The following is a 72,089-nucleotide window of genomic DNA, read 5'->3' on the forward strand; positions in this document are numbered from 1 at the left end:
TGCTGGGCATACACGGCCAGATAAAATGCCTGTCAGACCGACAGACATTTTATCTGGCCGGCTGCCAGCCGCAGATGTCTCCGGCATACACTGTGAGATTTTCCCGGGTGAGGAGACAGACAGAAAATGTCTGTCTGTCGGCCGCGGCTGGGCATACACTGCCCGATGCGGCTGACTGTTTAATGGGAAATAAAATCATCGGATGGGCATGCTGGACAATCCGGCATGCCCGACCGAGCAATATGTAACCCTCGGTCGCCCCCCCACACGCTACAATTATCGGGGCGATCCGCCGATATCAGGCGGATCGCCCAGATAATTGTAGCGTGTATGGCCAGCATAAGTAATGTGGATAGAGCTAAATGATATATATTTATTAAGCACAATAAATTAATGTTAAAAATATTTCATAGTAATTTATAAAACCTTTGGTCCAAGTGTAACACCCCTATTTGATAGGTCAGACGTAAGAATGGGGTTTCTCGGTTCTCATTCAATACAGAGAGGACAAGAGGTAAGTATTTTATTAGGGTAGAAGAAACTGGATTATACTGCTTACACTTGAACGGAAGAATTAGAAGTTAAATTACAATCTGAATAACTCTTCTTTTTGCAATACACAATAAAAATAACAGACAGTTCAACTTTTATTATACTGGAACACAGCCTCCTGGTTATCGGCAAAGAATCCTCTCCTCCTGCTGGTTCCTAAAATTAATACACACAGTACTTTTCCTAGAACAAATTAACTTAAACCACCATAACCATACAGTGATGACACTAAGGCCCTCATTCAGAGCCACTCGCTAGCGGCAGTACGCTCGTTCCGAGCGATGTTCGCACATCTGCGCATGCGTACGGTTTTTAGTACGCATGCGCGAACCAGTCAGTGCGGCCGAAAATCGTTGGTACACAATATAGCGAGGGCTGCTATTTTGAGTGACAGAATGAGGTGGGATGGTGGGATGCTGTGTCGCAAAGTCTGTAGTGCATCACATTGGGGCTATTTGAGGATAGGTCTATGTGGACACATCTGTATATGGGGACATAGGCATATATATACTGGGTGCAGAGTGTGCAGTGCACATGGGCACCTGGGTCCAGGAGGGTCCCACACTGCACACCCTTCACTTAAAGTATATTATACCTTGCTCCCACAAGAGGGGTTCTGCCCCCTCTGCGGAACCATCTTCCCAGTGACATTTTCAGGAAGATGGCGCCGCACAGTGACAGCAAAGACTCTGACGTGGTGCCAAAAACTTTGCTCTATATGTGCAAATGCGCCATCTTCCCGAATACCACTGGAAAGGTGGCACCGCAGAGGGGGAGGTACCTGCTAGTGAGGTTGGGGGAGCCCCACTGCTCAGAGGAGGTTTTCGTTGCAACAGGTTCCCCTCAGACGTTAATACACCCCTGTTGTTACCAGGCAGCTGTTGCATAGGGAAGCGTTGCTCACTCTTGTCAGTGGGCATGAGTGGGGTGAAGGTGATTGCTATGGAGCGCTGCTAGAGGTGGCACACTGCCACACTGCCCCACTACCGTATGATTATTGTCGCTTCCTCAATCCCTCAGGACAGCTATTCTGTCATTCTTTTAATCTTATTATCTTATAAATACCATTATTAATAATCAGGGCCACCTCCAGGGGTCGGAGCACCCTGTGGCGGCTCTCAACAGGGCATCGAAAATGGGGGCATGGCAAATTACTTTAGGTCACGCCGCCTATGTAAAGTTATTTGGAGGCGTCAGGCTGGGGGGAGCCTCACTAGCTGGGTTTCCCCAGCCCTCTCCCGTCACTGAATGGATGCCGCACACATGCGCGCAGCATCCACTCAGACTCTGGGGTCTGGCACCGCTGCACAGCTGTGGTGGTGGGGGTCCCCAACCTCCCAATTTGGCCACCAGCGGGCCACTTCAGCCAATGGGTGGAATCAGGATGTTGGGGAGGGGTGCGCCCTCTATGGGTGGCACCCCTGTGCGACCGCACTGGTCGAACACCCCTAGAGCCGGCCCTGTTAATAATAATAATAATAAAATTAATTTAAAAAACTTACATAAGCGCTGTGCCTAGGGATTGATGCAGCTCTGACAGACACCCAACACTACACTGCGCACTCATGGCTGGGGAGAACGGGGGAGAGATCTGCAAGATGGCGCTATTTTCTCAAAGCTTCCCTCCGGTATTATTTCATAGTTTGACCTTAGTATATTTGAACAGATCCAATTTCCTTTTACAAGTATGGGAAATGCGATCTACTCAGGGGCATTTTAAGAGAGGAGGGGGCTTAGTACCAGAATCTATTGCGCATGCACAGGTATCTGGGAACATGGCGCCCATGGCAGTTTCCCGGTGCAGCAGTACTGCGTAAGTGCGGGTCACCGGGAAAATGGCCACCACCATTTTCCTAGTGATTTTTGCTGCTCTGCAACACCAGCTCGGCCCTGCAGAGAAGCACTATGGACAGGTGAGTATAAGACAGGCTTGCCTACCCTCCCGATTTGGCCAGGAGCCTCCCGATTTTCGGGTGCCGCTCCCGGCCCCCCGGGAAGGCAGGCAAGCCTCCCGCAAGCCGCCATCCCTCCCTACCCCCCTGCACAGTTACTAGGGAAACCCCCGCAGCGGGGAGGCCCAGTGACGCAATTCGCGCTGAATCGCGTCATCGTGGCCCCGCCCCCCGCTTTACAATGCCATTGTGATGAGGGGGCGGTCCACGATGACTCGATCTCACGCCCATACCCCCGGTCCGCACTGGCCACGCCCCCGCTGTAAGCTGACATTCAGCCCCCTCCCGGAAGGAGGGAGCTGAATGTCGGCAAGTATGGTATAAGACTATATGGGTGCAGGGTGTGCGTTGTGGCCCCCTGTGGACCCAGGGGCCAGTGTGCACTGCAAACCTTGCACCCATTACCAATATGTCCCTGGATCTGCTTATTAGAAAAATTTGAATTTAAGAGCTTGGAGGAGAATTTTGTGAATTCTCCTCCATAAACCCTGTCATGCATTTCAGTGACACTAAAATAATGCAAAAATGGTGTGAAAACACCTGTTATCACTTTATTTTAGTAAATTAATTAATGATAAATAATATGCCCCTATATACAGTATTACTTCTTTACTTGCTCTAAGTTTAGGTTATAGTGGGCAATATTAGAGATGTGCGCTGACCCATGTGTTTTTATTTTTGGATCTGGATTCATCTTCATGTTTTGGTTTTAGATCTAGGTTCTGTTTTTTTTTTTTTTTTTAATGATAAAAAGTTTTTAAAAATAGCTAAAAAAAAATTAATTTTTGTAATCCAAAACCCGAAATTTGGATTCAAAATCCAAATTCCAAAAAGTGGAACGATCAGAACCGTGAATTTGGATAAACCTCAAATCGGATCTGTCCATATTCACAAAATTCGGGTGGATTCGGATTCCTGGAGAACTGATAAGAAAATCTGTAATTAAAATGGAGATTTTCAATTTCAGAACTAAGGCCCTCATTCAGAGCCGCTCGTTAGCGGCAGTACGCTCGTTCCGAGCGATGTTCGCACATCTGCGCATGCGTACGGTTTTTAGTACGCATGCGCGAACAAGTCTGTGCGGCCAAAAATCGTTTGTACGCTATATAGCGAGTGCCTGCTATTTTGAGTGACAGAATGAGGCGTATGTGGGTGGTAACAGGGGAAGGTGCTTGAAAATGGGGAGTGGAGAACCGAACGCAGGCGTGCTTAAAGGTCAAAACGGGCGTTTTATGGGTGTGCATAATTAATACAGCAGCGTCATTGACCACGTCACTGGGTTATTTTATAGCCAGAACTGCTCGCAAATTTGTGGTAGCAAACACCAACCACAAGAATAGCGAGCAGTTCATACGCTGGTCGATGTACTCGATTAATCTAATAAATAGCGGACATGACGTATGGTGCGTGCGGCCAGGGGGCGTTTTTATCAAATAAACGAGCGTATGTTTTGCTCGCTCGTTCAGACTTAGAGGTGTGAACAGACTGCAATTTGCGAACAGATAATTTGAATAGCCACCCCTTGTTTTTGAACGAACTACCGCAAATAGCGAACGGCTCTGAATCAGGCCCTAAATGTTTAAATTGTTCAATTTGTGGCTTAATATTTTGTAAAAAGAAACAGTTAGGGCCAAATGTAATAGGGTGAGAGTTTAGAAAATGTGAGAGATTAGCAGTAAACTCTCACATTGGTTGAGTTTTATCTTCAAAATGGGAAAACATCTGAATGAGATTTTAAATCTTGAGAGTTTTTTAAGTCTAAAAAAATAAGTTCGCTCTGTTACTTTGTTTTTGGACTCTATTACATTGGAGAAAGTTTAAAAAGTGTCAGAAACTCTCACTTTTCTAAACTCTCACCCTATTACATTTGGCCCATAGTGTTAAGTTTTATTAAGCAGAGAGTGACCATAGGCAAGTATTCCTCACTGTAATACCTAGGTGTAGGCCCGCCAAGAGCCGCGCCGGGCCCCGGTAAAATAGGGGGCATGGCCTAATCGGGGGAGATGTGGCCACGCCCCCTTAGGTTATAAAAAAAAGTTTTGCAGCATCACGAAGCGGCACTGCACGTTGGCGAGAGGGATGCAGTGAGCCCCCTCAGCCCGGCGCATAACCAGTTGGGGGCGCAATCAGCTTGATCGCTCCCCCCACAGGCCTAGGAGACTGCTGTGGTTGCTTGTTAGTAGCTGCGAGCAGTCTCCCAGTGCAGCCCAGCACACAGCAGCATGTGCTGGGCTGCTGTGATGGAAGAGGGGGGGGGAGCGGTGCCAGACCCGGCCCCCGATGGGCCCCTCCAGCAAGCCCGGGCCCGGGTAATTTGAACACGCTCCCCCCCTCGGCGCCCCTGCCTAGGTGGACCCGACGAATAGATGTTATCATTGCGATAATAATATATTGCTATATTATATTGTTTTGGGGTTAATTTGGCCTCTCATTTGGATCATAAACAAGATTTGTGTTATTTTTTGGGCTGGGGCAACTGATCTCTGTGTAACACTCAGGTCTGCGCCTTTTTGTATGACTGTGAGACAATTAAAATACGTCTGTGCCGCGCTCTTTGGGGGGGGACAGTATATTAGTGCTGGCGAGTGAGTTGGGGAACGGGATATTTTTATTATTGAATTTTTCTTCTTATTAACTGAAGTGCAAGGAACATAAAGTCCCTGTAATCAGTAGCTAGAGGTCAGTGCTGAGACCAAATGTCCCTGTAATCAGCAGCTAGAGGTCAGTGCTGAGACCAAATGTCCCTGTAATCAGCAGCTAGAGGTCAGTGCTGAGACCAAATGTCCCTGTAATCAGCAGCTAGAGGTCAGTGCTGAGACCGAATGTCCCTGTAATCAGCAGCTAGAGGTCAGTGCTGAGACCAAATGTCCCTGTAATCAGCAGCTAGAGGTCAGTGCTGAGACCAAATGTCCCTGTAATCAGCAGCTAGAGGTCAGTGCTGAGACCAAATGTCCCTGTAATCAGCAGCTAGAGGTCAGTGCTGAGACCAAATGTCCCTGTAATCAGCAGCTAGAGGTCAGTGCTGAGACCGAATGTCCCTGTAATCAGCAGCTAGAGGTCAGTGCTGAGACCGAATGTCCCTGTAATCAGCAGCTAGAGGTCAGTGCTGAGACCGAATGTCCCTGTAATCAGCAGCTAGAGGTCAGTGCTGAGACCGAATGTCCCTGTAATCAGCAGCTAGAGGTCAGTGCTGAGACCGAATGTCCCTGTAATCAGCAGCTAGAGGTCAGTGCTGAGACCGAATGTCCCTGTAATCAGCAGCTAGAGGTCAGTGCTGAGACCGAATGTCCCTGTAATCAGTACCTAGAGGTCAGTGCTGAGACCGAATGTCCCTGTAATCAGCAGCTAGAGGTCAGTGCTGAGACCGAATGTCCCTGTAATCAGCAGCTAGAGGTCAGTGCTGAGACCGAATGTCCCTGTAATCAGCAGCTAGAGGTCAGTGCTGAGACCGAATGTCCCTGTAATCAGCAGCTAGAGGTCAGTGCTGAGACCGAATGTCCCTGTAATCAGCAGCTAGAGGTCAGTGCTGAGACCGAATGTCCCTGTAATCAGCAGCTAGAGGTCAGTGCTGAGACCGAATGTCCCTGTAATCAGCAGCTAGAGGTCAGTGCTGAGACCGAATGTCCCTGTAATCAGCAGCTAGAGGTCAGTGCTGAGACCAAATGTCCCTGTAATCAGCAGCTAGAGGTCAGTGCTGAGACCGAATGTCCCTGTAATCAGCAGCTAGAGGTCAGTGCTGAGACCGAATGTCCCTGTAATCAGCAGCTAGAGGTCAGTGCTGAGACCGAATGTCCCTGTAATCAGTACCTAGAGGTCAGTGCTGAGACCAAATGTCCCTGTAATCAGCAGCTAGAGGTCAGTGCTGAGACCGAATGTCCCTGTAATCAGTACCTAGAGGTCAGTGCTGAGACCAAATGTCCCTGTAATCAGCAGCTAGAGGTCAGTGCTGAGACCGAATGTCCCTGTGATCAGCAGCTAGAGGTCAGTGCTGAGACCAAATGTCCCTGTAATCAGCAGCTAGAGATCAGTGCTGAGACCAAATGTCCCTGTAATCAGTACCTAGAGGTCAGTGCTGAGACCAAATGTCCCTGTAATCAGTAGCTAGAGGTCAGTGCTGAGACCAAATGTCCCTGTAATCAGTACCTAGAGGTTTAGTGCTGAGACCAAATGTCCCTGTAATCAGTAGCTAGAGGTCAGTGCTGAGACCAAATGTCCCTGTAATCAGTACCTAGAGGTTTAGTGCTGAGACCAAATGTCCCTGTAATCAGTACCTAGAGGTCAGTGCTGAGACCAAATGTCCCTGTAATCAGCAGCTAGAGGTCAGTGCTGAGACCAAATGTCCCTGTAATCAGCAGCTAGAGGTCAGTGCTGAGACCAAATGTCCCTGTAATCACCAGCTAAAGGTCATTGCTGAGACCAAATGTCCCTGTTATCAGTAGCTAGAGGTCAGTGCTGAGACCAAATGTCCCTGTAATCAGCCGCTAGAAGTCAGTGCTGAGACCGAATGTCCCTGTAATCAGTACCTAGAGATCAGTGCTGAGACCAAATGTCCCTGTAATCAGCAGCTAGAGGTCAGTGCTGAGACCGAATGTCCCTGTAATCAGTAGCTAGAGGTCAGTGCTGAGACCGAATGTCCCTGTAATCAGTAGCTAGAGGTCAGTGCTGAGACCAAATGTCCCTGTAATCAGTACCTAGAGGTCAGTGCTGAAACCGAATGTCCCTGTGATCAGTACCTAGAGGTCAGTGCTGAGACCAAATGTCCCTGTAATCAGCAGCTAGAGGTCAGTGCTGAGACCGAATGTCCCTGTGATCAGCAGCTAGAGGTCAGTGCTGAGACCAAATGTCCCTGTAATCAGCAGCTAGAGGTCAGTGCTGAGACCAAATGTCCCTGTAATCAGCAGCTAGAGGTCATTGCTGAGACCAAATGTCCCTGTAATCAGTACCTAGAGGTTTAGTGCTGAGACCAAATGTCCCTGTAATCAGTACCTAGAGGTCAGTGCTGAGACCAAATGTCCCTGTAATCAGCAGCTAGAGGTCAGTGCTGAGACCAAATGTCCCTGTAATCAGTACCTAGAGGTCAGTGCTGAGACCAAATGTCCCTGTAATCAGCAGCTAGAGGTCAGTGCTGAGACCAAATGTCCCTGTAATCAGCAGCTAGAGGTCAGTGCTGAGACCAAATGTCCCTGTAATCAGCAGCTAGAGGTCAGTGCTGAGACCAAATGTCCCTGTAATCAGCAGCTAGAGGTCAGTGCTGAGACCAAATGTCCCTGTAATCAGCAGCTAGAGGTCAGTGCTGAGACCGAATGTCCCTGTAATCAGCAGCTAGAGGTCAGTGCTGAGACCGAATGTCCCTGTAATCAGTATCTAGAGGTCAGTGCTGAGACCAAATGTCCCTGTAATCAGCAGCTAGAGGTCAGTGCTGAGACCAAATGTCCCTGTAATCAGCAGCTAGAGGTTTAGTGCTGAGACCAAATGTCCCTGTAATCAGCAGCTAGAGGTCAGTGCTGAGACCAAATGTCCCTGTAATCAGCAGCTAGAGGTCAGTGCTGAGACCGAATGTCCCAGTGATCAGTACCTAGAGGTCAGTGCTGAGACCAAATGTCCCTGTAATCAGCAGCTAGAGGTCAGTGCTGAGACCGAATGTCCCTGTGATCAGCAGCTAGAGGTCAGTGCTGAGACCAAATGTCCCTGTAATCAGCAGCTAGAGGTCATTGCTGAGACCAAATGTCCCTGTAATCAGTACCTAGAGGTTTAGTGCTGAGACCAAATGTCCCTGTAATCAGTACCTAGAGGTCAGTGCTGAGACCAAATGTCCCTGTAATCAGCAGCTAGAGGTCAGTGCTGAGACCAAATGTCCCTGTAATCAGTACCTAGAGGTCAGTGCTGAGACCAAATGTCCCTGTAATCAGCAGCTAGAGGTCAGTGCTGAGACCAAATGTCCCTGTAATCAGCAGCTAGAGGTCAGTGCTGAGACCAAATGTCGCTGTAATCAGCAGCTAGAGGTCAGTGCTGAGACCAAATGTCCCTGTAATCAGCAGCTAGAGGTCAGTGCTGAGACCAAATGTCCCTGTAATCAGCAGCTAGAGGTCAGTGCTGAGACCGAATGTCCCTGTAATCAGTACCTAGAGGTCAGTGCTGAGACCAAATGTCCCTGTAATCAGCAGCTAGAGGTCAGTGCTGAGACTGATACCCCTTTTACACCAGAGCAAAAACCTGGGTTTTTGCTGGGTCTACCCAGGTCGCAGCTCAGTGTAAAAGGGTCCCTGAAAAATAACCCAGGTCAATTGACCCAGCAATCCAACCCAGGTAGCTACCAGGGTTGGACCCAGGATTGACCCGGGTAATGATGCAGTGTAAATGGTGCAACCCGGGTTATCTGACCTGGGTCATGCCTAAAATGAGCTGATTGGTGGTTGTGGGGCATTCACCTCCCACTTTTTATGACATCACAGGTTTAGCAGGGCAGACCTGAGTTCAGTGTGAACAGGGCTGACCTGGGAGTAACCCAGATCGAAGGTGTAGTGTAAATGGGTCTGACCTGGGACTGACCAGGGTTGGAACCATGTCCAAAAACCCAGGTCGGATCTGGGTTTTTGGTGGAAAAGAGGTATGAATGTCCCTGTAATCAGTAGCTAGAGGTCAGTGCTGAGACCAAATGTCCATGATTTCATATTTTACTGTCACACAGGCGCTTATGAATATTAATCTGTATTTTGCTCATCTGCAACATGACACAGCGAGCGCAGAACACGGGGGACCTGGGGGCTAAATGAGCATCTTCACGGAATCCAAAGTCAACTTCACCCACCGGTATTCATTAAAACAACAACCACCACAATCCTAATGACAATATTTTGTCTCATTAAGGCAATTAGTCTCACACGTTGATGCTAATTATCTCTGCTAAACAGGCTGCTAAACAGTAAACAAGTTATATCCTGTAACAGAAGCCCAGCAGGGAGATGGGGTGATGAGAGGTGAGTCTGCGGGGAGATCTCCGTGTATCTTACAGAACACTGAACGCACCACGGGTCGGTCTCTGGATGAGCTGAGCCCTGACTCCATAATCACTAAGCATTGCTGTTAATTACTAGCATGGACCTGTGCAATTAATTCTCAAACATAAGTTTCATAGTTAAAGCTGGCTCTAATTTCTTAATAAAGAAAACTAACATTTATTTGAACAATAAAGGGTGTATTTACTAAAGGTCGATTTTTATCGATTTAAAATCGATTTAAAAAAATTGATCAACATCGATGTTGTGTTTCTGGGGATAAATTACACATTTACTAATAATTTTAAAAAAATTGTCTGTAAATGTGTGATTTAGCCCCAGAGACACAACATCGATGTTAATCGATTTTTCATTAAGTTTTAATTGATCGAAATCAATTAAGATCGACCTTTAGTAAATATACCCCTAAGTATGGCTCTATAAAAGCATCTTAATCATAGAATATTCATATTATATACTCTGTGTTGCAGGCTAATCTGCTTTGCTGAGGGACCCTTCATGCAGCACAATTGCAGGGGATGGTATAAAGTCACAGTGCCACGGTCATTGCTATCTCCTGCACCTGCGTCATCTTTCTGAAATACATCGCCAGAAAAATGGCACCACTTGCTGCAGCTCCACTTATACCCCTTTTACACCAGAGCTAAAACCCGGGTTATTGCAGGGTTAACCCGGGCAGCTCTCTGGTGTAAAAGGGGAGAGGGTTGGAAAGCCGGGTCGAGTGACCCGGCAATCCAACCCAGGTAAATAGCAGGGTTTAACACAATGACCTGGAGTGTGCTGCAAGCCGGCCGATTGGTCTGGCTTCAGTGGCGCTTGGAGATGGTGTCATCTCCAAGAGTCCACTTTCACGCCGGGAAAGCCAGGTCTATGCAGACCCGACTGCGGTGTGAGCGGCGCCGACTCGGGAATTTCCCGAGTCGGCATGGCTAAATTCCGGGTCTGATCCAGATAGGAACTCTGTTCCAACTCCGGGTCAGACCCGGAATTATGCCCAGCGCATTACTATGACAGCACTGTATCCCTGGATTAAGCTTTCCTGGTGCTGCAGAGTTATACCCCTTTCAGCCTAGCAGCAAAATCCTGGGTTATTGCACGTGAACCCGAGACTTTGTTTAGTCTGAAAGGTTCCTTAAAAAAAAAAAAAACCTGGGTAGGTGCAAGGGTTGAACCCGGGATCTACCCCGATCGCTGTGCAGTGCAAACAGGTAACCCAGGTCATCTGATACTGGATCCATTTACAGCATAGGAAGAGCTGGTGCTTTGGAGATGATCTTATGTCCAAGCGATGGCACTGCACCAATGTGGCCGAATAAGCTGCCTGTCTGAAAGGGGTCTTTAAATGGTGTTACTCAATAAAAGCCTATGGGCTTCTATTCGCATTTCCCTCATGCCACCGTTAATATCAGCATTGTCATTGTCACTTGTTAAAAAATAACATTCAGTAGGTGCCGTACCACCATTACTATCAATGCTGTTAGGCGATGTAGATCACGATCAGTCGATAGAAGAGGAGCAGCAACCAAATACTAGTGCTGCAGCTACTTCCAGTCATGATGATACTAGTACTTCAACATCTACTGTACTAAAGCCAGAATAATGCATGCATGTAACGTCCATTCAGTGCAGGGAAAGGGCTGGGGGAAGCCCAGCTACTGAAGGAGTGCTGGGCTTGCCCACAGCTTGACATTAAACGGGAGGAGTGTAATATGGGCACACCCCCAAATAACATCAATAGCATCATTTAGGGGGGTGTCATGCATGGGGTTAAGGGGCGACCCATTCTGGTTCTACACAGGGTGCTGCTCCTCGTGGAGCCGGCCCTAGACTATATTTTTGGGGGGGACATTGCGGACAGTCTTTTTTCTTTTTTTCATAGATAAACATTTTTATTGGTTATTGCACTAATACATTACTATACATTTTTAAAAAGAAAATAATATTAATAATACAATGTTAATGCCATGAATTCCCGACAAGGGTTAGAGAACATGTCACAAATATTAGGAGACTGACCTGCTGGCCATACTACGCCCTCCTACATTTGTCAATCAAACAATTAAATTAACTATCTAATCAATCCTTTCTTCCTAGCCTTTACCTGCCTTTCACTTCACACATACTGCACCTCCATTTCTCTGTACTGCCCTTAGGACTCTGATCTAGATCTTGATTAATAAAAACATTTTTTGTTTCTAATGGGTCATATAGTTTAGTAAACTGCCATCCTGTCTGCCACTGCTGTGTGGCAATGGGCCTGATTCAGAGATGCACGCTAATGCATTGGCAGCTGCAATTTCCTATGGATCGCAGCTGTGAAAATATGCTAATGGATGCAAAGTTTACCAAAGCAGTAGGACGCCCACTGTTGCCTTCTCATAAGTGTACGACAGCGCTTACCTGCGTAAATATTGGTAACAATGACGCACATTGAGCAGCCATCTTGCCCTTGCGGCAGGTCTGACATGCTGCAGCCTTTGGAGCTCTTTTGACATGCAGAGCTGCGTATGCAATCGCAGTGGCTAATTTATGCATGCCCATGAATCATAGTCGCAATGCAATCACTGCACACGCGCAGTGTGGCTTATACGCATGCGCGATTGCTAACAATCACTCAATCTGCGAGTGTAATCACCTTTGCATCCAGCTCTAAATCAGGCCCAATATGAGCTGTGAGGTGGTGTTTCCGGTGGAAACGAAAGATTCAGGAAGACAGAAACAGAGTGATAGAAATGACACAATACACACAGTTTAAGTTAAATAATTAATTAAAAGGATTTATTGCTACTTAACTTCTATTTCTAATTAACTCTGATAATGGTCCAATACAGCACAAAGCCTCACCCTATTAAAATAGGCTGGGTGGGTACACCAAAAAGCCCAAATCTACCAAAATTGACTTTCAATAAATATACCCCCATGTCTCAGGTGATCTGTCCAAACCAATGAACCCGTATGACCCTTCAGACTTCAATATCAGAGTAAGAATTAATAGTCCAAATGATTAATCTTATAACACTAAATGGCTGAGATGTCAAACACCATGCAATGCACTCAGTTCATGTGTCTGACCGTGTGGTGGATGGTGGTGGGATAGGGTGGTGGGAATTAGCATGGAAGCAGACTCAACACATGTTATTACAGAGGGTACAACTTCAGTTTATCATAGCAATCAAGTGCATCCCTATTTCATATGAGTATTATGTGAAAAATTGTAAGTATTAATTTCCACGGAAATACATGATACATGCCAACAGTTAAAATTTCCCTAGACATGCACTGTTAGGGGTCCCTGTGGACTGGAGTTACAGATGTGTTATCTTGCATCTGAGTGTGCAGCCTGCTCAGTGGGAGGAGCTGGTGACGCATTTCGCTCTCCTGACAACTGCTGCATTCTGTGACAGAAAAAGTGAATCACCTGCATGCATGACACATCTATATTACAAAATATTGATGCTTCTCTGTGGATGATTGGCTACTATTGACACTGGGGCCAATCCTTAATCGATGTACAATATCAATGCAGGGCGTTCAATTGTCCATCCCTACATAAATGGAAAACATAAATCAAAAGTACAGAGCCCAATAAAAACAAAATCAACATGCCCTGGGGATGGTCCTTGGCTGGAATCTTTTGGGGCACCTTGCTTCTCGGGCGTGAACCCCTTAATGTTTGGGACACCAGTATAGAGGAGTCTTGACGATGGCCTGGCACTTATTCATATATTTGCAAATGTATGTATATAATACCTCTGAATCTCTATTATCATGTAGGATTTAAGTATTTTTTGTTGATTTTGCTGCAGTGTGCTGGAGGGCAAATCCCTTTTTTTCTGTGTTCAGTGTAAACCCCACCCTTTTACAAGCACCTGTGCTATGTCATTAAGCTGATATGAGCGACCACCATACTTTTTGTTTGCATTCTTCTCCCCTGTATCTGGAGAGGAAGTCATGGCCTCATACGGTCACCCCCTTCCACCTCCCCCCTTGACATTATCCCTTCACATCTCCTCCGCTACCTCTATCCATGAGCCTATTCCCATCTTGCCCACCTCCTCAATCTCCCCATCTCATCTGGCACTGTCCCTTCTGCATTCAAACATGCTGTTGTCTTCCCCATTCTTAAAAAAAACCTACCCTTGATCCTAACACTCTCTCCAACTACCAACCATCTCCCTTTTGCCTCCAAACTCCTTGAGCATATTGTTTACAACCACCTCTCTTTACTCCCACTCCCTCCTTAACCTTTTTCAGTCTGGCTTCTATTCTCTCCACTCCACTGAAAATGCCCTCACAAAAGTAAGCAATGATCTCCTTGCTGCCAAATCCAAGGGACACTACTCTTTGCTCATTCTCCTTGACTTTTCTGCTGCTTTTGACACTATGGACCACCCTCTCCTGCTGCATATCCTTCACTCCCTTGGTCTATGTGACACTTCCCTCTCCTGTCTGTCCTCCTACCTCTCTGACCGATCATTCTCTGTCTAATTCATGACCCCTTTCCCCCCCCCAGCCTCTTACAGTACGTGTTCCCCAAGATTCTGTTCTTGGACCTCTCCTATTCTCTTTCTATGTGTCCTCTCTAGGTGAACTCATCAGCTCTTTTGACCTCCATTATCATCTCTATCCTGATGATACTCAGATCTACATTTCCTACCCTGACCTCTCCACCTCTCTCCTCACAGGTATATCCAACTGTCTCTCTGCTAGCTTCCTGGATGTCCCAGCCATTTCTTAAACTTAAAATGTCTAAGACTGAGCTGATCATCTTCCCACCCTCCCACATAACCTCACTTCCCCTATTTATCTCAATTGATTGCACAACCATCTCCTCTAGCCCCAAAGTGCTCTGTTTTGGACTTATACTGGACTCCTCCCTCTCATTCAAACCACATATCCAAAACCTCTCACAGTCCTGTTGTTTCCATCTCAAAAATATTTCCAAGATCAGACCCTTTATCATCCAGGATGCTACTAAAACCCTCATACACTCACTGGTCATCTCTAGTTTGGACTACTGTAACCTCCTATCTGGCCTCCCCAACTCCCATCTCTCTCCTCTCCAGTCTGGCCTCTATGCTGCTGCTCGGCTCATCTTCCTCTCCAAATGCTCTACATCTGCCTCCCATCTCCAACAAGCCATCTACTGGCTCCCCTTCTCTTTCAGAACCCAATTCAAGGTTCTCACGCTCACTTACTAAGCCCTCACCCAATCTTCTCCCATTTACATCTCTGATCTCATCTCCCTTCACTCTCCTGTCCCCCCTGTTCATTCAACTAATGCACATGCCAACTGATTTCTTCCTCCTACTCCTGCCTCCAAGATTTTGCCCTTGTTGCTCCCCATCTTTGGAACTCTCTCCCTCTCCCCATCAGACTCTCCACCTCTCTACAAACCTTCAAACGGGCTCTCAAGACCCACTACTACATTAAAGCCTTCCAGCTCTCATCCTAACTTGCTGCTACATGTTCCTTCCTCCCCGTCTACCCAATCTGTGTCACACCTGTTTGTCTGCCCCTCCCTTTTAGACTGTAAGCTCTTACGAGCAGGGCCCTCTACCCTCTTGTGCTTCTCCCTACATTACTTTCATCTACTTCTTACTCCCCACTAGGGCACCTAACACTTGGTTGCTTATGCTCTGTTGCTTATGTGGGTGTTATGGTCACTAATATAGCAATGTATATTATCCATGTCCTGCATTGTATTGTACTGTACTGTAAGTCACTGGTCACCTATTTGTTTATGTACTTTGTTAGGCGCTGCGGAACACTTGTGGCACCATATAAATAAATGATGATAATAATAATAACATATAAAATAAAGACCTTACAGGCCTCTGGTGGCTAATAATAGGGATGTTTTGAACAGCTCTGGACCCAAAATTGGTACACTAAGACTTTGGCAAGAGAGCTGCCAAAGAGGGACTTGCTTTTGCTGTGTATGTCAACAAGCTTAGGGAGATGCTGTTACTGTCTTTAATAAAACAATATATGAAATAAGAGGCTGGATGTGTATACTAATATAGCGCATACTTGCCGACTTTCTGGCTGCTCCTTCCGGGAGGCAGCAGCCAGATTGGCAGGAGGTGGTGTGGGCGGGACAAGGGGGAGTGGCTGGGCAGGTGACAGGCACTTGTGGGCATGATGGGGTGGGGCCACATGATCACGTCAGTTTGGCTCCACCCCCGCTACTTAATGCCGATAATATAGGCATTGTGAAGCCGGGGATGGGGCCAAAATGATGCGAAACGCGTCACTGGCCCCCCCGCTACGGGGTTTGCAGGTGTTATTGCGGGGAGATAGGAGGGGTGGGCGGCAGCCAGGTGGATTGACTGCTTTCCCAGGAGGTCAGGAGCGGCACCCGATTTTCGGGAGGCTCCCGACCAAATCGGGAGGGTAGGCAAGTATGATATAGGGTATGTTCTACTGAAACTGTAACATTAGGATAAATGTGAGCACACAAGGACAAGGGTCAAAGCAAATTGACCAAAATTGCACCTGCATGCAGAGAGGTGTATGTGTCTATGCCATCACATGCAGGGGCATAAATAGTATTCTGTGGGCATATAGCAACATTTGTCAGGTCCACCTGTACTGCCCATTGGCAAAAGCACTCACATAGGCAGGTGAGACAGACGAGGAAGCCAGGCCTCCCATCAGATATGGGTCCCATAGCAGCTGCACCTGTTGCACCTACAGGATGGTAGTTAGGCCTCTGATTGTACCGACCCTATTCACACGCTCACTTTTATCGCTGTCATCATCAGTGCACACCTGCGCCATCCCTATCCTCGGTGCAAGTGATCCATTTGACAACATGACGTCTGATGCAGAGCTGGACGCTATTCCGATGTTTTCGCAGTGGAACGATAATCGGCAATCTGCACGTGTCAGGATCGCATGGCGCATGAGTCAAGGTGTATTACCGCAGTCGCTCGCAGCAACTATTTATTCGCAGTGTGATTGATACCCAAGGAGCATTTGGGGGAGGTAACCGGGATCGGCAGCAAAGAACGCAGGCGCGTTGTGACCATTTCAGGAGGCATGTCACATCCTGCGTCTTTGATCTTGTCTCAGTTATGGCGGCCATTCTGAGTGACCATAGACTAACTCTTATGTGGGATAGTAAAAAGGACATGCACAGTTTAACAAACCAAGCACTTTAGTCACTAGGACCGACACTTTTGTGTCTGAACTCCTTGGTTTGTTTGGGGCCCACAAAACATTTTTTGGAAGAACTACCTTCAATTATTAAGGAGGAGGTTAATGATGAGGGTGTTGGTGGTGGAGATTGCATGTGCTGGTCCAAACTGCTGGTAGCTGATACTGGACTGCTTGTTATTAATGTACAAATTATAATTTTGGTAAACAAATTGCATGAACTTGCTGCAAATGATGTAACAGGGAGGAGGTGCCTAGATGGCTAATGTCCCTTCCTCTGCTAACTTTGGCTTTACAAATGAAACAGATGCCTTCACAACTGTTGTCAGAATTTAGATTAAAATAATTCCACACCCAAGATGTGACTTTTCTGGCTTTCTTTTTATCATGAGAAAGAACTGCTGCCACTGTTGGCTGATTTACGCAAACCACATCCTTATCATCAACATCCACATTAGCGTCAGATAGGACACAAATCAACCTCCTTTTGCACTTCCTCCACTCTATCATCCTCATTTTTTATTATATCACCATCTAATACTAGCACAGCCGTCATGGCGTCAGTGGTCCACTGTGAAACTGGGTGACAGCCGTTATACTTACTTCCTCTATCAAAGGACTGTTTAATAGTCAATTGTTTTTTTAAATTACTTCCGATCACGAATGAGGATGTTGATGATGATGCTGGTGTTGGAGATCGGAGTCGCTTGGATCCCACAGAGAGGAAGCAGGTAGGTGACATTGGACTTGTTACATTTTGAATTTTGGAACTTGGCGACATACACTTTGATATTTGATGATTGCGCTCCAAGTGATGTAACAAGGAGGAGGTTCCTAGGTGGTTTAGGTCCCTCCCTCTACTCACTCTTGCTTTGCAATGGTTACATATGGCTTGACAACTGTTGTCCGGATTGGGGTGGAAATAATTCCACACGTGAGAATTGGATTTTTTTGTCTTTTGGCCCGGTATGACAACAATGGGCTTTGGCTATTTCAATCCATGGGCAACAGCTGTTGCCTTACTTACACAAAGGACATCCTGGGCATCAACATCCTCATTACCAACATCTTCATCATCAACATCCTCATCATCCTTAGCACCTTCAACTACCAAAATATCCTCCTCCTCCATGTGCAATTCCACAGAAGCATCCTCACTGACTATGTCTGCAAGATGTTGACTGCCCTTCCCCACATTTACAAATGTTGGAACTTGGAGGATCCTCCAGTACACTAGTACTATTTAGGTCTGGCTCACACATGGCAACCGTAGACACACTTACACTCACCTCGGGGGTTTGTGATTTAGATTTCTCAGGGCACACAGTTGTTTTTTCCAAAGGGCTATCAGAATCAGCAGTCTTCCTAAAGAAAGGCCAAGGCCTTATCCTTTCATTGCCACTTCGTGTAGAGAAGGGCATATTGCCAATTTTTTGTTTATCTAAAGGCAAATTTCCTTTCAATTTTTTTTTCTTAACTTCAGTACAAGTAGCTTTACCATATCGATGGCGGGACTTAAGCCCTGGGGCATGGGCCTTCATAGAGGACGAGGAATTAGATGGCCTTGCACTGCTGTGGTTCTTGGCCTTGCTCTCCTGTCATGTGACAGCCCTCCATAGTTTCTGCAGTCTTGAAGCAGTGTCACCAGCACCAATAGTGTAGCCAAGGTGCAGTTACAAAATTCACACACATGCAGTCGTGCACACACACAAAAATATTAGACAAAAAAAGACAATTGATTTTTCCTTTTTTTATGTTCAAGAACTTGAGCCCAGAGCAGTGATTGATCTTGACTGGAGTGGGGCAGCACTAGGTTGCAACTTGTGTTGCTGGCTGGATCTTGTGCGGTTAAGACTAACATGCGCAGACACACACACAGACAGTAAAAGATAAAAAAAGACAATTGATTTTTATTTTTTTTTCAGCTCTAGAACTGGGGCCCAGAGCAGTGATTGATCATGACTGGAGTGGGGCAGCACTAGGTTGCAACTTGCTTTTCTGGCTGGATACACACATACACACAGACAGTAAAAGATAAAAATAGACAATTGATTTCATTTTTTTTTTATGCTCAAGAACTTGGGCCCAAAGCAGTGATTGATCACGACTGGAGTGGGGCAGCACTAGGTTGCAACTTGCATTGCTGGCAGAATATATGCACACACACAGACAGTAAAAGATCAAAAAAAAGAAAATTGATTAAAAAAAGTTATGCTCGAGAACTTGGGCCCAGAGCAGTGATTGATCATGACTGGAGTGGGGCAGCACTAGGTTGCAACTTGTGTTGCTGGCTGGATACACGCACACACACACAGACAGTGAAAGATAAAAAACAAGACAATTGATTTACATTTTTTTTATGCTCAAGAACTTGGGCCCAGAGCAGTGATTGATCACGACTGGAGTGGGGCAGCACTAGGTTGCAACTTACATTGCTGGCTGGATACACATGCACACACAGACAGTAAAAGATAAAAAAAAGACAATTGATTTAAAAAATATTTATGCTCAAGAACTTGGGCCCAGAGCAATGATTGATCATGATTAGAGTGGGGCAGCACTAGGTTGCAACTTGTGTTGATGGCTGGATACACTCACACACAGACAGTAAAAGATTAAAAAAAGACAATTGATTTAAAAAATATTTATGCTCAAGAACTTGGGTCCAGAGCATTGATTGATCATGACTAGAGTTGGGCAGCACTAGGTTGCAACTTGCGTTGCTGGCTGGATACACGCACACACACAGTTAAAGTTAAAGATTAAAAAAAAGACAATTTTTTTTAGTTTATGCTCCAGAACTTGGGCCCGGAGCAGCGATTGATCACGACTGGAGTCGGGCAGCACTAGGTTGCAATTTGCGTTGCTGGCTGGATCTTGTGTGGTTAAGCGTAACACGCACACACACAGAAAATTATTACACTAAAAGACACTTTTATTTATTATTTTTTTTACAATATATATTTTATTTATTTTTGGGGGGAGTTCAGAACTTGGGCCCAGATGGACGTAGCACCAGCCCAGATGTATTCTGCACCAGCCCAGAATGGATAAGCACTGCACCACCAGCCCAGGACACAGCGGACAGCAGATCACCAATCAAGAATGGATCAGCACTCAGAAGCACCAGCCCAGGACACAGGACACAGCAGACAGCACAGCACCACACTCCCAGCCCTACACTGCCCACCCTCCCTGTTCAGTCTCCATGGCCGGAGTGAAATGGCATCTGCCGCGTGGTCCCTATATACTACATTGATCATAGAGATGTAAGCTTGCGAATCGTGAGATTTTCAACTCTATGGTTTTGCCTCGGTTTCGAGATCCAACTCAGGCGGGAAACTCCGAGCCTGCTTGGATCCGACTCGGATCTGCAAAATTCGGATGGGTTCGGTTCTCTGAGAAATGAACCCGCTTATCCCTAGTTCTAGGTTTTGTGTTTTGGATCTGTATTTTTTGGGAAAAAAGCATAAAAGCAGCTAAAATCACAGAATTTGTTTTTTCCTATTCCCACACTATTATTAACCTCAATAACAATTTCCACTAATTTCCAGTCTATTCGGAACACCTCACACCTCACAATATTGTTTTTAGGCCAAAAGGTTGACCCCGAGGTAGCTGGATGACTATGCTAAGCGACACAAGTTGGCGGCACAAACACGTGACCCATCTAGGAGTGGCACTGCAGTGGCAGACAGGATGTCAGTTTGTAAAACTAGGACCCAAAGAGTACATAATGCAAAGAACAAAAAGAGATGCAAGATGGAATTGTCCTTAGGCCCTCCCACCCACCCTTATGTTGTATAAACAGGACATGCTCACTTTAACAAACCAATCATTTCAGTGCCAGGGTCTGCCACACGACTGTGGCTGAAATGATTGGTTCTTTTGGGCCCCCACAAGCTGGCAATTAATCTGTCCATGCACAAACTGGCTCTACAGAGGCAAGATGTCGTCCTCATCCTTATCCACCGATTCCTCACCGTCGTCAGTGTTGTGTACATCCTCATCCTCACAGAGTATTAATTTGTCCCCGCTGGAATCCACCACCAAAGGTCCCTCTGTACTTTCTGGAGGATGGTCTTCCCAGAAGAATTGATAATTAATTTTGATGAACATCATATTCTCCACATTTTGTGGAAGCAACCTCCTACTCCTTTCGCTGACAAGGTTCCCGGCTGCACTAAAAACTCTTTCGGAGTACACACTGGAGGGGTGCAACTCAGGTAAAATAGAGCCAGTTTGTACAGGGGCCTCCAAATTGCCTCTTTTGCCTGTCAGTACAGGTACGGACTATCTGACATGCCTACTTGGATGCTGTCACCGATATAATCCTCCACCATTCTGTCACCTCTGCAGGCTTGTGTCTGCTGGAAAGAGAGACACCACGTAGGCTTTAAACTTAGGATCGAGCATGGTGGCCAAAATGTAGTGGTCTGATTTCAACAGATTGACCACCCTCGAATCCTGGCAAAGCGAATGAAGGGCTTCATCCACAAGTCCCACATACCGAGCGGAATCGCTCCGCCTTAGCTCCTCCTTCACTTTCTCCAGCTGCTTCTGCAAAAGGTTGACCTGACTCAAGCTGGCAGTGTCTGAACTGACTTCACATGTGGCAGGTTCGAAGGGCTGGAGAACTTTGCACAACACGGAAATCATTCTCCACTGCACTTGAGGCAGGTGCACACCATCTCCTCTGCCTAAGTCATAGGTGGTTGTAAAGTCTTGAAAGGCCTTTTGCTGCTCTCCATCCTGAAGCAAATAGAGGGCTGAGTTCCACTGCATCACAACCTCTTGCTTCAGGTGATGGCAGGGCAGGTTCAAGAGTGTTTGCTGGTGCTCCAGTCTTCGTCACTCAGTCGCTGAATGGCGAAAGTGGCAAGAAATATTTCAGCCCACCCAAAGCGTTTCCTGCACGCCCTTGTCGTTTTTCAGAAAATTTTTGCACCACCAAATTTATTGTGTGAGCAAAACATGGGATGTGCTGGAATTTCCCCAGATGTAATGCCAGCACAATATTGGTGGCATTGACAAATATCACAAATCCCCAGGAGAGTCTAAGTGGAGTAAGCCATTGGGCGATGATTTCTCTCAGTTTCTCTAAGAGGTTGTCAGCAGTGTGCCTCTTACTAAAACCGGCGTAGCCTGCTTTGAAATGAGCTGGCATTTCTGAGATGCTGCTACTGGTGATGCTGCTGTTGTTGCTGCGTAAGGTGATACATCTTCCCAGTGGGCTGTCACAGTCATATAGTCCTTAGTCTGCCATGTTCCACTAGCCCACATGTCCGTTGTTAAGTGGACATTGGGTACAACTGCATTTTTTAGGAAACTGAGAACACTTTTTCTGATGCCTCTGTACATTCTTGGTATCGCCTGCTTAGTGAAGTGGAATCTAGACGGGATTTGGTACCGGGGACACACTACCTCCATCAATTGTCTAAATCCAACTGCACTAATGGAGGATACCGAACGTACATCTAACACCAACATAGCTGTGAAGGCCTCAGTTATCCACTTTGCAACAGGATGACTACTGTCGTACTTCATCCTCCTCGCTAAGGACTGTTGGAGGGTCAATTGCTTAGTAAAAGAAGTAGTGCTGTTCCAACTTCCTGGGATGATGAATGACTTCCAGCAGCAACAGCAGCAGCGGCAGCAGTAGGCGTAGTAATGCAGGATCCTCCGGAGGAATCCCGGATTGGAGAGTCAGTCATGCCAGTGACATTACCTGCAGGTCTACTTCTGATCCTGACTGAGGAGGAAATTGACGAGGAGGGAGTTGATGGTGTGGTTTGCAGGTGCTTGGATACAACAGGACAAAGGGATTTAGGTGTCCCTGGACTGCTTATGGTCTAAGCCACAGTTTCTGAACTTGGCAGTAACTTTTTATGAAGGCGCTTCAGGTGACATATAAGGGAGGATGTTCCTAGGTGGTTAATGTCCTTACCCCTACTTATTACACCTTTACATGCGCAACATATGGCAAGACAGTAGTTGTCCGGATTTGGACTGAAATGTTTCCAGACCAAAGAGGTGGAATGTTTGGTCTTCTGCCCAGGCATGACCATGATGGGCTTTTTCATCCCACGGACAACAACTGTCTCCCAGATGCCTAATTTAGAAAACCACATTACCACCAGAATCCTCCTCGTCAACTTCCTCCTCAGCGCCAGCTACACCAGTATCCTCATCCTGTTGTACTTCAACAGTGACATCTTCAATTTGAATATCAGCAACTGGACTGTGGGTGCTCCTTCCAGCACTTGCAGAGGGTGTGAAAATGGTGGAAGGAGCCACCTCTTCCCGTCCAGTGTTGGGAAGGTAAGGCATCGCAACCATCGCCACACCTGGACTCTCCATGGGGATTTGTGATATCTTCTTAGAATTAGAAAGCACAGTTCTTTGCTGTGCTTTTGCCAGCTTAACTTGTTTCATATTTCTAGCAGGAGGAGGGCTTCCATCATCATGTGAAGCTGAACCACTAGTCATGAACATAGGGAAGGACCTTAGCCGTTCCTTGCCACTCCGTGTCGTAAATCACATATTGGCAAGTTTACGTTTCTCCTCAGACGATTTAAATTTCTTTTTCAAGGTCATTTTACTGAACTTTGTCTTTTTGGATTTTACATGCCCTCTACTATGACATTGGGCATCGGCCTTGGCAGACGGCGTTGATGGCATTTCATCGTCTATGTCATGACTAGTAGCAGCAGCTTCAGCACTAGGAGGAAGTGGTCCTTGACCTTCCCCTATTTTATCTTCCATTATTTTTATGGAGTGAATAACCCCTGTAAAAGGTTTTTTTTTTTTGAAGGGAAGCATACGCCTGCACCACACAGGACAGCACCTGTAAAAATTTAAGAAGGGCAGCGGCCTACACCACAACACACAGGACAGCACCTGTAAAAAATATTTGTATTTTATATTTTTGGGCAGCATAGCCTGGCACCACACAGAACAGCACTTGTAAAAATTATTTGTATGAGCGTACCCCTACAGCAGACAGGGCATCCCCTGGACAACACAGCACTACAGCCAGCCAGCCCCTATGGACAGGACAACAGCCAGCCTCTATATGGACAAGGACAACAGTAGCCAGCCAGCCCCTATGTATTGTATATGGACAACAGTAGCCAGCCAGCCCCTATGTATTGTATATGGACAACAGTAGCCAGCCCCTATGTATTGTATATGGACAACAGCAGCCAGCCAGCCCCTATGTATTGTATATGGACAACAGTAGCCAGCCAGCCCCTATGTATTGTATATGGACAACAGTAGCCAGCCAGCCAGCCCCTATGTATTGTATATGGACAACAGTAGCCAGCCAGCCCCTATGTATTGTATATGGACAACAGTAGCCAGCCAGCCCCTATGTATTGTATATGGACAACAGTAGCCAGCCAGCCCCTATGTATTGTATATGGACAACAGTAGCCAGCCCCTATGTATTGTATATGGACAACAGTAGCCAGCCAGCCAGCCCCTATGTATTGTATATGGACAACAGTAGCCAGCCAGCCAGCCCCTATGTATTGTATATGGACAACAGTAGCCAGCCAGCCCCTATGTATTGTATATGGACAACAGTAGCCAGCCAGCCAGCCCCTATGTATTGTATATGGACAACAGTAGCCAGCCAGCCCCTATGTATTGTATATGGACAACAGTAGCCAGCCAGCCCCTATGTATTGTATATGGACAACAGCAGCCAGCCAGCCCCTATGTATTGTATATGGACAACAGTAGCCAGCCAGCCCCTATGTATTGTATATGGACAACAGTAGCCAGCCAGCCAGCCCCTATGGTCAGCATCAGCAACAGCTACCTCCTTCTTCAAAGTAGCCAGCTGTACTTTATTATTTTTATAACAGTCCGTCTAACACACTGAGGGCCTGATTCAGAGCCGGACGCTCTGAACGAGCGCCCGCTCTGAATCAGGGCATTTTTTTTTTTAATTTTGCGGCCTCTTGGCCGCTTGCATAGCTGTGGGTTACCACCCACAGCTTATGCGAGCGTCCATGATGATGGTCGCGATGGTAAAGACCATTGCGACCATCAGGCTTGCGACGAGACCCTTGCGGTAAGGTCTCGTCTGCCGCAAGCCCAGGAGTGCTTTCGGCTCTATCAGAGCCGAAAGCACTCCCACTGACATCACTTGTCAGTGGGGCGGCCCATGGGAACGCCTCCGTCTGGGCAGCCACGCCCCCGGCACGCCCACCAAAGGGGGCTGTGCTGTCACTCACCATCGACAGCATGCCCCCTTTGTAGCGAGACCCAAAGCAACAGTGTGCCCGTTGCTATCCGGGTCTCTCGCATGCGCACGATGGAGCCGAGTCCGTCGTGCGCATGCGCACTGGCCCCACACCGACCCGCTTGCGAGCGCTCAGCGCTCGCGAGCGGGTCTGAATCGGGCCCTGAGCTCTCAGCTCCCTCCTAACTGACATCCGGAATAAAAAATGGCGGCAATCACGGGACCTTTTATAGAATCCAAAACCCATGAGAATCTGACAGCGGGATGATGACATTTTATTTCAATTTCAGATTCGAGCCAGGTGGGAAAACCCGAGCCTGACTCAGTTCCCGGCTTGGATTGGTGGGGCTCAGGGGGGTTCGGATTTCGAAATCCGAACCCGCTCACCCCTAATTATAACATACTCATCCTGATGTTAGGACCACCAACTCCCGGCAGCTTATTGTGAGTGCTTTAATCACTATTTCAGCAATGTATATAAGTCGTGTCCTTGTCCTGCACTGTAATGTACTGTAAGTTACTTGTTTCTTGTTCACTTATTAGTTCTATGTACTATGTAAAGCGCTGCGGAACACTTGTGGTGCCATATAAATAAAGGATAATAATAATATTAATAATTATGAAGTTCTGGACAATACAGCAAAATGAAAGAAATTTCCATGGAATATTGAAAAATCTTCTGTAATGAAATCACTTTGTAATTGTCTGGTAAACACCGATTCCCACGGGGAACCTTCGCTGCCGCTCATTTGCAGCCGACATGTTCTGGGGATTCCGTTCAGACCTGGCTGAGTAAATATTTCCCAGTGCTATTAATTAAACTGGTTCTTCAGAATAGCGCAGTCCTGTAACTCGTTAAGACAATTAGATCAGCAATTAGGATGCTATAGTGAATATTGAGAGATTTCTAAAAGCTGCAGAGGGGCCGCAGTAAGCAGGGAGAGCACAAGAGAGCAATCTACTTATACGCGGCTGCGTGTTTCCCGAAGGGACGCTTTTCATCATGTATGGAGAACTGATAACTTACTAATAAACTAATTTGTCTTTAATATATATTTGTAAAACCCTAAAACATTGTGATTTTTAACATTATTTCTGCACTGCACACCCTACCTGACCCCACATGGTACACAGCTACTTATTACCAATAAACTGATACTATTGTCTGCAGTCAAATACCCCTTTTACACCAAAGCTAAAACCCAGGTTATTGCAGGGTTAACCCGGGTAGCTTCTGGGTGTAAAACGGAACAGAGTTGGATTCCCGGGTGGAGTGACCTGGCAATCCAGCCTAGGTAACTTGCAGAGTTTAAGACGGACACGACCCGTGAAACCCTGCAGTGTAAACGGCGCAATGCGGGTCATGATGACCCGGATCGTGTGGCCGGCTTCAGTGATGCTTGGAAATTACATCATCTCCAAGTGTCCACTGCAATGCCAGAAGAGCTGGGACACTGCAGACCCGGCTCCGGTGTGAACGGTGCCGACTCAGGAATATCCTGGGTCAGCGCCAGGGAAGTTCCGGGTCTGATCCGGATTGAAACCGTGTTCCAACCTGGGGACAGGCCCGGAACTTTTGTATAAAAGTGGTATTATTAGTCTGGATCCAAGTTAAGCTGCATACAGACTAGATGATAAGTTGGACGATATGAACTCAGGGCCGTAGCTAGAGTAGTGCGGCACCACAGGTCAGGGGGCACTGTTTGGGCCTGTCAAATTTCTGTTTGTTATCATTCTTGCTTGTAGCTTCCTCTTATTTCATCCCCAGCATCTCCTGGCCGCCCCTATCTCTTCCCTGGCCCTTCCCCATGAGGTCATTCCCCTTTTTTGGGTGCATCATGTCCCTTTGAATAATGAGGAGGGCACCAATGCTCTTTCTGACACAGGGCACCAAAAAGTCTAGTTACGGCTCTGTATGACCTATATCATTATCGTTCATTACGTTCAATATCGTCCAGTGTGCATGCAAGACATCATTAATGATGCGTGCTCCCATGGATCTTTAACAATGTCTTTCATCGCCCGTACTTGCAGGACAACTTGACGATATCATCAGGTTCTGCAAGTACAGGGATGAGGGAGGGTGCCGGCACTAAACGATATTGTCAGGTTCTGCAAGTACGGGGATGAGGAAGGGTGCCGGCAATGAACGATATCATCAGGTTCTGCAAGTACAGGGATGAGCAAGGGTGCCGGCAATGAACGATTTCATCAGGTTCTGCAAGTAGAGGGATGAGGGAGGGTGCCGGCACTGAACGATATTGTCAGGTTCTGCAAGTACGGGGATGAGGGAGGGTGCCGGCAATGAACGATATCATCAGGTTCTGCAAGTACAGGGATGAGCGAGGGTGCCGGCAATGAACGATATCATCAGGTTCTGCAAGTACAGGGATGAGGCAGGGTGCCGGCACTGAACAATATTGTCAGGTTCTGCAAGTACAGGGATCAGGGAGGGTGCCGGCACTGAACGATATCATCTGGTTCTGCAAGTACGGGGATGAGGGAGGGTGCCGGCACTAAACGATATTGTCAGGTTCTGCAAGTACGGGAATGAGAGAGGGTGCCGGCACTGAACGATATCATCTGGTTCTGCAAGTACAGGGATGAGGGAGGGTGCCGGCACTAAACGATATCATCTGGTTCTGCAAGTACAGGGATGAGGGAGGGTGCCGGCACTAAACGATATCATCTGGTTCTGCAAGTACAGGGATCAGGGAGGGTGCCGGCACTGAACGATATCATCTGGTTCTGCAAGTACGGGGATGAGGGAGGGTGCCGGCACTAAACGATATTGTCAGGTTCTGCAAGTACGGGGATGAGAGAGGGTGCCGGCACTGAACGATATCATCTGGTTCTGCAAGTACGGGGATGAGGGAGGGTGCCGGCACTGAACGATATCATCTGGTTCTGCAAGTACAGGGATGAGGGAGGGTGCCGGCACTAAACGATATTGCCAGGTTCTGCAAGTACGGGGATGAGGGAGGGTGTCGGCACTAAACGATATTGTCAGGTTCTGCAAGTACGGGGATGAGGGAGGATGCCGGCACTAAACGATATTGTCAGGTTCTGCAAGTACGGGGATGAGGGAGGGTACCGGCACTAAATGATATCACTAACGACATTGAGCCCGGCAGTGCAGGGGAAACACTTAACGATATCGCTCATGGAGCATAAAACATCGAGAGCGACAGCCCAATGTTTAACCTTTGCGCATGTTTACGCAGATGCGGATCGAAACTGCATGGCTATCCATACAATTTCGATGGGCCTTTCTGGGTGGTAGCGGGGGGCGGTGGCTAAGATTCACAGGTGCACCATGGGCATGTCAGGGACTGTGTCTAAAGACATACTTGCACTGACACTGGCGGTAATGGACACTCGGATATTCTGCGTCTGCCATAAGCAGGTGCAATGTCCGATGGTGCTCCAACAGTATGTCTTTTATGATGCCAGGGAGTTGGCTTGGTTGCTAATGTGTTATTCCTCTGCTCCTACTTCTGACCTCTTAGGACACCCATTGTTGCATCTCCCACCCTCATAGTGTCAGGGTAGTGCTGAGCTAGTGTAGGGCCCAGGGGTCCTGTTGCCGCCGCATAGTTTGATCCTATGGCAATCATGGCTATTGTCACGGTCCTGTGGGCCGACCCTCAAGATACGCCAATCTGAGAATCGCCGCCCGTGACTTTTACAGGTTACCTCAGCACAGGTGGTTAAATAAACCAGGTAACTGCCATCAGCAGAAGTAAAATAAGGTGAGCTTCTGCTCTCACCTACATACACAATTATCAATACTTAGAAAAATAGGTAACAAGAGCCATATGAGGCCTTGGGTCATAAAAACACAGATCCAGAACTAAAATTAATGTTTAATTCAAGAATACAATAATGTTAAAGAGAATCACACCGTTACTTACACTTTCCAGAAAATAAAATAACAAATTGGAGAAACAAACCACTCAAATCACATTGGATTAAATGGTTCTGGGATGAGGCCTTCCCAATGACGAACTCTGGATCATCTGTATCCTTCGATAGCCTCATGCAGAATGAACGATGGGCCAGGGTTGAGTCACATACTTTTGCCTGCTTTTCCAGGCACCCCCCTGGGTGATTTTAACACTTTACAGCCCAGAGTGGCTTGTCCAACTGGCTGAAGCTCAGGCTTTCCTGGCCACATGAGCAGGAGTTCTTTAATTACACATTCAGCTCTCTTTGAAGTTGGGAAGCAGGCTGAGGTCCATAAACATGCTCGGTGACTAGGTGAAGAAATTCACACCTGCTAAGACTGAGTGTCTCCCTGTGTAAACAACTATTTTTTGATCACTGTTCCCAAAACAAACACAGGGCTCTTAATGATTGTTTTATCAAGGGTCCGGCCAGCTGTCCTATAATTTCCACAGACATATTTCTTTTATGCCCTATACAGCAAGACTGGTTTACGACTGACTCAGGAAGACAGACCTTCCTATAACCTCTCTTGTCCAGCTTCAAAAGGCTTGTCATCTTTCCACACACAAAGGATGCTACATAAATGGACAAGGGAAAATTACATGTTTTTACCAACACAATATCATGTGCAGTTATGCCCATGCTGATGTGAAATGAGCTTTTCCACTACAGCTATGTAGACTTCTATGGCTAATGATTTTGCACCATTACTTGCTGCATTGGCTCCAGTGTTTATTCATGGGCCACCTTGGCATAATTCTGCACAGGCTACCATTTTGGCAGAGGCTACCCCTTTAGCAGAACAATGCCTGCAATCCATGCAGGCTTCGGATCTGTCATCTGTGCAGCACAGTCCTGCCCTCACAACGCTTGCGGATGACGTTGCCCCATGAAGCAAAATATGCCAGTTTGGATGCGTCTATGTGTGTTGGGAGAAGCAAGCATTCCCGCGGATTGAGAGCTAGCTGTCATTGCAAGATTAATAAGAAGTCTTACGTTGAGGTTGTGACTGAGCAGGCTAAGAAGCAGTTCAAGGTGGTGAGAAGAGAAGGTGGCATGGGGCTTGTTGCTTTCACATCTTAAGGCAATTAGCTTGCCAGATTTTATGTAATTGCAGCATGTTATTTAGAAACCAGCTGAATATGTCAATATAATCTGGTATTTCCACCTGATACCATGCAGCATGGCTTGAGGGGGACAGCATGGCAATCATAAAATGAGAATTTCAGTTGTAAGGACGTGGAGGCAGGGTTGCCATCAGAAAATATGGGTCCCGGGACTATGAAAATAGAACTGGCCCCCCATAACCCCAGACACTTACCTTAGTTAGTTGGCGCCTTCTTCTATTCTGGCTACCCCTCACATACCGCTGCTCCTCTCTCATTCAGTGGGTCTGGCTGCCTTTCTCAGGCCTAGATTGACAAACTACAGGTACCATCGGAGCATGTATGGCTGTACATTAAATTACACTACATCTGGCCCAGTCAGTATTGGGCTTGTTGAACTTTGCAATGCAATGTTATGTTTCTAGCTTGTCATGTGCCTGTGGGTCAAGAATGAGGTCGCAAAAGATGTTGTTTCAGTGTGCTAGATTTTGGTTTCTGGACCCTGAGGCAGATGAGGTAGGGGAGCTTTGCCTTTCTTATGTTTGGCAGATCATCGAGCTAGAATGGAGTGCGATCCTTGGCCCCAGTTACTTTGCATGCTCTTGGAAAGAGTTGGAAGCCTCTTCCCGTAGACACAGGCATACAGGTAAGAATCGGCATTGTTTGAAGCTTTCTTATGTGTGGAAGATTTATGAGTCTGGCAGATCCAGGGCCTCAGTCTCTCGCTCCCTGGTTGAGATTTAATTTGTCTTCACGTGGAATGTCTATCCCGACCTTACCAAGAGCTTTCTTATTGTGAAGGCTTTGAAAGGTTGGGCTCATCTTTCTCCCATTGTTGCCATTAGGTATCGTCCAGTTGACTTAGCGTTACTACTATTATAGCGGCCGTTGTCGGTATGATGGTTTCCGAGTACATAGACTTGTTTATTTCCACTTGCTTTTTCTGTGACCGTTCATGGGGTCCTTCAAGTTTCGAAGTTGGTTGCCCCTTCCAAAAAGGCAGTTGCGATCATGCTCTGCTTCAACATTCTTGCCGGGAAGAGGTCCATGCTTTGCAGGTTGCGGCACTTCAAAACTGGCCAGACTGACAGAGGCAGGTGGAATTTGTTAGTTCCTAATAATGACTTTCAAGTCTGCCATGTTGACCTACCAAAGTCTTCTATGTCTATCTGGTTATGTCCGGAACCCAGTTGACCAACTCTGATGGTATGACTCTAACTAGGCACCAATTTAGCTGGATTTTCAAGCATTGTTTCTCCGCTGTACATAACGCAGACCCCTGTGGGTGGCACCACAGTCCCTGCATTTGGCTATCAGGGTGCCTGCAATGGTGCAGTGTGCATGTCTGATTTGCCGCCTGGATCATCCTTTGGCAGCTTTAGACGTGCACACAGCAGCTCTTACAAACCCCCTAGAGCAACCTGAGGATGCTTCCGACAGGAGAAGCCCGATAGGGGCATAAGATAGGTGTCGAAGTACTGACGCCTATTTTAATCCTGATGCCAGAACGCCAAAGGACACCAGCCTGAACGAGGTAAGTCCAGGGTGTCCTTAGTGTTAACCATGCGGGGGGAGGGTTAGGTTTATGCAGTGTTGCAGGGTTAGGGTTAGGTTTTGGAGGGGAGATTATAGCTAGGCACCCATCGGGGTAAGGGTTATGGTTAGGCACCTCCCGGGGTAGGTTAGGCACCCCCCCCGGGAGGGTTAGGTTTAGGGTGCCGGAAGGCAGGGTTAGGCACCACCCCGGGAGTTTTAGGATTGGCACCCCTAAGGGAGGGTTAGGGGGGGAGAGGGGAGGGTTAGGGTACTTAGCAGCCATCATCGGGACCTCCTCTTGCCAGGCTTCTCCTGTCGGGAACAGCCGCCGGTATTTCATACTGATCCCGGCATCATGCGCTCAGAGAGCTTGGCTGGCACAAGGCGCAGAAAAGCCCTGTTATGGCACTGAATAGGTAGATATGTTATAGACAGGTGGACACACCTGGCACAGGATAAGTGCTCTGTGATGAAGCAGAGATAATCATTCAAATCCACCGGGGGGGTACACAAACTTAACGCATCTGTAGGCAGTGCTGTGCATGCGCTGGTTTTACAGATGTAACAGTGCATGCGCAGCACTGTTTCCAGATGCGATAAGGTAGTGTAGGCAGGAAAAGTATCTCTATTTCCCGAAAAGCTGTCATCGCAAAAATGACAGCTTTTCGGAATAGATACTTATGGAGAGGTGGAATGATGAATTCCACCTATAATTAGCTAGAACTCCATGCAAGTTCTAAAGCTAATTATCTCCAGAGAATTTTTAGGTTTAATGAATAGGCCCCTGTATGTAGTACATTCATCTACTACAGTTTCTACTATGTTGTGTTACTGCAGTGCCGCCTGCTGGCCACATTTGATAATTGTTTAGTATAATTGACATAATATTGCTCAACAGGGGTGTGGATTAATGGATCAACAGTAAAAAGGTCGACAAGAAATAGGTCGACACCAGATGGTCGACATGGGCAGAAGGTCAACAGGTACAAACTGTCGACACACAATGTTGATATGGGTGTAGGTTGACATTTACAAGATGTTGATAGGGTTTCAAAAATGCTTGACACTTTTTTTTTTCTAACCATAATCTTCACCCAAACCTTCCCATGTCAACCTTTTGTACCTGTTGACTTACATCCATGTCTACCTTTTGTGTGATGATCTTTTGTACCTGTCAACCATCTGGTATTGACCTATTGTGTCAACCGCTCACCAGTGTTGGCTCCGTGATTTGGGTGAAATCTCCGAGGGCTCTCATACAGCGGGATGCTTTCCTCCAACAATGCTAATGTTTTAAGCGAAGTCTGATCTGCGGAGAGAGTGCTCCTACTGCAAATTTAGTGAAGTTGTCTATTATCACAAGATTATATTTTCAGCCACTGCTGCATTTTTCCATGGCCAGATAGACCATAACTACTAGCTGCAATGGTTCATAGGATTGTAAATGTTGTGGTGAAGCCTTCAGTTAAATCTGGAAGCGATGGGTATTTAGTACTGGTTTGATGCCACTCATTTTAGCAATGCGAAGTCTAACAAGTTGCTGGTTTTTACCCAGGACCGATGCAAGTAACTATGGGCTTAGTTGCAGACACTACGCAGGTCATGGCCCCTCAAATCAGCACCAAACATGACCAGCAGGAATGGGTTGACCACATAGATATCAGGGTGATAAAGGTGGATATGTTTGGTGGTGCCAAGGGAAAAGGTACAGGAACTTGACTATATTAACGGCTGATGGTGCTGGGAACACAAGGCACCGGAAAAGCAAACACCAGCAGATTGACCATGCTATAGGCACCGGAAAAGAAAACACCGGCAGATTGACCATGCTATAGGCACCGGAAAAGCAAACATCGGCTAATTGACCATGCTATAGGCACTGGAAAAGCTAACACCGGCTGATTGAACATGCTATAGGCACTGGAAAAGCAAACACCGGCAGATTGACCATGCTATAGGCACCGGAAGAGCAAAAACCGGCAGACTGACCTTGCTATAGGCACCAGAAAGCAAACATCGGCAGATTGACCATGCTATAGGCACTGGAAAAGCAAAAACTGTCAGATTGACCATGCTATAGGCACCGGAAAAGCAAACACCAGCAGATTGACCATGCTATAGGCACCGGAAAAGAAAACACTGGCAGACTGACCATTGCTATAGGCACCGGAAAAGCAAAAACCGGCAGATTGACCATGCTATAGGCACCGGAAAATGAAACACTGGCAGATTGACCATGCTATAGGCACCAGAAAAGCAAACACTGGCAGATTGACCATGCTATAGGCACCAGAAAAGCAAACACTGGCAGATTGACCATGCTATAGGCACCGGAATAGCAACCACCAGCAGATTGACCATGCTATAGGGTCGGCACTGGAACTCTAGATAATGGGAGAGTGGCAGTTCAGGAAGAAGAGGCACTGGGCTTTCAAATAATGGCAGTTACAGCACAGGAGGCTTGTGGTATGGAACTCCAGATAATGACAAGATAGACATGAAGTATCAGAACTCCAGACAATGGCAGTGTGATACCACTGGAGGCACGGGAACTCAGTATAATGGCTGAGTGATACCACTGGAGGCACGGAAACTCAGGATAATGGCTGAGTGATACCACTGGAGGCAAAGGAACTCAGGATAATGGCTGAGTGTTACCACTGGAGGCACGGGAACTCAGGATAATGGCTGAGTGTTACCACTGTAGGCACGGGAACTCTGGATAAAGGCCGAGTGTTACCACTGGAGGCACAGGAACTCAGGATAATGGCTGAGTGTTACCACTGGAGGCACGGGAACTCAGGATAATGGCTGAGTGTTACCACTGTAGGCACGGGAACTCTGGATAATGGCCGAGTGTTACCACTGGAGGCACAGGAACTCAGGATAATGGCTGAGTGTTACCACTGGAGGCATGTGGCATCGATGAAGAAGACTGGATATAGAGGAAAAAAGAGTCCTGAAAGGTGCACTCTGTAGGTTTAGACACCCTGCGCTATGAGAATGAGGTTGGCCATCGGCAGAGCGGTTATGCCACTACATCTTTACAAAAGTCTGAGACTTTGAGAAGGCCCTGGCACCACCAATAGCCCCACACAGAGCGTGCCTCACCTAGATGAGTACATTGGAAGTTCAGGCATGTGATTTGCATACTGTGGGCAAATGTACAGTCAGGTGCATAAATATTGGGACATTGACAGAATTTTCATACTTTGGCCTCTATTCACCACCACAATGGCTTTGAAATGAAACAAACAAGATGTGCTTTAACTGCAGACTTTCAGATTTAATTTGAGGGTAATTACATCCAAATCAGGTGAGCGGTATAGGAATTACAACTGTTTCTATATGTGCCTCCCACTTTTTAAGGGGCCAAAAGTAATGGGACTATCAACTCAAAAGCTATTTCATGGACAGGTGTGGGATATTCCCTCGTTATTTCATTATCAAATAAGCAGATAAAAGGTTTGGAGTTGATTCTAGGTGTGACATTTGCATTTGGAATCATTTGCTGTCGACTCTCAATATGAGATCCAAACAGCTGTCACTATCAGTGAAGCAAGCCATCATTAGGCTGAAAAATCAAAACAAACCCATCAGAGAGATAGCAAAAACATTAGGTGTGGCCAAATCAACTGTTTGGAACATTCTTAAAAAGAAAGAATACACCGGAGAGCTCAGCAACACCAAAAGACCCGGAAGATCATGGAAAACAACTGTGGTGGATGACAGAAGAATTATTTCCCTGGTGAAGAAAAACCCCTTCACAACAGTTGGCCAAATCAAGAACACTCTCCAGGAGGTAGGTGTATATGTGTCAAAGTCAACAATCAAGAGAAGACTTCACAAGAGTGAATATAGAGGGTTCACCACAAGATGTAAACCATTGGTGAGCCTCAAATACAGAAAGACCAGATTAGAGTTTGCCAAACAACATCTAAAAAAGCCATTACAGTTCTGGAACAACATCCTATGGACAGATGAGACAAAGATCAACTTATACCAGAGTGATGGGAAGAGAAGAGTATGGAGAAGGAAAGGAACTGCTCATGATCCAAAACATACCACCTCATCAGTGAAGCATGGTGGTGGTAGTGTCATGGCGTGGGCATGTATGGCTGCCAATGGAACTGGTTCCCTTGTATTTATTGATGATGTGACTGCTGACAAAAGCAGCAGTATGAATTCTGAAGTGTTTTGGGCAATATTATATGCTCATATTCAGTCAAATGCTTCAGAACTCATTGGACGGCGCTTCACAGTGCAGATGGACAATGACCCGAAGCATACTGCAAAAGCAACCAAAGAGTTTTTTAAGGCTAAAAAGTTAAATGTTATGCAATGGCCAAGTCAATCCCCTGACCTGAATCCGATTGAGCATGCATTTCACTTGATGAAGACAAAACTGAAGGGAAAATGCCCCACGAACAAGCAGGAACTGAAGACATTTGCAGTAGAGGTCTGGCAGAGCATCACCAGGGTTGAAACCCAGCGTCTGGTGATGTCTATTCGTTCCAGACTTCAGGCTGTAATTGCCTGCAAAGGATTTGCAACAAAGTATTAAAAAGTGAAAGTTCGATTTAGGATTGTTTAGTTTGTCCCATTACTTTTGGCCTTTTAAAAAGTGGGAGGCACATATAGAAACCGTTGTAATTCCTACACCGTTCACCTGATTTGGATGTAATTACCCTCAAATTAAATCTGAAAGTCTGCAGGTAAAGCACATCTTGTTTGTTTCATTTCAAAGCCATTGTGGTGGTGAATAGAGGCCAAAATATGAAAATTCTGTCAATGTCCCAATATTTATGCACCTGACTGTATATCACACTTTCCCCATGTCTAGGTATATATAAGTAAAGATTACTGAGTTGGACACTGCAGCGTCTGTGTGTGTGTCTTTTGTCCGTATTGCCTCTGCAACTTTATGGTAATACAGCTACAAGGCCTTGCCGGGTGTACAGCCGTGCGCCTGCATGTGCTAGGACTGAGGACCTCATTCAGAGTTGGTCGCAAGCGCCGATGTGCTCGCAACCGACTCGATGGTTAGTCCTGCGCACGCGCAGCGGCCGCACTGCGCTGGCACAAGCCCTGGAGCGAGAGAGAAAATCTCTCGCTCTGGAGCTCTCTACAAAAGGGGCGGATGTCGATGATGATCGACAGCTCGCCCCGTTTTGTAGGCGGGGCGGGGGGGTGGCTACACAAACGGAGGCGTTCCCATGCGAATGCCTGCCGTTTTGTGGTGCGGCCGCACTGACATCATCAATGATGTCATCATCAATGATGTCAGTGGGGAGCTTCCTGCTCAAACAGAGCAGGAAGCTCCCTGGGGCTTACGAGTGCTGAGACCCAACCTTAGGGTCTCGTCATGAGCCACGATGACCATCGCGACCATCAACCTGGTCGCAAGCTAAAGAAGCCGCACTTTATTAAATGAAGCGCCCGCCCTCATTCAGAGAGAGCGATCGCTTCTTGCGACCGCCTCTGAATGAGGGCCTGAGACCCCACTATCAGCTACTTTAAACTCTCAAATACCGCTATTCGGTCGCACCAGCAAAACTTGCACCGGCCCGTGCTACAGAATCTGTAGGTGCAGCATCTCCATCAGAGTATGGCCTCCAGTGTGGGCGATTAAACATCGGAGTTTTCAGTGACACACCTGGGTCACTCCCGTAACACGCCCATAAGCCGGACCATCTCTGTACGTCCACTTTGGCATTTTTGTGGCCAAAGTGTCTACATAGTTGATGGGTACAACTGACCTCAGACAACACATCCTAGAACCCCTTCCAGAGATTCATTCAACGGCACACCACTTGTTTGTGTAAATCCACTGTGTTATCCTATATCAGACATTAGGGGACAGTTATTCCCTTTCCTTATAAATAGACTCTTTCCACTTCTTGAGCAAAGGTGAGAAGCTGATAGGTGCACTATGCAGGTGTAAAGGTGCAGTACGATGAGAAGGCAGGCCATTGGTAGTGTGGTCATGTGACCTCATCTTTACTGGATTGGAGAGCATAAGAAAAAGTCCAAGGGGTAAATTCCCTCAACGTCAGTTTTGTGTTTCTGGTCCATTTTTTGTCGATTTTCCAAACTGACAGAAACTGCAAATTTGCTAAAGGCAAAACCAATAGAAAACTGAAAAATTGACCAACTTTACAACATCGGGCCCACAATTGATACTTTTCTATACAGACAAAGATTTACTATTGGTTGTTTTTAATACGGTATCAGTAAATCCCGGACCGCTCATCCTAGGCTGCTATGGTAAAATAAGGGGGTAAAACGGCATGGGGTTCCACCAATATTACTATAACCAGCACCAGGCTTAACCAGTTGGGGGGGGAGGGGGGTAATTCCAGGGTTGGACTAGCCCACTGGGGAACAGGGGAAATCCCTGGTGGGCCCCACAGCCTGAGGGCCTAACCCCCCTCCTTTAGGTGTCAGGTTCCAGACCTCCAATCATACATTGATACTCTAATAGATGGTCAGTTGGTGGAGTAATACCACTGATCAACATGGGTACATGGTTCCTTTCTATGGGAACTATATCAAGATTTGCCTATTGGTTAGCTAAGCATATGTGGTGGCTGGCCACACCTCTTAAGCATGGGCCCCTACCACTGCATTCACCCGGTGGGCCTTTCATGCCCCAGTCCCACACTGTGTAATTCTATAGCAGGTGGACATAAAGAGGGGGAATCCCCCTGACATCACATTACCCAGTCCCAAACTGGTCAGCTCAGAGCTGGAATAAATCAGAAAGTGGGGACCCCATATTATTATAAATAAATGAATAAAATGGGGTCCACCCTCCAGAAGAACTTAGCTCAGGGATATATGCTGCATCCCTGGTGGTGGTGGGTGCGGGGTTAATGGTGTAAGAACACAAGTGCCAGCATGCCTGCACTTTAGGGCTCACTGGTTTTGTCTATGAGAGCAGAGGGGAGTCCTGGATAGAACATTGGGAGGACACAGACAAGCTACAGGAGTAATGCTGAATTGGGTCAGATACAACTCATACAGTATGTTGTTGTGTTTCTTGATGGGGGGGGGTGGATTCCATATGAAATCCATGGAAGGAGAGCCCAAGGTCGAGTAGGTTTGGACAAATAGTGTAATGTGCAGAGGAACTTTATGTTCCGCACAAACCATTCATGTTTCCACATTATTTTTTTTTAAATCCTGGCAGACAGAAGCCTATAAACATTCCTGGGAGATGTGTTCCAGGATATTCGTACACCAGCATGACCTGGGAAGGGAGTGGAATGAGAATGCAAAGGTCAAAGCATAAGAAAAATACAGTCCACCAGGCTTCCCAGGGGATTTAAACACAGAGCTGTACACCATCGCTTGGTAGTGAGACCATTAAAGTAACTACTGTATCTCCATTCCTCCAGAGACAGCATCATGACCAGGCGGGTTTTTATCACCACTGATATAGTTTTTTTCAGCTGGCAGAAATTCCTAGAAAAGAAATGAAAGGGATGTAACTTCTCTTCAGAGGATCCTTCTTGGGAAATAGTTGCTCTAACTCCAAGACAGGAGGCATCTCCCGTACTTCCAGGAAAAAGTTGCCAGTTATCTGGCTGCTTGAGTATAGGGAGAGTGAAAAAATTTCAAAGCAAGAAAGGTTTCTGATGGTCATACCTTGGCGTAATCTTTTGTTTTATGTTTTTTACTCAGAGTGGTGATTGGCGCAATCAAAATAGATTATCCACAGGTAAACAGAATAAGGCAGACCATCGTCAGCGCGGTCAACGCATAAATATAAAAGGGTTGTCTGCGCTCCCGGGAGTCCAAGATAACGGTGGCTGGTAAGGACAGACTGAGCATGTGTGACCATGGGGAGTAAGCCTGGAGTTCTGGTGTGACAGGTTTCATGCCCCCATTTGTGGCACACTACAGGCACATGCATAACACATATTGAGGTGTAGAGTAGAAATAGTATCTGACTTGTTGCAGTCTATGGGCCTGATTCATTACAGATCGCTATTGCTGGGCTGCGATTACACACGCGGGTCTGCTAGTGAATGCAATCACAAAGCCATTGCACAGCCAACATAGAGACGCCCTCTACCGCTATCTCACATCCGTAATACCTCGCAGTCCTGCGTATATATCGGGAACATCAAGTAACATTGGCCTTCACGCACAATTACAGCACCTCGGTCCTTGCTCAGAAATCGCTAGCCTCGTCGCACGCTGTAAGTAACTCAGTCGTGCGTATGCCGTCACAGTGGCTAATTTACAGTATGCGCGCCCATGCAACGGCGTTCAAATGGACAGGCACGCCTGCTTTTCTCCGACCACTCCCCCCGTCACCACCCCCAAATGCTAACAGCCTGTCATTCACTCTGCAGTGGGTTCCTGTGTTCTGAGTGATCGCAGTGCGATCGCAATTCAGCTGCTGCGCACGTGCACTGCATATGCATGCGACCATCGGCCGATCTGCGTACGCTGGCCCTATGTTTGTGGCCAAGGTGTCTACAAAGTTGATGAACTGTCCTCACTGAGATAACTGCCATTCATCCTGGCATCCCATGTGTTAGTTCATATATTGACACAACTTTAGATTGTGTAGTTCCAAGCATTCCTGATGTCTTACAACATTTCAGGCATTAAGGGACAATTGTTATCCTCTCCTTTTAAATAGACTACTTCCACTTTCTGTAACACCAATTGTACCTCCTGAATGATGCGCCATTCCTCCCTGGAGTAGAGAGTTAAAATGTCTACTTTACTGCAGTTGAGAAGACATTTTGAATCCTTGTATAGTTGTGTATAGTGGTCCTGATTCAGACCCGGTCGCAAGCGTTGAGCAATCGCAACCGGGTCGATGGTGGCCCACTGGGCATGCGCACAACGGTGCCGGCTCCGTCGTGCACATGCGCGAGACCCGGATAGCTCCAGGTCTCGCAACAAAGGGGGCGAGCTGTCGATGGTGAGTGACAGCTCGCCCCATTTGGCAGGCGGGCCGGGGGCGTGGCCGGCCAAACGGAGGCGTTCCCGAAGGAACGCCTGCCATTTGGGGGTGGCCCCACTGACATCACCAGTGATGTCAGTGGGAGAGCTTCTGGCTCTATTAGAGCCGGAAGCTCTCTGGGGCTTGCGGCCACGAGACCCTACCACAAGGGTCTCGTCGCAAGCCAGATGGTCGCGGTGGTCTTGACCATCGCGACCATTATCCTGGCCGCTCGCAATAGCTGTGGGAGGCCGCTCCTTAAGAAAAAAAACGCCCCGGGGGTGCCTAACCCTGACCTTCCCCCGGGGGTGCCTACCCCTAACCCTCCCTCCCCCTAGCCTAAACCTAACCTCCCGGGGGGTGCCTAACCCTAAGTACCCCCTGGGAACCCTAAACCTAACCCTCCCCCCCCCCGCGGCTGTCCGTGCTTCGATCGAGATGCCGGGCACCGGTCTCCTGGCGTAGGTTAGTTAACCCTCGCCAGGATTCTGTAGTCTAGATGCCGGCGGTGGCATTGTGACCGCCGGCATCATAAACGTATACCAGTAAATAGAACCCTATATTTTCTTTTACTACATTTGTCTTAAACAACCTGCAGCTTTCCAACCTTCGTGGAAACACAAGTCCCAGCTCCCAGTTCCACCCAGAGACCCATGGGTCATGTAAGACTACCTATACCCAATAGGCTGGTACTCTGCTTCACTCCCCATCTAGCACCAGAAGGTGGCTGGCACAGTGATCAGCAGTAGGCTTGGCCTGTTTATTTACTTGGTCCTACACTGCCACCATGGAGAATGAGGGAGGCTAAAACAGGAGTTTTGGAAAATCTCTCGAAGACATGTTTGGGGATTACAATTTTGCCAGAAAAGGGGCTATTTCACTAAATCTAGCAACACATAACTTTTGGTTGAGCTGGGTATGACCCCCATCACAGGCATTAGGGCATTTTATTATAATTCCCACCCAGTGGCATAAGTTCATTCCAGTCACCAGGAGGCTAGTTAGAGTTTGGTGCCCTTCCAGAAAAAAGAGGAAAATAAATTATATATATACATATATATATATATATATATATATATATATTTATATTTATATTAATTCCAGGCAGGCGGCACTCCCATTAACCGGGTACTGAATCCCTGGTGCCATCCGTAGGTGCCACTTTATCGAAGAAAGGGACCCAAATATACAATACCACTTGTGGAGGCACTCAGGTATAAAGATGACACAGGGGCAGAATAAACTTCCAACGTTTCGATGCACAAGTTTACTGCATCATCCTCAGGGCATAAACACACAAAAAACATAATCACATACCTATATACCATCACCAACACCACCTTAGTGCGCGTCTTTCAGCTCACGGCATGTGACGCCCACAGATGACGTCCACACCCTGCGTCCATTACCGCTGCTACTGGGTATACAAATACAGGGCAGATAAACACAAGATTATACAATACATAAAGGCATATAAATTACAGCATCACAATTACTCCAGAGGTGATGCACTGCTTTACACCACAAGGTAACAAAAACCTATTCTGACTTAATGATATAGTATATTAACATCATACAATTCAAAAACAAAAAATGTACTGTATGATTTTCCTACACAGTTACACCACCTTCTCACATAGCTATACCAGATACATCATTATGACATACACAATTATAATCTCCATTGCACAAAGATATATGTGTGTATCTATCAAAAACGTATCATCCATAAAGAAAAAAAGGAAGCATTAAGGTCAAATAAAACAATGCAAGGCTGACCCCATCAGTAATCCCCCTGGGCATAAGGGTCCCCAATCTAAGGATCCAATGAGACTCGCACTGCAATAGTCTCCTAGATCTATCGCCTCCTCTAATTGAAGGAGGTATATGATCAATGATCATATACCTTAACACAGCTAGACTGTGACCCGACTGCACAAAGTGACGAGCTACAGGCTGGTCACTTTTACCCGACTGGATGGCCATCCTAATCGCAGAATGATGAAGGGCCATATGTTCGCGTAAAGTCCTGTCAGTCTTCCCTACATAATAGAGATCACACGGACATTTTATTATATACACAATGTACTTACTCATAAAGCTAAGCCTATGCCTAATGAAGAATCTCTTACCACTATATAGATGGCAAAAATGGTCACCCGTCATCAGGTAACCACAAGTCGTACAATTTAGGCATTTAAAGCACCCATTCTTTTTCCTTAAAAAGTGGTCAACTTCACTTTTATCCTGATTGGTAACATCTGTCCTCTGTTTTCTAATGCTTTGGTCCTAGCATCAATAAGTAACTCCCTACTGTATCCGCGCTACAGGAGTTTGTCAAACATTTGATCAATCTGACCCATGGCAGGTGTCCGATAAATGCATATTCTCAAAACCCGGATAAACTGCGAGTAGGGAAGCCCATACTTTAGCGGCTTGGGATGGAAACTAGATGCATGCAAAATGGTATTTCTATGGGTAGGCTTATTGAATAAAGAAGTAGAAATTATTCCATCCGATAAACTGACCATAACATCCAAAAAACTGACTCTTTCTGAATTAATGCTGTAAGTGAACTTAATTGGGTTATCAGATTTATTGAGCAATTCAATGAATCTCTCAAATTCTGCAACAGTGCCAGTCCAAATGATAAATAAATCGTCTATATAGAGCTCTATTTATTAACATTATTTTTACTAAAATAAAGTGAAAAAGGTTGTTTTCACACCCTTTTCACATTATTTTAGTTTCACCTAAAGTTACTAAATAGAAATTGGAGTAGAATTCGTAAAATTCTACTCCAACCCCTAAGTATCCCTTATTTTTAGTAATCAGATCGCATTTCCCATAATTGTAATGGGAAATGTGATCCGACCAAAGTTACTAAAAATAAATTGTAAAAAAATACCGGGGAAAGCCCTGTGATAATAACGCCACCTGGAGGTGGCGTTATCCAAGGTCTCCCCCGGTCACCAGACTCCTGCTCTGCTCTGACGGGGAGAACAGAGCCCAGAGCCGGTCCCAGTAATCAGCTGTGTGGTCTAAACAGACCACACACTGATACAGTGTAAAAAAAAGTAAAAAAAAAAAATTACTTACCTGAGTCCAGGGACCGGTGGTCGGGACTCCGGTGATGTCTCCCCTCTGGTCAGCTGGTCTCCCATGCTGCACTGCGGCCCGGTCATCAGGTGATCGGGTCCCAGTGCAGTATGGGATATCACCTGACCGGAGGACATGGAAGACATCACCGGAGCCCGGATTATGCAGGTAAGTGTAATTAAGGGAGAGGGTGGGTCGCGGGGGGAGGGGGTTCACGGGGGGGTCCAAGATCGTGGGGGGTGGGGCTTAACAATGGGGATGGGGCTTAGCACCGGGGGGGTAGCAGCGGCGTCCAGTCATGACTAGTGTGCGGATGGGATTCGCAGGGACATAGCTTTCTCGCAAGCTCTGTCCCTGCAAGTGATTTGTAGTGAATCTCTGTGATATTGCCTGAATTCGCAATGCGAATTCAGTCGGTAATATCACACTACAATCTGCATTACAAATGCGGATTGTAGTAAATAGAGCCCTATAAGTGAACTTAATTGGGTTATCAGATTTATTGAGCAATTCAATGAATCTCTCAAATTCTGCAACAGTGCCAGTCCAAATGATAAATAAATCGTCTATATATCTGGCATAAAAATAAATTCTGCCATATATATAGTCATCACTGAAAAAGATGTCTCTTTCGGTCTGAAACAAAAAAGCATTGGCGTATGGTGGGGCCACATTGGACCCCATAGCACAACCAGTAAGCTGCATATAGAACTTGCCATCATGTAAGAAGTAGTTTTTAGTCAATATCATTAATAACAGGTCCAACAGCAAACTTATCTTAGGTCCTGAATACAACGGGTCATCTGTTACCAATTTTCTCACAGCCTCCAACCCTTGAGCTTTCGGTATAACCATATACAAATTTGATACGTCAATGCTGCAAAGCAAACTATTATCAGGAATATGTTCCAATGCACATAGCTTTTCCAAAAACAAGGTTGTATCGAGCAAATACATACGATGATGTATTATACATGGTTGCAGAAGTGCATCAAAGTATACTGAAGTTGGTTGAAATAGAGATCCCCGGGCCAATATAATCGGCCTACCAGATGGATCGGCCAAACCCTTGTGCACCTTTGGCAATGTGTATAATAATGGTACCAGGGAGGGTTTTGGCAATAAAGAATCACATACAGATTGAGAAATGACACCATCACTGGTAGCATCCTGCAAGACTGCTGACAACTCCCTCCTAAAATGGTCAGTGGGATCCTTTTCCAACACCTTATAAACAGATGGGTCAGATAATCGTCGTGTGATCTCCTTTTTGTATTTGTCCAGGTCCGGCACTATAATTGCCTCGCCCTAATCCGCAGGACGGGTGACAATATCAGTGTTCCTGGAAACATCCTGTAACACTTTATATTCCCCAGCAGACAAATTATTGATACTCATATTTTTCATATTATCACCAGATATCATGCTCAAAACTTCACTATCTAACATGCGACAAACGGTTTTTATAGCTGCATTATTAGAATAAGACTCAAAATCAGATCTTGGTAATATCTTACCTAGCTGAACTGGGATATTAGTTAAACCATCACAATTCGGTGGTACTTTCCTGCCATTAAAATGTTCATGTAATTTCAATTGGCTATTCAGACGGTACTTTTCTATTTCCCAGCTCATCCGATTAAACCGTGTCATAGGTACAAATGAAAGCCCACGACTAAGTACCTTAGTCTCTAATTCAGTCAGAGGATGAGAGGACAAATTGAATATTATTGTCTCCTTGGTAGAGGTGGTCTCCCTAGCCTTTTTCGACCTCTTCTACTGGCTTCCGTGCCTCGCTCTATTCCCTGTGGGCCTGATTCAGAGACGGACGCTCTGAAAGAGCGCTCGCTCTGAATCAGGGCTTTTTTTTTTTTTTTCTGGTGCGGCCTCCTGGCTGCTCGCATAGCTGTGGGTGACCACCCACAGCTATTGCGAGCGGCCAGGTTGATGGTCGCGATGGTCAAGACCATCGCGACCATCGGGCTTGCAGCGAGACCCTTGTGGTAGGGTCTCATGGCCGCAAGCCCAGAGAACTTCCGGTTCTAACAGAGCCGGAAGCTCTCCCACTGACATCACTGGTGATGTCAGTGGGGCCGCCCACAAACGGCAGGCGTTCGCTTGGGAACGCCTGCGTTTGTGAAGCCACCCCCCCCACACACCTACAAAACGGGGCGAGCTGTCGATCAACATCGACAGCTGCCCCTTTTGTAGTGAGCCACGGAGCGAGAGAATTTCTCTCTCACCCCGGGGCTTGTGCACGCGCAGTGCGGCCGCTGCGCATGCGCAGAGGCCACCATCGACCCGCTTGCGAGTGCTCAATCGCTTGCAAGCGGGTCTGAATCAGGCCCAGTGTTCGGGTACAATCCCCAAAGGGACCTGAGATATACCCCCACAAAGAGCGGTACCATTATCAGAGTCACTAGTTGTTAGTAGCTCTTGTGAGGAATCAAAATCGTATTGGGGTCTGTGGGTGCTTCTCCTAAAGGGCCTCCCCCATTCTCTCTGTCCTCCGTGAATCCACTGCTAAACTCGGATTTGGTCATAATCAGATATAACCTTAGTGAGCTTCAATTTTATGAATTGTATCAAGTCACGCTTATATATGGAAATCTGGTTGTTGAGATTTTCCAAAGTACTTTTATGCATAGACTCAAAACTGGCTATTTGTTCCTTAGTGCTCTGTAGCTGACGCTCTGCCTCCTCTATTACCAGCAACATAAGGTCATAGCTACATTTATTCAATATCGAAATCCACCTTTTACAGAAAGTGGTATTGTAGCGACCTATAGTAGGGCAGTTCTTTACGCAGAAGGCACGTGGTATTCTTTTTTCCTTTATAATAATCGCTAAGGGTGACGCCGTGGTAAAAGAAGTCCAATTCCCGTTGTTTCAATTTCAATAGATCTCGATATACTGTAGCTGCTGTATTGTTTTTGTATCCAAATCGTCACAGAGATGTTCCTTAAAAAGGATAGACTCAGCCTCATTGATCATATACCTCCTTCGATTAGAGGAGGCGATAGAACTAGGAGACTATTGCCATGTGAATCTCGTTGGATCCATAGATTGGGGACCCTTGTGCCCAGGGGGATTACGTTTTTGATAGATACACACATATATCTTTGTGTAATGGAGATTATAATGATGTATCTGGTATAGCTATGTGAGAAGGTGGTGTAACTGTGTAGGAAAATCATACAGCACATATTTTGTTTGTGAATTGTATGATGATAACATACTATATCATTTAGTCAGAATAGGTTTTTGTTACCTTGTGGTGTAAAGCAGTGCATCACCTCTGGAGTAATTTATATCCCTTTATGTATTGTATAATCTTGTGTTTATCTGCCCTGTATTTGTGCACCCAGTAGCCGCGGCAATGGACACAGGGTGTGGACGTCATCTGTGGGCGTCACATGCCGTGAGCTGGAAGACGCGCTAAGGTGGTGTTGGTGATGGTATATAGGTATGTGATTAGGTTTGTTGTTTGTTTATGCCCTGAGGACGATGCAGTAAACTTGTGCATCGAAATGTTGGAAGTTTATCCTGCCTCTGTGCCATCTTTATAACTGAGTGTCGCCACAAGTGGTATTGTGTATATATGTATATATATATATACTTGGATGACTCCTTCCCAGTGAGGATGCTCTAGTACTTTTGTATCAGTGTCTTCCACAGCAGGATGTGTGTCAGGTGTCTAGGAATATTCCCTGTAGCTGAGCTATAGATGTAAAAGGCAAATAGCTGTTCTGGGGGACCGCCAAGTGATTGCTGAGCAAGGACCGCAGTGACTGCAGGAAATTACTTATGAAATGTGTGAAGAAAGATAAATCACAGCTGTCGTGGCTCAGCAGCCACAAACAAAGAAATGCCAGCTGGAAAATAGGGAATGTCAACATGATGCACCACTGTTTCTCATCACTCTGGGAACATTCATTTCCATTCCATATGCACCTTAATGCACCCAGTAGTAGTGCCCCACTTGCAATGCCCACTGTGTCAGTACTCCTTATGCAGTGCCCCATGTGGTAGTGCCCCTTTTACAGTGCCCCCAGCAGGGCACCCTTATATAGTGCCCCCCAGTAGTGCTCCTTATACAGTGCCCCCAGTAGTGGTCTCCTCTATGCAGTGCCCCCAGTAGTGCCTCTTATACAGAGCTCCGAGTAGTGGTCTCCTCTATGCAGTGCCCCCAGTAGTGCCTCTTATACAGTGCCCCCAGTAGTGGTCTCCTCTATGCAGTGCCCCCAGTAGTGGTCTCCTCTATGCAGTGCCCCTTATACAGTGCCCCCAGTAGTGGCCCCACTTTTGCAGTGCTCAAAGTAGTGGCCTCCCTATGCAGTGCCCCTTACACAGTGCCCGCAGTAGTGGTGCCCCTATGCAGTGTGCCCAGTAGTGGTCCCCATTATGTAGTGCCCCTTATAAATACACATATACAGACAAGAACAAAAAACAATACTTACCTGAATCCTCACTCATGCGTCCGCTGTTGTCCACTCCTCCGTCCTCCCGGCCCGCTCGGCACTATGGGAAAGACGTCATGACGTTTCTCCCATCACCCACTGCGGGAGCTGAAAGGCGGAGTTTGAGTGAGCTTTAGCCTGGCTCCGGCTGTGGTTGCAGCAGCCAATGAGAGTCTGTATGAGCCAATGAGAGTCTTGCTGCTAAAACAAACACAGTACACACACTACACTGACTGATACAGACCTGGACCACGACTGGCTGTGCCCCTCCTCTCCAAATCTCCTAGTTGGTGCACAAGTGTATTCATTACTGGCTCACACAGTTTAAAAGATCAACAGACGGTGCTAATTATTTCATTTATGATACTAAGGGCATCTTAAAAACATGCAGCTTTGGTATTATATGTTATTTCTATTGTTGTCATTATGGTTTGGGCTACATTTGCCCATGACTCTCCTGTATGACATAGCACCTGAATTACCCAGGGAGGACATGTAATCCAAAACACACGAGATCCGGTTTTGTGATCTGAGGGCCTGATTCAGAGCCGGACGCTCTGACAAAGCGCTCTCTCTGAATCAGGGCCGTCCTTCTTGTTTTTCAGAGCGGCCTCCTAGCCGCTCGCATAGCTGTGGGTGACCACCCACAGCTATAGCGAGCGGCCAGGAAGATGGTCGCGGTAGTCAAGGCCATCGCGACCATCGGGCTTGCGACGAGACCCTTGTGGTAGGGTCTCATTGCCGCAAGCCCCAGAGTGCTTTCGACTCTAACAGAGCCGAGAGCACTCCCAATGACCGGCCCCAGACGTTAGGCGTTCCCATGGGATTGCCTCCGTCTGGGCAGCCACGCCCCCGGCCCGCCCACCAAAGGGGGCGTGCTGTCATTCAACATCGACAGCACGCCCCCTTTGGTACGAGACCCAGAGCGACGGATTGCCCATCGCTATCTGGGTCTCGCGCATGCGCACGACGGAGCCGGCTCCGTCGTGCGCATGCGCACTGAGCCACCATCGACCTGCTTGCAAGCGCATAGCACTCGCAAGCGGGTCTGAATCAGGCCCTGAGATCCAAACTTGGCGAGAAGTCCCGAATCAGGACTCCGTTCTACTCGGAACCCCAAAGGTCGGGTGTGTTCGGTTTTCAGCAAAACCGAACCGCTCATCTCTGGAATTAATCTGAATCTTTGATACAGTGTCAGGTCTAATTGCGCAGCCCTCACTTTTCAGTAAGAGACATCGCAATTTATTAAGAACACACCTAAAAAAAAAGATTTTCCCCACACTCAACTTTGTTATTGTTGTGATTGTTTGGGTTCTGTTTTTGTCCTTTTTTTTATATATATATATCTGTGCAAAACTTACTGTGGCCCCTCTGATACCCAAAGACAACTTGCTCTAGAATTTGTGTAGTATTTGTATTCATCCTGGGAACATCTATTTACTGTAGAAATCAAAGCTTGCATGTTGTCTAGACTGGAGACTGAATTAAACTTTGCATTCAGCACGGCCCCTCCCCGGGCAGACGGACCCACCCTATTATTGTATGGCATTAGCGAATAAATACAGGGAGAGTGTGATAGTCGTGTAATCAACAACATGATCTGCTGCCTCCGGACCCTGGTGCTGCTGCTGCTGCTTCTGGCTGTGGTGCTTGGTGCGTATATAATAAACCCGTCATTGTTGTGTTTAGAGCTTATTTCCTTTGTTCTGCAGTTTAATGACATTTAATTGAAGCCGGCTGTGATGGAAAACTCAGCGATAGGATTTAAATATGACGCTGTTGTTTATAGTCACTGACGCGTGCTTCTAAATAGAGACGGTAATATATCAGTGGACGGAGGAACGCAGGCTGTCCTGCTTCTTTCTACGCGCAGAGAATCACATTTTGTACGAACATACAGCCTGATTCGGCAGCGTGCGCAATTTGCAATGGCTGCTGCGATTTCGTTCAGTACGCAGCTGGGAAAATATGCTAATACCAGCCAAAGCTCAGCCAGCTAAAACATGCCCACAGCTGCCTCCTCATTTCCTTCCAATGTAGCGTAAACATCAGTACCATCGACGTGCATCGGTCAGTCGCGCAAAATTTACAAGACAGACAGCAGACACGGCAAGTCTCCTCTCAACATGCTGCATAGGCAATCGCAGTGACTAATTTATGCACGCCCATGACACGGCGTTCAAACGCGCAAACATGCCTGCGGTCTTCTGACCCCCCCCCCGTCACCACACCCAAACGCTGCCAGCCTGTCACTCACTTTGCGATGGATCTGTGCGTCCGTAATCACAATGCGATCGATGCGCACGGGCAGTGTGTGATGGCGCTGTTGTCAATTCACACAACAGCACTCATATTTTATCTGCTCTAAAATGACAGTACTGGTTGTACTTCTCTAACCCATGGTCATATATATGACATAGCCTATATTTTCTATGGGAAGAACCATACTCTATATCTGTACTAATATAATAAGTGCGTTGTATCTGCTGTTTGTTCCAAGTTGGTGCAAAAACTACTGAACGGCATCATTGTGTAGTGGAAACTCCTAGATATAATCTGCACTTTGTTTCATCTCCATCCATCGAGTTAAAGCTGAGCAATAACAAAAACAAAATCTATTGACATCATCAATGCAAGAGATAGTTGTGGCACCATGCTTGTGGCCGGTAAGGGGTGGGGGGGAGAGTTGCTTTGGGCCCGTGGTCACTGGAATAGGATAGGCTACATAGCAGCCTGTGCACAGGGCACACAGTGACATTGGTGAGATAGGTGTGACACCAGTAAGGGCAGGGGGGAGAGGTGCTTTGTGCAGGGCCGAACCTAGAAGCTTTGTCACCCGGGGCAGTAATTTAACACACACACACACACACACACACACACACTCCCACATCCCGCCCCCCTTCCTAGTTAAGTGGGCAGGATGGAGAGATTTACCTGGCATTTTCGGGTCCATAGGGAAGGGGCGGGGCTAAATGACGCACATCGCGTCATTTAGCCCCACCTCACAGACCCATGAATTGTGGGGGGTTTCTGTATATGGGTGGGGCCTAATGCCATCTATCGTCTGGCCCCGCCCCCCCTGAAGAGGAGAGCAGCAGGTCCCCTCCTGTAGCTCCCGGAAAACTGCCCAGGAATGTCGGTAAGTATGGTGTGGTGAGGAGGGGAAAGGTGAGGCAACTCCTCCTCCTCTTCTTAGGCCGGACCACCTATCCTTACCCACGGCAGCCATTAGCATACCATTATGAGTCAGTCTGACTCATTATAGTACCTGGCTGGCCACTGACTGCGGACCCCTTCATTGCGGCGGGCTCTGATGCAATGCACCGGTTGCACCGCCACTAGTTCCTCATGACCCTAGAGCAGCCCTGCGGCACCCCCTCTAGTCTGTCTCCCGATGCTTACACACCCCTAGCCCACCCCCCCTGGTTGCGGCCCTGCTTTTTGGCATATTTACCAACTTGTTGCTGCACCTTCCCGGGAGGGGACCTGCTGCTGTCATCTCCGGGGGGCGGAGCCTGATTATAGCCATCATTAGGCCCGCCCCCTTTATACGCAGGTCCAAGAGGAGGGGTCAGGGGTTGAATGCAACAATTTGCGACATTTAGCCCCGCCCCCTCCCTACGGACCCGCAAATTGCTTGGAAACTCTCCCCACCCTGGCCACTTCACTAGAAAGTGGGCGGGATGCAGGAGATTTGCCTACTCTTTCAGGGGTGCTCCAATGCACCTCATATGCCCTAGGTGTAACCCTAATGAAATTGGGGCCTGATTCAGCAAAGATCGCTATTCTGCGTGTACGCACGCAACGCAGGTGCTGATATCAGTGGTGACATGTAAATGATTGCATTCACATTGCGACCGCATCCTGACATAAAGACGCCCACTTCCTATTACATCCATACACTAGGACAACACAGCGAAACAATCGGTAACATCGAGTAACATTGGACCCATACGCACAGTTAAGGTAGGTCAGACCTCACTCAAGAACTGCTAACTTCAGTGCACGATATCAGGCCTCTGGCTGCGTATGGCAGCGAAGTGGCTAATTTATGCACGCCCATGCAACAGTGGTGAAATGCACCTGGCACGCCCGCGTTCGCCCGACCCCTCCCCGTCACCACTCAGAAACGGCACTTCCTGACACTCACTCTGCCATGGGTCTGCGTAGCCTCTGCGATTGCAATCCCGGCTGCAGCGTCTGGTTCGCACATGCGCACTGCGATGTATATGTATGCGCAGTGCAAATTAATCGGCCGATTGCGTGCGTATAAGCAAACTGCGTTCCTGGCTGAATCAGCCCCTTAGTGAGCTGTATCTTTTTCCTCCCAACAGGCAGCAGGGAGGACTCGAGTTTATCTCTATGGACATGTGGAAACCAACAAGGCTTCTGCCGCCGATACTGCTTTACGCATGAGAATTTTGTAGGCGCATTCGGCTGTCCTCGTAAGTTCAGGTAACACAATAATTTTGTGGCTTCCACGATGTTGTTTAACACTATTTGTACACGCAGGACCTGGTTCTGAGTCACACACATGACCAAACGCACGTCTCCGGGGATTTATTTATTTTTTTCTGCAGATTGTACGTGTGCCGCAGAGAACATGGGGTCTATTTACTAAGCAATGTTAGGAGACAGAGTGAAAAGTGATAAGGTGCCAGCCAATCAGCTCCTAACTGTCATCTCACAGGATGTGCTTGAAAAATGACAGTTGGGAGCTGATTGGCTGGTACCTTATCACTTTCTTATCACTTTTCACTCTGTCTCCTAACACTGCTTAGTAAATAGACCATCTCTGAGCGATTCTTAGTCGGATGCATGTTCTATGTGAAATGGAAGTTACTGGGTGGCAAACGGGTGTATACATGTATCAGAACTGTCTTGAAGGTGTGTAGGGGGTGTAACCCCTATATGCCGATGGGATGCCTAATTCAATCATATTCCTTACACTTGGGGAAACATTTGGAAAATGTTTACTCGATAAGTTACAGTCACGGATACATCTGCATTATTCCAAGAATAAAACATCGTACTCGCCCACTCACTTGGAACGGCCGGGAGGCTCCTGAAAATCATACGGCATTCCCGGACACCTGTAAAAGTGGACACAGCTCCCAGAGCAGCCCCTGGTCGCCCACTTCCCGAGTGAAGTGGGCGGTACAGGCAGGCGATGCCGCCATTCGCTCTGCATCGCTTCATCTTGCCCCGCCCATCGTTTTACAATCGTGATATTGTATAGCATGGGCGGGCCTACAATGATACAATTGCATTGCCACGCCCCCCCAGTGCTCACACTTCTGCCGCTCCACACCCCCGAGGTGCTGGCCTGCCTGCCTCCTACTGGAGGAGGTAGACCAAAGGTCGGCAAGTAGGGACTATACAGAGTGGAGGCTTCCATGTTACAGACTGCAACATGATCAGCGAGAAAGCAGCCAATCACATTATAACACGTGAAGAGATAATGGTCAATGCTGAGGAATTGACATAACTCTCTACTGTTCTAGGTGCTGTATTCCTGGGATCTAACGACACTTCAATAAGCAGAATAATGCAGAAATCTCCAGCAGATGCGCTGAGCAGCGGCTCCTGTCCGTGTGATCACTTTGTTACAATATCTTCAGGTTTCACACAGATTGCAGCATAATGCAACCTACACTCTACAATCCCTCAATAATGTGAATATTACGCTGTAACCATGTTAGCCACTATGTATTAAAGTATATTTCTTCATACTCACTGTTTCCATTGTGTAGTAATAACATTTCTGCCATCTTCCCCTTTAGCTGTGAATTTAATTTAATGCAAATGTCATCAATTTGTGTTCATGTTTTTTATTTTTCTTATTTTCATTTTAGATTTTTCTTGACAGCACTAAAAACAAAAAGACAAATTTGTTCAAAATTTCAAAACTTTTTAGACTGATCTTCACGAACTGATTCCTCAGCCACAAAACATCAATATTTTGTAGAAACTCAGAAGTCACCCAATAGTTTTGCTAACTTGTACATAAGCCGGTTCTGCTATATTAACGATTACAGTATAAACACCGACATAGTAATGTCATTCTTGTTGTATATTTAAAAATGTCCATAATTAAAGCAAGTCATCCGTTAACCTTCAATGATAGCCAGGGACCTCATTCAGAGCCGTTCGCTGCTGGCGGGCGCTCGCTCTGAATGTGGGTGTTTTTTGTTTGTTTTTTCTCTCCTGCCGCTCGCTAAGCTGTGGGAGACCGCCCACAATTTGTGTGAGCGGCCAAGAGACCGTCGCGATAATCGCGACCATCAGGCTTGCGACGAGACCCTGGGGTAGGGTCTAGCTGCCGCAAAGCCGAGTGGATTTCCTGCTCTAATAGAGCAGGAAGTCCACTACTGACATCACTAGTGATGTCAGTAACCCCTCCCAACAAACTCAAGGTGTTCCTAGGGAACGCCTGCATTTGTCTGGCCACCCCCCTACCCGCCCCACAAAACGGGGTGAGCTGTCAATCAACATCAACAGCCGCCCCGTCTTGTAGCGAGCCCCGTAGCGACTGAACTTCAGTCGCTCAGCGGGGCTCACGCATGCCGAACGCGGCGCATGTGCAGGGCATTAACATCGAGCCGCTTGCGAGCGGCTCTAAATCGGGCCCCAAGTGAGGAAGTCAGGACCATTGGTCTTGTGTTCAGCTAACACAAAAATGCTAAGTGCTTCTATATAAATAAAGAACATCCAGTGGTGTCATACTATGAGCATTAGAATATCAGCCCTAATATACCATCCCCGGGGTCATTATTATAACAGAACAATATTATAAGTATCCGGAGAAAGTAACAACATTAAGCTAGGACACAGGTGAATCAAAAAGGACCTGCCCTGTGTACTGTACCTCCATGGAATCTCTCCTCCCCACAGACAAGCAAGAAGTACATACAGTAATTACAGGGGAAGTCCTAGGGTGAGTGCCTAGGAGCCTCTTGGAGGACAGAGACAGTCACTATACCATCAGGCATGGAATTCTCCCCTCTTTCTGAATTTGGGTACGTCATTTCAAGCATATCTCAGGAGGGAGGGGATTCCCCTTATTATTTAGTTCCACTCAAACATACTGTATCTTTTATTATACAGCAAACACTCCACATAGGAGAAGGAACTGACATGGTCATCGTCCTAGCTCACAGGTTCTCACACCCGGTCCTTGGGACCCCAAACAGTGCATGTTGTCCAGGTCTCCTCAAAGAATCGCAAGTGAAATAAGTAGCTCCACCTGTGGATCTTTTAAAATGTGTCAGTGAGTAATGAGTACACCTGTGCACCTGCTGAGTGACCTGGAAAACGTGACCTGTGTGGGGTCCTGAGGACTAAGGACCTGATTCAGACCCACTCGCTAGCAAGCGGCCGCTTGTTGCAGACGATGTTCGCTAATGTGCGCATGCGTGTAGTTAGCAGTGCGGGTGCGTAAACTAGTACGAGCGATCGGATTTAGCTCGCTCGCCCGGCAAAGACAGCCCAGTTGAATGAGTGACAGGAAAGGCCATTTGTGGGTGGTAACGGGCAGTAGTAACAGGGGAGTGGAGTTGCGGACGCAGGCGTGCGGTCAGATCCGATGGAACATGATGTACCGATGGTTGTATATACTTCCTGGAGATGACGTGCGCTAGTGGGCGGCTAAAGACAGGCTGGTGGGCGTCTATAAAAATAAAGTGATCCCTCGCCAAGACATAGTGGGCGTGCTTATGCCTTGCCGAGCGAGTGGCTGCCTTGATGTCACTTAGCAAAATTTACATATGCAGGGAGCGAGCGGCCGCAACTAGCGAGCGGGTCTGATTCAGGCCCTAAATTTGAGAACCACTGTCCTAGCTCAATATATTCCATAGAACCGAGAAGAACAATCAAAAGTCTTCTTGCCAGATTATGCACCTGTGCTCATCCGCAGTCATATCTACTGTAGAAGGTTCATCCATAGACTCTCCTCCGTCTTCTATTAATAAAGGGTCAACTTTGTCCTTTTAGTGCCACAGAAAGAATGGCCCATTACTATGTGACCATGAATATACGTTGCGTTCTCAACTAGACAATATAATCTATATACACAGAATGCCTTTACTGAAGCCAAAAATGACATATAGTGGCTTCTATAGGCTACCTTGCTAAAAACAGTGTACCTAGATGTGAGATGCCAACCTATATGGATATATTCCTTACACAATCTATAATAATTACTTCTATATGAGTCATGCAAATTATAAAAGACAAATAAATTAGGTTATTGCTACATCAATGAAAGTGGGACAGTTGGAAGGCATGGGGTAGGGGGCATGGGGTATGGGGCATGGGGCATGGAGTATGGGGCATAGAGTATGGTACATGGGGTATGGGGCATGGGGTGTGAGGTAGATTCATTGCCTTAGAAATATTTCTGTACCCTTTTCCTGATTGGTGCTTCTCAATGACCTTGTCCCGGATCTGCTTGAAATGTTCTTTTGTCTGCATTTTGCAGTCTTTGCTTGTAAATACTCCAACTCCCTGGGGGAGCCGCGTAGAGACAGGTGTATTCATGCTGCAGTCGTGACACACCGGCGTGGTAACAGAGGGGTAGAAAAAAGGGACACTCGAGTCTGGATGAGCTCAAAACCAAAACACTTAGTGGCCGATATGCCAAGCACCTAATATGAATAAGGGGCCGTGCCGGTTGGTGCAATACTGTCAAACTAAAAATCAAAGGTAACACAGCACACCCCACAGACCCATCCCCAAGTACCCCCATTATATAGTGCGCTGCCACTGGGCATACACCAGAGTAATCAATGATGCAGTCCTTCTATGTCCCTCCCTCCCTGCCGCCACCTAGGAAGAGCACGTACTGGGAGCAAGTGCACGGCCTAGCAGCAAGCACCAACCTATGGCACTGCAGAAACCATCACCATCCATCATTCAGTGCACCCCTGAGGCAGCACAGCAGCGGACCCGGTACAAGGTCAGCGTTATCTACTAGTAGCATTCTTGCTGACCTGTGGGCTGTCCCCTTCGGGACAGCCAGGTCGACACTGCTGGGCACGTGATGTGGGTGATGTCGGGGGTATGGCATTGGCAAGCCGGTTGCATCATTGTGGCCCAGCCCCGCTAGACAATGCCGCAATTACCAGCAATGTGAAGAAGTGGTTGGGGAACATGATGACGCAATTCAATGTGAATCATGACATGGCCAAGATTGGGAGAGGCTCCGGGAGACTTGCCCACTCTTGTGGGCGGCTGAGAGCGTCACCTATTTTTCGGAAACCTCCTGGCCATTCTGGGATAGTAGGTAATTATGACTGGCAGTCTACTGACCAGTGACTACTGAGAGTCTGCGACTACACACTGGTGACAGACCAGTGGTGGAGCGTGTATGTGAATACAGGTATGTGATACAGTCCAGAAGAAGAAGTACACACTGGTGGCAGCTCAGTGGTGGAGCGTCTATGTGAATACAGGCATGTGATACAGTACAGAAGAAGAAGTACACACTGGTGGCAGGCCAGTGGTGGAGCGTCTATGTGAATACAGGTCTGTGATACAGTACAGAAGAAGAAGTACACACTGGTGGCAGCTCAGTGGTGGAGCGTCTATGTGAATACAGGTCTGTGATACAGTACAGAAGAAGAAGTACACACTGGTGGCAGGCCAGTGGTGGAGCGTCTATGTGAATACAGGTATGTGATACAGTACAGAAGAAGAAGTACACACTAGTGGCAGGCCAATGGTGGAGCGTCTATGTGAATACAGGTATGTGATACAGTACAGAAGAAGAAGTACACACTGGTGGCAGGCCAGTGGTGGAGCGTCTATGTGAATACATGTATGTGATACAGTACAGAAGAAGAAGTACACACTGGTGGCAGGCCAGTGGTGGAGCGTCTATGTGAATACAGGTATGTGATACAGTACAGAAGAAGAAGTACACACTGGTGGCAGGCCAGTGGTGGAGCATCTATGTGAATACAGGTATGTGATACAGTACAGAAGAAGAAGTACACACTGGTGGCAGGCCAGTGGTGGAGCGTCTATGTGAATACAGGTATGTGATACAGTACAGAAGAAGAAGTACAATCTGGTGGCAGGCCAGTGGTGGAGCGTCTATGTGAATACAGGTATGTGATATAGGACAGAAGTAGTAGTACACACTGGTGGCAGGCCAGTGGTGGAGCGTCTATGTGAATACAGGTATGTGATACAGTACAGAAGAAGAAGTACACACTGGTGGCAGGCCAGTAGTGGAGCGTCTATGTGAATACAGGTACGTGATACAGTACAGAAGAAGAAGTACACACTGGTGGCAGGCCAGTGGTGGAGCGTCTATGTGAATACAGGTACATGATACAGTACAGAAGAAGAAGTACACACTGGTGGCAGGCCAGTGGTGGAGCCTCTATGTGAATACAGGTATTCACATAGACGAGTAGCAATTAGATAGATTCCAAATGTTTTTTTTCCAGCAAAAGTATTCATATAAAGTATCAGATTAAAGTAGCAAATTTAAAAAAAAATCACAAGGCGTGGATAATACACAGATTTAAAGGCATGGCAAATTTGGTGACACGGCTCAATTTTAGGAAAGGTGTATGTGGACACATCTGTATGCTCAAATGACGTAGGCAATCATAGTTGAGAGGATTTAAGTTGGGAGTGGAGAAAACTATTAATTTGAGTGTATTAATATTGACACGAGGAGGGAACGCCAAAATGTTCCTGAAATTCACTAAATGAGGAAGGGGCAAAATTCCCTTTGATGTGAAGAAATCAAGTTATGCCACGCTTACCCCACAGTGCAGCCATTGGAGGAAAATCAGGATGATTCCAAATTGGAGACAAGGGTGATGGATAGAAGGAGAGGTTGTGAGTAGTACATGTTTTGTCCCATAGATTGGGAGTAAAATTGACAGTGGGAATTGAGTAGGCCGAAGTTGGTCTACGTCGCCTGGGAAGCCAAATCAGGGAGTCAAGTGAATTGCCTTGAAGCAATGAATTTTCAATATCTACCCATTTTTTCACCTCTGGAGGGGAGTGCCAGGAAATTACAGTATATGGTTACATTGGTATGCAGTGTAGTATGATTGTAACATGGGGAGGCCCAAGCCACCTGAGGTTGCACTTTTACTTAGAATCATACGTTTGACCCGAGGCTTAACATTCGCCCAAAAAAACTTGTGACAGTGTTTCTGTGGGGAAGCTAAAGTGTTGCGTGGAATGGTCACAGGTACCGTTTGGAATTGGTATAATATACGAGGAAGGAAATTCATTTTGAGAACATCAATCCTGCCTAGCCATGACGGCTCCATCTAACCAAATCATGTGTGAGTGAATTTATCATAGGGATATAATTAGCACGATAAAGAGCAGAATAGGATTTGGAAATAAAGATCCCTAAATATTTAATGGCTAAAGGTCTCCATAAAAATGAAAATTTAGAGGTTAAAATCGAGTAATCATGGGAAGGGATGTTTAACGCCAGGGCTTCGGATTTAGAGGGATTAACCTTTTATCCTGAAAGAGAGCCATATAAAAGCAGTTCCTTTTGTAAATTGGGGAGGGATATTAAAGGATTAGAAAGTGTTAGGAGGACGTCATCTGCGAACAAAGATAGTTTATATTGTTTATGTCCCACAGAGATCCCTCCAATATTAACGTTGTATCTAATATGGGCTGCCAGGGTTTCTATGCATAAAGCAAAAATTAAAGGGGATAACGGACAGCCTTGATGGGAACCGTTATTTAAATTAAATCAAGGGGAGCAAAGACCATCAGTATTATAACTATAGATGTGGGGCGGGAATAGAGAGCCTTAATAGCTGTAAAAAAATGACCTTGGAAACCAAAAGAGGACAACGTGTGAAAATAAGAATGGCCAAGAGATGTGATCAAACGCCTTTTCTGCGTCTAATGCAAGAACTACTGAAGGTATAAGAGAGCTATTGATTTGGTGTATCAAATTGATGGTACACCTAGTGTTATCTGAGGCTTGATGCTTTGGGATAAATCCCACCTGGTCAAGGTGAATCAATGAGGCTAGAACTGTGTTTAGCCTGGTGGCCAAGACCTTGGCAAAAAGCTTAAGGTCCATACTCAGCAGGGAAATGGGTCTATAATTGGCGCACAGGATGGAGTATTTAACAGGATTAGGTATAAATATGATATGGGAAGTCGTTGAGTCTGGGTGAAAAGGAGCACCATGCAGAATTTTGTTAAATAGATGGGCCATGTGTGGGATAAGTTGTGGAGCAAAAGTTTTGTAGTATACCATTGGGTAGCCGTCCGGACCTGGTGCCTTTGAGGGTTTCTGAGATTTAAGAGCCATCTCTAATTCCTCTAGTGAAATATCATCATTCAAGAAGGAACGAGAGGCTTCATCAAGTCGAGGCAGATCACAAGAGTCAAGATACTGCTGGGTTTCATAAGCTAAGACTGAGGGGTCACAAGGGGAGCCTAAATTGTATAATGCTTTGTAGTAGTCGGAGAAGATATTGTTAATTGATTTAGGATCATAAACTGATTGGCCAGATGAATCCTTGATAGAGTAAATGGCTTGCAGTGCCCGCTTAGCGCAAAGTTTATTTGCTAACAGGGTATGAGCTTTATTGCTTTTATCATAAAACATTTGGCTAGTCCATCGTAGTGATAGTTCAACTTTTTTAGCTAAGAGAGATTGTAACTCGGCTCTCGCTTTAGAAAGGCGTGTAAGAACCTTCCTAGAGTGGGTACATTTGTGTTCTCTATCTAGATCTGCTATAAGTTGGGTCAATAAATCAGCGCATTGATCCTGCTCTCTTTTTCTACATGGACGCATATTGAAAAAGAACTCCCCGAATGACAGCTTTATGGGCTTCCCAAACCTTAGACTCACTACATTCTTCTTGGGAGTTGAGAGAGAAATAGTCCTGAAGTTTAGCTTGAATCAATTCCTGAAATTAAGGGATCTTCAATAGAGTTTCATTTAGCCTCCAAGATGGTCTTCCTCCCGTCGCTTCAAAGATTTCAAAAGATGCCATCAGTACTGAGTGGTCTGACCAAGTTATCGGGACTATCGAGGACTGGCATGCTTCTTGTGAAAAGGCACAACATAATAATAATAGGTCTATCCGAGAATAGACGACATGCGGGTTAGAGTAGAAAGTGTAGGCACAATACGAGATCCTGCCTCGGCCATGTATTTATGCAAAGAAGCTGAGTTTGGGATTTCTCCCAGTCGAGAGGGGCCTGATTTATCCATGTGAGTAAGTACCATATTAAAGTTGCTGTCTATCAAAGTTTTGCCCTTTTTATAAGGGCAAAGTTCATGAAAAAACTATCGGGATTGGCCTGTATTGGGGTAAAGGTAGTCCAGCATAACCTCCTCATGTCCAATTGTTGCATCTAAAGACGCACTAAGTGGGTGACCCTTTGGGGTGCCAAGTCGATCAGAGTCCCGGATCGGACCTTCCTGCGGTTCGGAACTCGGATTTTAAAACTGAACTCGGGTTCTAGATTGCATGTTAACAGGTCAAAATGACATTTAAATGGTTTTTATTTTATTATTTTTTTAAAAAAATACAGATCCAAAATCAAAACCAAAACACGAAGATGAATCCAGATTCAAAACAAAAACGGAGGTCGGCACCCATCTCTAGTAGCTACACAGGACATGGTTACTACAGGCAATCCTCCCGCGAGGTGCCCAGTGTGATGCTTTGGGAGATAAACAATGTCACACGTGACCTGCCTGCCCCCTCTGCAGACGGTCATTGCGCTTTGTGTCAGATGCTGGTTACACATCTGCAAATCCCCTGTAATCTGTTTACTTGGACGCTGGACAGAGTCTCATTCCCACTGGGCGCACAATACCTGCCCTGCAGCAGCATTCACATTCCCTGCTGCAGATCGGGCTCCGGAGTCTGTGTCTGCCAATGGGGCGACGTCACAGCCGAGATGTTCATTATCTCTCCAGCACATACGGCTTTGTCTGTGGGCTCTCTATGCGGGCAGCTTGCTGAAGCAGCAGAGATTATGGCCCTCATTCAGAGCCGCACGTTAACAACAGTACGCTCGTTCCGAGCGATGTTTGCACATCTGCGCATGCGTACGCTTTTTAGTACGCATGCGCGAACCAGTCAGTGCGGCCGAAAATCCTTTGTACGCTATATAGCGAGTGCCGGCTATTTTGAGTGACAGAATGAGGCGTATGTGGGTGGTAACAGGGGAAGGTGCTTGAAAATGGGGAGTGGAGATCCGAACGCAGGCGTGCTTAAAGGTCAAAACGGGCGTTTTATGGGTGTGTATATTTAAAACAGCAGCGTCATTGACCACGTCACTGGGTTATTTTATAGCCCGAACTGCACGCAAATTTGTGGTAGCAAACACCAACCACAAGAATAGCGAGCAGTTCATACGCTGGTCGATGTACTCGATTAATCTAATAAATAGCGGACAGGACGTAGGATGCGTGCGGCCAGGGGGCGTTTTTAACAAATAAACGAGCGTATGTTTTGCTCGCTCGTTCAGACTTAGAGGCGTGAACAGACTGCAATGTGCGTACGGATCATTTGAATAGCCACCCCTTGTTTTTAAACGAACGACCGCAAATAGCGTACGCCTCTGAATGAGGGCCTATGTTCTCAAATTAAAAACACATTGGATTTTCCTAACCCACAGGAAGAAGAAGCAGCAGCGATCTCAGGGCCAAAATCCTGGGGCTATGGCTGCGTCAGTGGTACTGGTCCTCGAGGAAAGACCATAAGGATCAATACTCATTCATTACTCCACCGTATTCCTCATCAGTATTGTAAGAATTTAGTGTACACACTTTAATAAATCCATGCAGACATAGGGGCGATTTGGGAACAGACTAAAATAGAGCAAGTAACTGTGCACCTGGAGAAACCATGCTGCAATGTAGGGACGTTACGAGACCTGGGGGACCCCATAGCAAAATCTTTTCTGCCCCCCTAGGTCCAATGCCCCTCACCCCACAGCCCCTCCCCCCCATGGACTCCCTCACCGCAACTTACATCGGCTCCATGGTCGCATCCTCCTTCAGCAGTGTTCTGCGCAGGGCAGGCACATGTCTCCATCTCTCCTCACTGACTGATGCGGGGAGGAGCCGTGCTGAGCCTGCTGAGACATTCCCGGATCACGGCCACGCCTCCTCCCAGTATCAGTCAGTGAGGAGAGACGGGGGGCGGAGCTGACCAGGAGGGCAGATGTGCATGTCCTGCGCTGTGCAGCACCCTTTGAGCATGTGATCGCATCATTGTGGTTCCGCCCCCGCTACACAATGCAGAGATTACTGGCATTGTGAAGCAGGGGGCAAGGCCATGATGATGCAATTCATAGCATCATCGCCCCCCCTCCCCCCTTCACTGCGGGGGGTGCAGGGGGGTAGGCGGCAGTCCGGGAGACTTGCCTGCATTTCTGGCTGGCCAGGAGCGCCACCTGATTTTCATGAGCCTTCAGCCATTCTAGAAGAGTGGTATGAGTTACTTGCTCTTTCTTATACCCCTTTCAGACATAAACTCTGGCTTTAACCCAGCTCGGACCCTGGACACAGGTTGAAGCTGGGGTTTCAGTACTTACTCCCTTTCACACTTGGTGATGATCCTGGGTTATTACCAAGTTATCACCCTTCACACCAGACTCGGGTCTTCTGTCTACCAGTGGATGCTTTGAGATGATGTCATCTCCAAGTGCTACTGTATCCCCCAATCAAGTCTTTTTAGGTATGACCCGGGTCATCGAGACCTGGGCTATGCCTTTCAGACATAAGCCGGGGCACTATGGCTGCCGGCGCCTACATTCTGCCATGTCCCCGCTGCTGCAGTGCTGAAAGTAGTATCTGGCCCCCCCAAGCCCCAGCATTGCAATACTCATTCATATGCTTGCTCTGTTTAATTACTGGAGAGAGAGACTGGGGGCATACCATCAGCTCCTGGAGTGGAGGGCATGCCCGCAGCATGATAAAAAAAAAAAACAAGGGGAGTGGCTTGTGGGCATGGCAGTTCACATGAGGCCACACCCCTTTCCACACGGTCACATCCACTATTTTTGAGGCACGCACATAAGAACACTTTCAGGATTTTTTTCCAGGGCCACTTTAAATTCCCAATGCGCCCCTGATAGTAGGTTACTGCATTTCCAAAAGCCTGATCCACAGCCTGGGGCCAAATCTTCAGCTGGCACCTCTGGACAAGAGGATTTAACAAAGCAACCACGCGGGCGATTTCATAATCATAAGGTGGCCTTATTAACAATTTTTATATAGCGACCACATATTCCACAGCGCTTTACCTGGAATATTTCAGTCATCCCTGCCCCAGGGGAGCTTCCAATCTACGTTCCCTACCACATGTATAAACACAATAAGGTTATTTGTCAGAAGCCAATAAACCTACCAGTATGGTTTTAGATTGCGGGAGTAAACCCGGAGCACCCTGAGGAAACCCACTCATACACGGGGAGAACATACAAACTCCACAACAATAAGATCTTGGTGGGGATAAAAGCCAGGACCTCAGCACTGTGAGGCAGTAATGCTAACCACTTTGCTAACCATTTCATGGTGGGCTACATGTTTCTTGTGGCAACACTAGTTCCCTCTTGGGAATGGTTGTGCATGAGTCCTACACACAACATACTGAGTGGGCTATTTATATATTTTTTGTAAATAGGCCCCATAATTACCATGCATAGGACACTTACCGACATAGTTACTATTATTTGCAACAGTGTATACCACGTCTGTGTGACTGTTTTAAGTGGCTGGTATCTAAAGACATTCACTGCAGAAATTAAAATTTTGTGTTAACCCTCTGGTGGCCATCTGGTCTCCTCCTATAGAAAGAATGAGCTTCTGTTCAGAAACTCATTCTGTCTAAGGGCCGGGCGGATGCGGATCACGGCCAAAAGTCATGACTGGCCTGGCCATCCACTGCGCTGCCCGATTTGAGAGCTCCGATCGTGGCAGCGCCCTGGGAGGGAGGGTAGCAGCGCTGGCCTGGCGGAGACAGGTTCATTGATAGCGTGGTAAGTGGGGGCAGCGGCTGGCTGGTAGAGGCAGAGCCCTGGAATGCCCCTAGGGCATTTGCTTATAATGCCTATGCCTGGGGCCGGCTCTGGTTGGAATGAAAACCTGGTAATGTATGGGAGCAAATGACAGTGGATCATATGGCCTTAAACACTGAAAAAAGGACAAAAAAAAAAAAAATTGTTGAAATTGGTTACATTTGTGCGGTTTAACCAATTTGCCTGAACAACCATATTTTGGCTATTTTCCAGTGTTTGTGAGCAAATGGACAATTGTCATTTGCTCCCATACATTACCAGGTTTTCATTCCAGGCAGCCAGATTGGACAGATATCTGACAGATAATTGTATAGTGGATGCCCAGCTTAATGGTACGTACACACTGGGCGATTAAAGTCGACGACTGAACGATAACGATATCGTTATCGTTCAGTCATCCACTTTATCGTCCATTTTTAACACCAAAACGATGAACTGTAACGACAATGCGCGTTCCCGCGGGTCGTTCGTCATCATCGTTCATCGGGCTGCATGTCAGGGAATGGGGGAGAGAGCCCGGCCCTGAACGATATCGTTAATGATATCGTTCAGCGGGTGTGCTCAATGTCATGAACGACACTGAGCACAGCCTGCCGGGGGGACACTACACGATATCGCTCAGGGAGCATATGGTCTAGTGTGTACACTCCACAAGCCTACCTATACAGCCAATAATAATATTCAATACAGGTGTAAATCTCTCAGAGAGAAAAATAGTTCCTACATCTAATTGTGAGCTTTACAATAAAAATTATCTCTCTTTATACATAAAATAACTACTCTATCACTCAGAATTGTAAACATTACAATTTCTACCATATTAAAGTTAAACATAAATTATGCTCATTTTATACAAATTGTGTCAGGTGCTTTCCTAGGTGTGTAACAGCTGTATGGAGGTCTTATGGGGCCTATCCATTACACCACTTTTTGCATGATCCGACCAAAACCAGAAGGTTTTGGTTGCATCATACAGAAAGTCGGATAATGGATAGCCGGCAAGGCCCAGCGATGCGCGTGCACGCTGGGTCCTTGCCGTCCCCAACTATCTACTGAACATGCCCGTCAACCTGACGACGATTGTCAGGTTCGGCATGTTCAGAGGTCTCCCCTACCGAATGACGTTCGGTGAACGCCATTCAGTGTGGGCACCGCAGCTCGGCGACCTGAAGATCTGAGCGCTTGTCGTTCAGTCTTTCAGGTCGCCTAGTGGATCGGTCCCTTTACAGTACTTTTAAAAGCCTGTGTGCAGATGAGCTTCAAAGCAGTTATGCATAACACTAATGTGATAGTAATTATTACTAGATGTATAATTCTGAGTGATAGAGCGGCACTGACCAGACGGGGGAAGACTTTGGTGCAGTTGGGCAGCTTAACCAATGTTGCAACAATTGAAATTAACTAGGGGTGAGCGGGTTCGGATTTCTGAAATCCGAACCCCCCCCGAGCCCCCCCGATCCGAGGCCGTTCCGAGTCAGGCTCGACTTTTCCTGCCTAACTCGGATCTGAAATCGAGGCAAAACGTCATCATCCCGCCTTCCGGGTCTTGCGGGTTTTGGATCCTATATAAGGTACCTGCGTCGGCGCCATTTTCTCACTCGGCTGTGGATAATGAAGAGGGAGGGTGGGAGTTAGGGCTGGCTGAGCTGTGTAGTGTAGTGTTGTAGTGTAGTGTAGTGTAGTGCAGTGTAGTGTTGTGCTGCGCTGCTGTTGTCCATAGGGGCTGTGTCCACTACTTCAAAGTCCATAGGGGCTGGCTGGACTGTTGTGCAGTCAGTTGTCCATAGGGGCTGTGTCCACTCCAAAGTCCTGTGCAGTGTCCCAGTCCTAAAGGGGTGCTGTAGTGTTGTCCAGGGGGTGCTCTGTCCGTCAGGGGTCCTCCCCCCATGTGCTAAAAAAAAAAAAATTCTGTGTTTGTGAATTGTGTGCACTGTGGCTGCACGTGCATCAACAAAGGAGCAGCGCCAAGCGTGCGCCTGTGTCCCATAAGTGAAAGGGCGGCTGGCTTGTCCGTTAAAGGGTGCTGTAACCCCCAAAGGGCACTCCAAACAAAATAAAAAAATATATTTTTTTGTGTTTGTGAATTGTGTGCACAGTAGCCGCACGTGCATCAACAAAGTAGTGCCAAGCATGCGCCTGTGTCCCATAAATAAAGGGCCGGCTGGATTGACCGCTAAAGGGTGCTGTAACCCCCAAAGGGAACTCCAAACAAAATAAAAAAATATTTTCTGTGTTTGTGAATTGTGTGCGCAGTAGCCGCACGTGCATCAACAAAGTGGTGCCAAGCATGTGACTGTGTCATAAGTAAAGGGCCGGCTGGCTTGACCGTTAAAGGGTGCTGTAACCCCCAAAGGGCACTCCAAACAAAATAAAAAAAAATGTCTGTTTGTGAATTGTGTGCACTGTGGCTGCACGTGCATCAACAAAGGAGCAGCGCCAAGCTTGCGCCTGTGTCCCATAAGTAAAGGGCCGGCTGGCTCATTTCTTAAAGGGTGGTGTAACCCACAAAGTGCACTACTCTCCAGTAAAAATAAAAAAATATTTTCTGCGTTTGTGTGCGCCTTAGCCGCACGTATATATCAATATAACATAAATGGAGGACCAAACTTTCTCCGATAAAAATAAAATAGGGAAAGATCAAGAACCACTTCCTCCTAGTGCTGTTGCTGCTGCTGGGAGTTGTTCATCATCCCAGAGAGGAAGTAGGAACACCACTACTTTTACTAAACAATTGACCCTCCAACAGTCCCTAGCGATGAGGATGAAGTACGACAGCAGTCATCCTGAAGCAAAACGTATAACTGAGGCCTTGACTGCTATGTTGGTGTTAGACGTGCGTCCGGTATCCGCCATTAGTGCAGTGGGATTTAGACAATTGATGGAGGTAGTGTGTCCCCGGTTCCAAATCCCGTCTAGATTCCACATGCATCCTCAAAGCAGCAGCGACAAGCATGCGTCTGTCTGTTAAAGGGTGGTGTAACCCTCAAAGTGTGCTCCAACAAACAATAAAAAATTCTTCTTTTTTTTTCTGTCTTTGTGAATTGTGTGGGCTGTAGCCGCACTTGCATCCTCAAAGCAGCAGCGACAAGCATGCGTCTGTCTGTTAAAGGATTACATCGGTGACAGCATCCAAGTAGGCATGTCAGACAGTCCATACCTGTACTGGCAGGAAAAAGAGGCAATTTGGAGGTCCCTGTACAAACTGGCTCTATTTTACCTGAGTTGCCCCCCCTCCAGTGTGTACTCCGAAAGAGTGTTTAGTGCAGCCGGGAACCTTGTCAGCGAAAGGCGTAGGAGGTTGCTTCTACAAAATGTGGAGAAGATGATGTTCATAAAATGAATTATCAACTCTTCCAGGGAGACCAGCCTCCAGAACGTACAGAGGGACCTGTGGTTGTGGAATCCAGCGGGGAAGAATTAATACTCTGTGAGGATGAGGATGTGCACAACACTGAAGAGGGTGAGGAATCGGTGGATGAGGAGGATGAGGATGACATCTTGCCTCCGTAGAGCCAGTTTGTGCAGGGACAGATTAATTGCCAGCTTGTTTTGTGGGGGCCCAAACGAACCAATCATTTCAGCCACAGTCGTGTGGCAGACCCTGGCGCTGAAATGTTTGGTTTGTTAAAGTGTGCATGTCCTGTTTATACAACATAAGGGTGGGTGGGAGGGCCCAAGGACAATTCCATCTTGCACCTCTTTTTTTTCTTTGCATTATGTACTGTTTGGGGCCTAGTTTTTCAAACTGCCATCCTGTCTGCCACTGCAGTGTCACTCCTAGATGGACCACGTGTTTGTGCCGCCCACTCGTATCTCTTAGCATAGTCATCCAGCTACCTCGGTGCAACCTTTTGGACATAAAAACACTATTTTGAGGTGTGAGGTGTTCAGAATAGACTGGAAATGAGTGGAAATTAAGGTTATTGAGGTTAATAATTGCATAGGAGCAGAAAAACACACAAATTCTGTGATTTTAGCTGTTTTTATGCTTTTTTTAAAAAAAATACAGATCCAAAACACAAAACCCAGAACCCAAAACACGGAAGGGTGGTTTTGGCAAAACCAATCCAGATCCAAAACACAAAGAAAGTTCCAGATCCAAAACCAAAACACGAAGAGTGGCCGGTGCACACCCCTAAAATTAACATTCCCTGTTAATAAAGTATAGGGAATACAAGTTGGAGGGTCTAAGGGGCATATGTATCAAAGCTTGATGTGAGATAAAATTGTGAGATATACATCACCAACCAATCCGCTTCTAACTTACATTTTGCAGGCTGTGTTTAAGAAATGATAGTTTGGAGCTGATTGGTTGGTGACATATATTTCACAATTTTATCTCACATCAAGCTTTGGTACATATGACCCTAAATGTTATATGGTGAGTGCAGAGTTATGGGAGTAACTGACAATCAGCAATTTGCTCCCAAACGCCGGAAAATGGACAAAAACATTTAACAAACTTTTCTGAACGACCAATTAAATCTGTTGTCTGGCATTTAGGAGCAAATTGCTGATCATCAGTTACTCCCATACGTTACCAGGTTTTCGTTCCAACCAATCAACTAGTTGGATGGTTGGACAGAATATCTTTACATGTGTATGCGGCTTGAGACTGAGCAGCAGCAGCAACACCTGTGGGGGGGGGGCAATAGGGATCTGATCGCGCCCCCTGTGTATTTGTGCCAGGCTGGAGGGCTCACAGCACCCCTGTCCCCCGTGCCCCTACGCAGGGCTGTAGAAAGATTTTTTCTTCTCTTTTCCTAAGAGGGCGTGGGTGAGGTTTCTGTAGATCCAACAGAAAAACAATCTACAATGAGAGGAAACCAATGGCGCCCTCTAATGCGGTATTTTATATATATTTCTGCCTTTTGTGTGTCATTAAATCTTCAAACGCTGTTGGAGTGTTCTCCTTGGAAAACTGGATATTTATATGAAATAAGATCAGTGTAATAATGTAACATAAAAGTCTCAATAGGTTGCGCTTATATGTATCTGCGTACCAAGGGCCTGATACAGCAGCGTGCACAATTGCAATTACATACGCAGATAGAGCAATTCTTTGAAATTGCGCATGCGTACAAGCTGCACTGCGATTACGGACGCACAGAGGAATCCATGGCAGATTGAGTGATAGGCTGTGAGCGTTTGGGGGTGGTGACAGGGGAGTGGTTGGGGAAATGCCGGAGTGCCTGTCCGTTTGAACGCCGTTGCCTAGGCATGCATAAATTAGCCACTGTGATTTCATATGCAGCCCGAGTACTCACTACGTGCGATGAGACTTGCAGGTTAGACTTGCTGTAAATTCTGTGTGACGAGCCAACGTGCGTCGATGGTTCCGATGTTTACGCAGGAGTGCGAGGTTGGACGGATGTGCGATAGCAGCAGTGGGTGTCTTTATGCCGGCTGAGCTGTGGCAGGTATTAGCATATTTTCGCAATAGCGTAACGCTGCTGAATCAGGCCCCAAGTGCACAAATATATAGTTCTCAAAAACTTGTGGATAGTGATGATCCTTCAAAATCATTGCATATAAAAATATATATATGTATAAAGATCCAGTTCACCGCAGTCACCCCCCCCCGAACTGTACCCCAACCCTTAAGCTCCGTACACACGAAGCGATATAAATGAATTTGAATGATAACGATATCGTTATCATTCAAATCATTAATATTTGTCCGTGCACACGTTGGCCAACCTGCTCGATGTCGAGGTTACTATAGAGACTCACGATCGCTGAGCGCCGGTCGCTAGTAAGTTGGTGGTGTGCTGGATGATCGATATTAATCATCCAGCACACCAGGGAGGGTGCAGGACGATCAGCCAGCGATTCGTATCGCTGCCTGATTGCTCCGTGTGTACGGAGAATTTCGCTCATCATTACGGCTGCACCTCCCCCCACTCACTCTGTCCTCCTCTCCCACATTTACCCAGGTAGACGGTCCACTTTTCCGATGTCAGACCTGTCTCCCTCACAGTGGGGCAAATGTACTAAGCCACGGAGAGAGATAAAGGACCAACCAATCAGCTCCTGTCATTTTTTTTCAAACAGTCTGTAACATGATACACACACATCATATCACAGCACTGTACTAAATAATATATACAATAGGTTACTGCTGTCTGCAGATGATGTAGATATTTCATCACTTCATAGACCTCTGTGGACTAGAGACCTGAAAATGAGTTAATTGAAGCCCCCGATCCAGGTCATTGTAGGTCAGTAACTCAGGACACATAGGGACACCATCCTCACTGCTATCCCTGTGTAGAGCATGTGAGGGGTAGCTGGAGAATAAATGTTCCCAAGTTTACACACCTCTAATAATGTTATTCTGTGTGCATTTTTCAGCAACATTTGTCTAATAGTGCGATGGAGCTGAATTATAGAATCATACGGTACAAAAGTTATTTGTATCATAGTAAGGATGGCAATGCAAAGCTGCCTAAGTGCATAGATCATACATCTATAGCCTGCGTGCATACATCATACATCTATAGCCTGCGTGCATACATCATACATCTATAGCCTGCGTGCATACATCATACATCTATAGCCTGCGTGCATACATCATACATGTATAGCCTGCATTCATACATCTATAGCCTACGTGCATACATCATACATCTATAGCCTGCGTGCATACATCATACATCTATAGCCTGCGTGCATACATCATACATCTATAGCCTGCGTGCATACATCATACATCTATAGCCTGCGTGCATACATCATACATCTATAGCCTGCGTGCATACATCATACATCTATAGCCTGCATTCATACATCTATAGCCTACGTGCATACATCATACATCTATAGCCTGCGTGCATACATCATACATCTATAGCCTGCGTGCATACATCATACATCTATAGCCTGCGTGCATACATCATACATCTATAGCCTGCATTCATACATCTATAGCCTACGTGCATACATCATACATCTATAGCCTGCGTGCATACATCATACATCTATAGCCTGC

This window comes from Taudactylus pleione, unplaced genomic scaffold (genome assembly GCF_031769625.1).
Source record: "Taudactylus pleione unplaced genomic scaffold, aTauple2 ptg000390l, whole genome shotgun sequence".
Taxonomy (NCBI): Eukaryota; Metazoa; Chordata; class Amphibia; order Anura; family Myobatrachidae; genus Taudactylus; species Taudactylus pleione.